Source organism: Castor canadensis, chromosome 8 (genome assembly GCF_047511655.1).
Source record: "Castor canadensis chromosome 8, mCasCan1.hap1v2, whole genome shotgun sequence".
In the NCBI taxonomy this organism is placed as follows: Eukaryota; Metazoa; Chordata; class Mammalia; order Rodentia; family Castoridae; genus Castor; species Castor canadensis.
In genome coordinates, this window is record NC_133393.1 from 26,579,306 (window position 1) to 26,651,394 (window position 72,089).

The following is a 72,089-nucleotide window of genomic DNA, read 5'->3' on the forward strand; positions in this document are numbered from 1 at the left end:
GCCCTAAGACCAGTACGTGGAGACCAAGGAAAGTATATAGGAGGAGAGTCTCATTAAATAGAGACCAGAGTTAGGAATGGTTTGGAGCTAGATGAAGGGGCGTATTGGTGGAGAGCATAATAAAAATGAATGTAGAATTTTTAAACCTGTTGTAATCACCATAAGAAGAGGACCAAGGTAGAGAGGAGAAAAATAGAAGGGATGAACCAATTCAGATTATAATACAAATATACATGGAAATGTCACAATGAAATACGCTATATAGTTATCTTGAACAAACAAAAATGTATTTCAAAAAAACCCCAGACTAGTTTTTTGAGCTCCTTGTATATTCTGGTTATCAGTCCCTTGTTTGATGTATAGCTAGCAAAAATTTTCTCCCATTCTGAGGGTGGTCTCTTCTGTTTAGAGACCATTTCTTTTGTTGGGCAGAAACTTTTTAATTTCATGTAGTCCCATTTGTCCATCCATTCTCTTACTTGGTGGACCACTTGAGTCTACTTGAGTTCTACTGAGGAAGTCCTTACCTAAACTAATTGCTTCCAGGGTATTCTCTGCTCTTTCCTGTACTAACTGCAAGATTTTGGGTCTGGTCTGATATTAAGGTTCTTAATCCACTTTGAGTTGATACTAGCACAGGGTGATAGGCATGGATCTAGTTTCAGTTTTCTGTAGACAGACAACTAGTTTTCCCAGCAACAATTGTTGAAGAGGCTGCCTTTTCTCCATTGTGTTTTTGGTGGCTTTATCGAAAATAAGGTGGGCATAGCTGTGTGGATTCATATCTGGGTCCCCTGTTCTGTTCCACTGGTCTGCATATCTGTTTTTGTGCCCATATTTTTATTGCTATGGCTCTGTAGTATAGTTTGAAGTCAGGTATTGTGATACTTCCAGCATTGTTCTTTTTGCTTAGTATTGCCTTGGCTATTTGCAGTCTTTTGTGTTTCCAAACAAACTTTAGGGTAGATTTTTCCGTCTCTATGATAAAGGTCATTGGGATTTTGATGGGAATTACACTGAACATATAGATTGCTTTTGGTAGTACAGCCGTTTTTACTATGTTGATTCTACCAGTCCATGAGCATGGGAGATCTTTCCACCTTTTGTAGTCCCTGGTTTGTAGTTCTCCAAGGGATTGAAAACCAGAATATACAGGACCTCAAAAACTAAAATCCCCCCAAATCAATGAAACAATAAAGAAGTGGGCAACAGAACTCAACAGAACTTTTTCAAACAAATTTAAAAAAGCACATGAAAAAATGCTCACCATCCCTGGCCATAAAACAAATGCAAAACAAAATCACACTAGAATTCCATCTCACTTCTGTTAGAAGAGCTATCATCAAGAACACCACCAACAACAAATGTTGGTGATAATATGGGGAAAAAGGAACCCTCATACACTGCTGGTGGGAATATAAGCTTGTACATCCACTTTGGAAAACAACATGGAGGCTTAAAAAACTAGACATAGATCTGCCATATGATCCAGCAACCCCACTCTTAGGGATATACCCAAAATACTGCAATTCAGGTTGTTACAAAGACACCTGTACACCTATGTTTATTACAGCACTATTCATAATAGCCAAGCTATGGAAACAGCCAAGATGTCTACTACTGGCGAATGGATTAAGAAAATGTTGTATTTCAATACAATCGAATTTTATTCAGCCACAAAAAAGAATGAAATCTTATCATTCGCAAGTAAATGGATGGAACTGTAAAACATTATCTTAAACAAAGTTAGTCAGGCTCAGAAGGCCAAAAATCACATGTTCTCCCTCATATGCAGATTATAGACTTAAAACAAATGTAGTAATATGATTGTACATGAGTCACACACTAAGGGGAGAATCTGCATGGAAGGAATAGGGAAAGGGAAAGAAACAAAAAACTTGAATGTGGTTGATGTGCTTACTATATAGAAGCAAATACAGTAATATATATTTATATTATATAGTAATGTAAACTGGCAGAAGCCACTATGGGAAGGTGACCAGGAATTAGTGAAGAGGTCTGGTAGAGAAAAACCAGTGTGGGTTGTAATACACATGTGCATGGAAGCAATGCTAGGAACCTTTCTGTATAACTATCTTTATCTCAAACTAGCAAAAATGTTATGCCTATGTCTTTTTTTTTATTATCTCTTTTGTTTTCTCTTCAACAAAACTGGAGAACAAGAGGGCAGCACAGGTTCTGCCCAGAAGCTTGCAGGGGGGTGGGGTGTTGTGGATGGGGCCCAAACAATGTATACACATGTGAGTAAATGTAAAAATGATAAGATAAAAAAATAGAAAATGAAACAAAAACAGCACTAGAAGCCAAACAAAACAGGTCTTGTTTGGGGGTTTGGTACCATTGGGAGTGGGGAGGGTATAAGGAAAGGGTATAGGAGGGTAAATATGGTGGAAATATTATGTATACATGTGTGTAAATGGAAAAATGAGACCTATTGAAACTATTACAGGAATGGGAGGATGAAGAATAAAGGAGAATTATGGACGGGTAAATTCACCTACTACAAGTTGTAAGCAGTTTTGTAAATGTCACAATGTATCCTCAGTACACAATAATAAAAAATAAAAGAATGTAATAAGAAAAAAGTTTCTTTCTTGTTGTATAAAATGTTTTCTTGATTTTTTCCTTTATTGCTGTATAGGGTGAGGGTACATTGTGGCATTTACACAAGTTCTTACAGTGTATCAAATATATCATACATACATCCACCTCCTCAGCCATTCTCCTTCATACTCCTTCCCCTGATTTCTGGAGTAGTTTCAACAGATATCATTTTTGCATTTAATTACCTGTGTATACATTTTATTGCACTATATTCACCCTCCTACCTCCTTTCCCCAACACCTCTCCCTCCCACTGGTGCCAGCCCTCCTCTCTGGCAGGACTTGTTCTGCCCTCCTGTTCTCCGATTTTGTAGGAAAAAAAGAGAAAAGATAAAATGAAAAATATGACATTTTAGCATGAGAGAAAGGTAGCTACAGAGGGAGTTTCCTTGATGATATTTCCTTGTATGTATGTATTATACTCCAATTGTTTTATCTCTTCCAATTTTCTTCATTCTACCTTAGTCCCTTTCTTATGGTAGGTTCAGTGAGTTTAAGACTTCTATATTCATTCTTGTATAGTGAGTATATCAATCCTATTCATGTTGTTAGTTTCCCTACCCTTCTTGTGTGACCAGTATTTCATAATATTACTACATTTGGTAGGTCTGTATTCCACAAATGAGAGAGAATATGCTACTTTTGGCCTGCTGAGCCTGGCTAACTTCACTTAAGTTGATGTTCTCCAGTAGGACATCTAGGCTATTTCCATAGCTTAGCTATTGTGAATAATGCTGCAATAAACATGGGTGTACAGGTGCTTTTGTTGTAAGCTGACTCACAATCTTTTGGGTATATCCCTAGAAGTATTGCTGGATTGTATGGGAGGTCTATCTTTAGTTAAGGAGCCTCCATATTGTTTTCTGTAGTGGTTGTACTAGCTTACATTCCCATCAGCAGTGTATGAAGGTTCCTTTTACCCCCACGTCCTTGCCAACATTTGTTGTCATTTGTGTTCTTGATGGTAGCTATTCTAACAGGAGTGAGGTGGAATCTTAATGTGGTTTTGATTGCATTTCCTTTGTGGCCAGAGATGGTGAGCATTTTTTCATGTATTTTTTTTAATTTATTTTTTATTTTTATTTTGTAGCCATTTGGACTTTTTCTTTTGAAAATGCTGTGTTCAGTTTACTTGCCCATTTCTTCATTGAGTCACTGAATTTTTGGGAGTTTAGTTTTTTGAGATTATTATATATTTTGGTTATCAACCTCTTGTCAGATATATAGTTGGCAAAGACTTTTTCCTGTTCTGTGGGTGGCCTCTTCAATTTAGAGACCATTTCTTTTGCTGTGTAGAAGCTTTTTAGTTTGATATAGTCCCATTTGTTGATCTTTTCTCTTAGTTGCTGGGACACTTGAGTTGATGAAGTCATTACCTATGCCTATTTCACCTCTTTTTCTTCTTTGATGACTTTGACTTGCAGGTTTGGTATTTTGATGGAGTTGCTGTGTTCTTACCTGTTCATTTTGCAGCTCTTGGGTCTTTTCTCCAAGAGGTCTTCTGTTTTTTCATTAATATCTATTTTGTCTTTGATCCCTGAGATTCTGTCTTTCATTTTTTTCTAGTCTGCTAGAGTGGCTTTCCACTGTATTTTTTTAAAATTTGATTTAAGGAATTTTTTTTACTTCCAGGATTTCTATTTGATTCTTTTTTCTGAGGTTTTCCAGATCTTTGTTAAACTCCCCTTCATATCTTGTGCTGTCTTCTTTATTTCATATATCTCTTTTTTTATCATTGCCTCTGTTTCACTTTGAAGTTTGTTGATGTCCTCTCTGAGTTCATTTAGTTGTTTCTGTGTCTTATTGAGTTTTTTATTTGTGGTACCTTGATATTCTTTGAGTTTGTACTGTATGTTCTGTTTAACTGACTCTTGTAGCTTCTCCATGAGTATCTCAATGAGCCCATTCATGATTTCCTCTTTGAGAATTTTTTATGGACATCATTGAGCTCATTGGTCATATTTATTATCATTATGTTGGGGCCTGGAACTGGGTATTGATTTTCTTCTTTTCCAATTAAATCGTCTATTGAATTGTTGGTCTTTTGAAGGGTGTTTTTTTCTTGCTTTCTTCTTCTCCCCGTACTTCTATTTTGTGCTGTGTTCCTATGTTATTGATTTGCTAGTTGGGGGTTTTAATCACCTATTATCTTTCCCTTGACTTAATTACAGTGTTGTGAGTGGCTAAATTCCTGTGTTGTGACTGACTTAGCTACATTGATGTGCTGTTTTGTCCCTAACCTGGAAGTGTAAATTAGCAATAACAAATTCACAGGTTCAATTCGAAACCTATTGCTTACATATTATATAGAGTATTCCTTGGTGATAATATTTATAAGCAGTGGGAATTGGGGGGGGATAACAGTTGTTTGGATAGAGATAGATACTTGGGTAACTTTAAAAGGTGGTACTAGAAGGGAGGCAGAAAGGTGTGGGGGGGAAGAGGTAGGGTTTTCGGGCCCTAGTGTGTGTGTTAGTGTGCATTTCAGTTGTTGTAGTGGAGGACGTTTGTGTCAGGGTTTGCAGAAGCATGGGGTTTGTAAGATTGGTACAAGTAGACTAATCAGAAGGTGATAAGTGTGGAGGAAGGAGAGCTAATCAGATGAAAGGTAAGGGAAGGTGAGGAGCAGGAGGTGAAGTCAGGGGAGAGAATGTATGAAAAGGGCAGAAAAAATGATTGGGAGGGGGAGAACAAAGGATTGTAGCACAAGTAAAGGAGAGTGAAGGGAGCAAGAATAGAGATAAGAAAATAGGAATAATAAATTAAAAATACTAAATAATAGGGGAAACATTAAGAAAAAATAAAAAATAGGAATTAAAATGAAAAAATGGAATAAAGTAAAACAATAACAGCAACAAAATAAAGTCAGTTTGGTGAAAGTTTTGGACTTATTCCTTTGGCATCAAATCCAGGTACTGGTGCTTATGACTGGGGCTTTCTCAGTGTCCCTGTCTCTTCTCAGGGTTGGTATTCTGGACTGTGTGAAGAAGGGTGCTGCCCCTCTTGTCAGACAGCTTGTGGGGGAGTTGGCTGGGGCTTTTTTTAGTCCTATTTTGCTTGGTCTGATGGGCTGTCTGGTGCAGGCGGAAGCTCTGAAGTGGTGTCACCAGAAATTTGACTTGTGAGCAATAGTTGACTATTCTGCCCACAGGCTGGTTGCAATTAAGGTCTGTGATTGCTCACTACCAAATTGTCCAAGGTGGACAGATCTGTTGCTGTTTGTGCCAGGTGGCAGCAGAGTCGCTTCACAGCCACAACTCTGACTGGTCAGCAGCATCCCCCAACAAGGTGAGGCAATTCAGTTTTGTGAACCACCCACAGTCCCCTAGGATTAGCTCAGTGATTTGCCACTTCCCATTCTGGGACGGTGCCTCCTTGCTCCATCTCTGCTCTTGGAGATTGTTTCAGCAGTTTCACCCCTCCCCTGCTACAGTAGTAAATTATATTCACTTCTATGTCCTTCAGTTTTGTTTGGGGTGTGCATGTGTGTGTGCAATCTGCTCATGAGCTGCACTTGATTATGTTCCTGGGAGGATGTGTGGTGTGCAGTGTTCACCTGTTGTGTTTGCAGATTTACACTGGCAGATTTGGATCTAAGTCAGTGGGGAGAAATGGTGGGTGACTTTTCCCAAGAGAGACACACTGGGACTGGGTCCAGGCTGGCAAGCATATGTAGGTTTTCCAAGGGTTGGGAGTCCAGTACCTCACAGAGTTCAGTTTTATTTGGTCCTCTGTATACTGCTTTTTACAAAAACAAAAAACAACAAAAAACAAAACAAAACCAAAAGGGGTTGGGAGGAGAGATGGCCAGTGGCTTTTCTAAAGGTAGACACACCCCAGTGGCTGTGCCACACAGGGATTTCCCTAGTTGTTAGGTATAATTAAAAGTTGTTTTAAGGGTCAGTCCTTGAATTTTACATGTGCCCTATGCATTGGTGGATGTTTGGTTGGGTAAAAACAGTCAGGATTATCAAATGTACCTACCATCACTACAAGTTGTTTCTGAAATTGTGGATTCAGGAATTCTGATTCCCTCTCCTATCTGTCATCTTGGATCTCCCCTGTTTTTTAATTTTTTTTGTACTTTAAAAGCATTCTGCATTTGGTTTTAAATTGGATTGCCTACCTTTCATTAGTCTGACATCTTTCAGCATGTCAAACTGGCTTTAGCTAGTAGTACCTCATTAAATCCTGAATAAAATTGTTTTCATTAATTTTGAGAAAATTTCAATTCTGAGAAGGAGTACATATGTTTGTAATTTAAAACAAAATGAGGGCTAATGTTTAATGCTTTATACACCCTTCTCCTCACACAGAAGCAGGAATGTTATTTTCCTGACTTAGGTATGCACACACACTCATGCATATACATGCACACACACAAACACATATATACACACACCTCCAAACAACAAAATTCAGAGCCTGCCAAATGTAAAGATATTTTATGGTATAAACTAGAGTCAATTATCTGTCTAAATTTGGAGGGTAAGATGTTCTGATCTTGAGTTTATGTTAGCAGAATCCATTGTCATGTTCAGAAATAAAAGAATTTTGGATAATACCATCATTTTTTACTTTAAAATTCTAGAAACAATGTCAAAAGGTATTATTTTTCATTTCCTGTGATACAAGAGAAGAGAATCTATGGATTTTCATTTACTTGAAAATCAAAGCTGGAAGTAGGAAGTATGCAGTTCACATAGCTGGCCAATGTCTGAGGTGTTACTATTGTGAGATGAGGTCCCAGGCCATTCTTACTGGCTTACCTGATGCTAACAAAATGGGAAGCTTATGGCTGTGCAATGCAAATTCAATCAGTGCAAGCTGAGTCTAAACCAGTGATCTAAGCCATAGAAGCAGGGCATTATTAAGCATATAATATTTAGATGAAAAGAGTGTAGGTGCCCCAGATGATGCTCCTTCACTGACTTTGTCGATGCAGTTTTTCTAAATAGACTCAACTGAATTCAGCAGAAAATCTGTTAAAAAAAATCCTAGCACACCACATCACAAGCAACACAGTCTATTTGCTACTCATTGAATTGCTTAATGTCTTTCTTCTAATCTGTGATAGTGTGTGGACACACACTGGGCATTTCTGGTTCATGACCAGGGATTTTTTTTCTTATCTCAAATAGAACTGAGTGAGAATATAATGAACAATCAGTGGTAAAACTGCATAAATAGGGCATAGTTTGGAAAATAACTAACATAAACATTTCTTACAAATACTGTGTATCTGCTATTAATAATTTGACATTTAGAGTACAAATAAATCCTAAAATAATTGTAACCTTCTAGCATTTTCTGATACATTAGACAGAAAGGCAAAAGGTCATAATTGTACAGTTTGTAGAAAATGTGGTAATGCTCTTCCCAGATACATTTTTAGTGATGGCCTGGAGTTGTCCTCCTCACAAAACAAGTTTGTGGGATGATGACTTACTTCATTGGATGGGAAGCAGAAGAAATTACTCTCAGGTAAGTTATATGAGCAAACATTTCCCTAGGAATTTACCAAAACAAAGGCTCTTGGCTATTTTGCCTAATATTTGATCAGAGATTTGAGGAATATAAACAAACATGAGCACACATCATCAGTAAAAACTAAAAACCAAGAACCTACTAGACTATACACGTGTGTGTATATATACACACATACATACATACAAACATACATACATATATATGCATATTTATACATATGATCTAGGTGGTTTATTTTCTTAATGTGCCCACATGGGCTAAAGGATGCCTGACTGCATGCACATCTATAGAAGCAAGGAATTTTTCTGTTCCATCTACAATGTGTATCAGGGGAAGGTAGAGGGTAGGAGAAAGGAGAGAAAAGGGGAAAATATACCTTTCATCTCCCAGATCTCACCACAAGGAGGTCTATGTGTGAAGCTAATGGAAGAATGTGTTCCCAGGCAGATTAATATTCTACACAGGCCAATACTATAGTGATTTTCCTTGGGTACCTATTTTGAAAAAGTTAAAAGATAGGAGATTTTGAAATTATTCAATGCTGGCAGAAATTAAAACTCCAAGATTTGCAGCAAAATCATTTTTCAACTAGACCAACTAGTTAATGCAAGACAAGACAAATAAGGACCTGGCTAAAAAGATCCTTGTGCCCAGCAGCAACTCCCAGCTCACAAAAGAGGTAAGATTCTAAAGTAAAAGCAGCACAGAAACATACCACTTACACTTGACCAACTCGACCCTCAACCCCCCAAATAATACTTACTTGTACAATAGGAGCTACAAAAAACAACAGCTAATTTTCCTCTGTCTGAGTGGTCTTGGGATCAACTATGCCCTGAGCACATGGACAAATGTTAGGCCACTGGTATCCCCACTCCAGTGGTGAGAAACTATACCCCAACCCTGTCACTACACAGTTCTTCTTGAACACTGACAATACTTCAACTGAACTAATACAGGTGATTAAAATCTTCAATCAATAACTTGGCCTCAAATGGGCAAATCCCAAGGTAAAAACATACAAAAATATTTTTTAAAGGCAGCATGACTCCTTCAAAAGACTATTACTTCACAAGAATGGGCTCTAATGAAAGAAAAGTGGATGAAAACCCAGAGAAAGAATTCAAAAGAATGATTATAAGAATGGTCAGGAAAATTAAAGAGGACTGTATGAATACCTGAATGAATTCAAAGAGAATAAAAATAAACAGCTCAATTAAGTAAGAAAGAATGCAGGACATGAAAGACGAATTTAATAAAGGCACAAAGAGCTTGAAAAGATCACATTGAAATCCTAGAAATGGAGGGGGTGGGGTAAGTGGTAAGGGAGAGAGTGACAGGGGGGAGAAATGACCCAAGCATTGTATGCACATATGAGTAAAAAAAAAAAGTCAATCAAAAAATTCAGTTGAAAGTCTACCCAATAGACTAGATCAAGATGAAGATAAAATATCAGGGTTTAAAGACAAGGAAGATGAATTAGAACATTCAGACAAAGATAAAGACAAAAATAAGAAAGTACAGATGAACATGCAAGACTCCTGGGTCACCATTAAAAGAACACACCTATAAATCATGGGCATAGAAGAAGAAGAGGTACAGCTAAAGGCATAGAAAATACATTCAATAATGAAAGAGCAGAAATTTCCCAAATCTTGAGAATGAGATGGTTATCCAGGCACAGGAGGCTTTTAGGACACCAAACAGACAGACAAGAAAGGATTTTCCTCATGTCATATTATAGTTAAAGCATTACGTATGTAGAACAAGGAAAGGGTATGGAAGGACACAAGGGAGAGATACCACACCATATATAAAAGCAAACACATCAGAGTAATAGAGTTCTCAACAGAAACTCTAAAAGTAAGAGGGCAAGGAATGATGCATTTCAAGCCTAGAAAGTAAACAACTGTCAACCTAGATTATTGTATTGAACAAAGTTAACCTTCACAATTGAAGAAGAAATGAGAAAAACCTTCCTCAATCAAAAACTAGAGTAATTCATGACTATTATACCTGAACTATGGAAGATATTAAAAGGAGTCCTACAACCATGACAATACATGAAAGAATACATCTCACATGATGAGCAAACAAATGAAGAAAGAATCAGGACTACAAAAACAAAATGATAAGAATTATTGCAGACCTGAATGTCAATGGTCTCAATTCTCTAAATAAAAGACATATGTAATAGCTGGGCATGGTGGTTCATGCCTATAACCCAGACATTCAGGAGGCAGAAATTGGGAGGGTTATGGTTTGAGGTCAACAAAGGAAAAAAAGGTAGTGAGACCCCCACCTCAGCCAATAAAGCTGGGTGTGGTGGCATGTACCTGTCTTCCTAGGTCTGTGGTAGGTGTAAGTAGGGAGACTGCAGTTTGGTTGGCCCAAACAAATGTGCAAAACATTTGAAAACCAAGTAAAGCAAAAAAGGATGGGGTGTGGCTCAAGCTTTAGGTTGCTTGCCTATCAAAGTGAAGTCATAATTTCAGATCCCAGTGCTTTCCCCCACAAAGAAAGAAAGAAAATAGAAATTAAGGTGGTGGATTAGAGACACATTGCGATGAGTGAGAAAAGCCAAGGTAATAGGGAAATAGCATACTTTCCATCGTATGCTTAATCTAGACCTAGGTTATCACTGTGTGTTGAGTATGTGATAGGCAGATAAATTGACCACTTAGTGCAAAGATGGTCAGAGCTAATGACATCCTATTTAAAAAGTCATGTCTAAAAAGTCCCATCTGTACTTTGTCCTGAGTTAGATGAAAAAAAAAAAAAAGACTTTGAGCTGATGCTTTATTGAGATGAGATTTTAGGATTTTGGGGAGGACTTGTAGCTATACTTTAGAAATGCAGACAATGTTAATTATTAGTAATCAGAAGTGGGATTTGGTGAAATAAGGATGTCCATAAAAGTCTTGGACACTCTTTCCTTGGAGATGGGTCAATTTCCTCTTCCCATGAAGCTCAGCTGGCCTGTGACTATTTGCCAAATAGAATACGGCAGAAGTTATGTCAATGCTGGTCATGATTATGTCTTTGAGATAACTGGCTGTTTTCTCCCTGGTTTATTGTTCCATGAAAAAATTTGACCCAAGGCTTCCTTGATGAAAAACAAATGTTCACCATATGGGACAACTGGATAAGGACAGAGAGAAATAGAGAGGCTTTGTCACCTCCCAGCTGATCCATGCCCGGCTATTGAAGTTATTGCAGGGCAGGCCTCAAGAGATTAAGGAGCAGAGTTAATTCTTCTTTGCTGTGCTGTTCCCCTTTCTTATCCACAGAAGTAAGTAATATAATCATGGGACTGAAGCTATTAAATTTTCAGATCCTAGTGAGTTATGAGACAACAGATAAGCAGAGCCCTATGTGCTTCTCGATAGTTCACAAATTCCATTCAGATTGGATTTTAAGAGGACTAGAAGAGATGAACTAATTGGGGTTGTCATACACATATGCATGCAAACAACACAAAGAAAATCCTTGTGTAGCTATCTTTATCTCAAAGTAGCAAAAACATCATGCTTCTCTTTTTATCTTTTGTGGGTTTTCTTCTACAAAATCGGAGAACAAGAGGGAGGAACAGGTTCTGTGGGAGAGGGGGTGTTTGGTACTGGTGTTAGCAGGGAGGTGGCAGGGAAAGGGGCAGGAGGATGAATACACATATTATATTACTATTAAACTATTATAATTATTATATTATATTATTATTAATATTATGTGTATTATTATATTAATAATACACATATACAATGTATACACATGTATATAAATGCAATAATGATACCTGTTGAAACTGTTCCAGGAATCAGGGGGAGGAGGCAGGAAGGAAAGCAGTGGAGGAAGTGAATTCAAGTATGATATATTTGATACATTCTAAGAACTTTTGTAAGTGCTACAATGTACCCCCACCCAGAACAACAATAACAAAAATGTCACAACAGAAATGACAGTAGAAATGATGTCTACTAGTATGGGATAGTGCAGAGTGGGAGATGACTTCTACACTTACACACACACACACACACACACACACACACACACACACACACACTCTTCTGTAAATTTAAGTGTATTAGCGGGACAAGGAAGGCTGATTTTAAAGACAAGTCAGAATAAAATTTATTGGATTTATACATGAAAAGAAAGAAAGAAAAGGAAGGACAGAAGAGAGAAAAGAAAGAAAGAAGGAAGGAAAGAAGGAAAGAAAAGATGGAAGGAAGGAGGAAAGAAAGGTGTGGCTTTGATTAGTCAGTCTGGCAGTTTGGAAGGGAACAGTGGGAGGGGAGAGGTGGACAAGAAAGGTTATGGGGGGTAGGGTGAATAGGATTAAAGTACCTTGTATACATGTGTGCAAATGTCATAATGAAACCCATTATTTTGTGCAAAATAGATTAATGCAAATATATTCTTACAGACTTCTACCTAGTTTCTGAATATTTATAAATTCTGTAATCCACTGTCCTCTCAGAGCCAGCAGCTAATTGTAGGAATCTAGAAAGTGATGAACATAGTAGTTTTCATTTATTAGCTCCAGAAATATTTAAATAATTATGACTTCACTGTTTTCAGTTAGTAAAAGTTTGGTGCCAAGTAAGGAAAAGTAAACCAAATTTTGATGAATTTTTTATATTTAACTTGTATGTCATATTATATCATATTATAATCTTTCAAAATAAATACATAAATAATAGAATAAAACAAAAATGTGAAGCATTTTGAAAGTCATCATTTTCCATTTCCAAATGTTGATGTGAAATTAATATGTTAGTGAGTGGATAAATTTCTTCAAACAGCTTCCAATTTTAATAATATTTTACAATAATACTTAACAGTTTGACCAGAGGACTTCTAAAAAAACATTTATGGAGATAGAGGCTCCAGAAATCCTAAGATGAACTATGGGTTACTGTATTTTCTAAATTAAGGAATATAGTGTCATTTGCTTTATTATTTATTTACCTCCTCATGTGAAGAAGAAATGATTACATGCTTCCTATAAATTATCCTTAACTCATATCAGTTAACATTTACTTTTCCAATTGATAGCCATTGTCCTGCATTAAATCTGCAAAATATAAACATTATGTTTTTATTGAACACATTATAGTATGTCAAACTAAATGGAACCTGCCACCTACATGTTATCCATCTATGCAGTATGTGGGTTATATAGACATACTTGTATACTTGATTTCAAGCATAAGAAAGTGTAGCAAATAAATGTTATCATCTGACATCTCTCTAAAAAGTTTAGCGCTAGGATTACCTGGCTCATATTACATTAGTTCAAATTACCCTTGTGTTACCTAAGATGAATTACCAAATATGAATACAATGCAGTTCATAGAGTTTTCTTTCATTAAGTTCCTTGATATACATAGTCTAAACAATTGCAGAAGAAAAATGATTTCACATCTTGGTGTTCTCACTGATGCTTAATTATTTATACTTCAGAAGATTTCTCTAGATTTATCCAATCAGAGCCTTCTTCTGATCATCCTGGTCAAGGCACCCTTCACTTTTTTGTTCCTCAAAGTGTAGATGAGTGGATTTAGAGCAGGAGTCACCATAGTGTACATGATGGCAATGACCCGGTCCTGGTCCAGGGAGCCCCCTGAGGCAGGACGGATGTAGGTAAACAGAACAGGAACATATAAAAGCATAACCACCATGAAGTGGGAGGCACAAGTGGACAGTGCTTTGTGAAGCATGCTGCAGGAATGGGTCTTGAGGAAGAGATGAGTGATAATATAAAAGTAGGAGAGAAGTGTGAGAAAGAAGGGACCCATGGCGATGGTCCCTGTGACAGTATTGAGCAGCTGCTGGTTGAGCTCAGTGTTCCCACAGGCCAGCTCCAGCAATGGCTTAACATCACAGAAGAAGTGATGGATATGGTTGGGACCACAGAAGTTCAAATGAGATGTCATTATGGAGTGCATCAGGGCATGGAAGAAACCAATGGTCCAGACAGTGAGAGCCATCAGGGCACAGAGCTGAGGATTCATGATGACAGTGTAATGAAGTGGTTTGCAGATAGCCACAAAGCGGTCAAACGCCATCACTGCTAACAACATGGCCTCAGTGCTTCCCAGAAAGTGGAAGAAATGAAGCTGGCTTATGCAGCCTAAGAAAGAAATTGCTTTGTTAGTAGAGATGGAGTTCTCAAGCATCTTTGGCACAGTCACTGTGGAGTAGCAGATATCTAGATATGACAGATTTCCCAAGAAGAAATACATAGGTGAGTGAAGTCTTGGATCAGAGATGACAACTGCCAGGATGGCTCCATTCCCAGTCACATTGACAAAGTAGATGGTAAGGAAAACAGCAAAGAGAAAAGGGTCCAATTCTTGGATGTTGGTCACTCCCAGGAGGATAAACTCATTGACTGAGGTTTGATTCACCATTGCCTAAAAAAAGAAGACATAATAATTTGTGAAATTCTATCTGAAATTAGGGTTAATTAGTCTTTCCCCAGGATTTATTGGCAAGACCAAAATATTTTGAGGTAGAATACTGTGTTTTACATAATCTCTCCTCAGATCTTGTGTAGCATTGGGTCCTTAGAATGTTACATACTGAGGCTACATGTCTATTGTGTATTGTGACTCAGCCAATCTTAGAATTAATTATATTTCTCAGTAGGAATTCTGCATAAGTTTCAGCCTACACATCTTCTCTGGTGTGAACATGTATATTATGAAACAATTTTCCTCTCCTTCCTAAATCACATGAACTGGGCAGCAATTTAAAAAATACTCCACTTGGCTAACATCTCTTGACTAATAAGAATTCACTCAAATGATTTTAATTTGATAATAGTAAACAAGGACAAACTCATTACAACAATACCATTGATGAAAAAAAATCTTTTTCACAGAGTAGTAATTTCATTTCTTCATTTAGAGTTAGAGACTTTGATTTAGTGATCTCTTTCTGCCCCAAATCCTTGGAAATATCCTATTGTCCTAATGAAGTAAGACATACTGCCTTACATATCACAGCCTGTCCTGAGGGATGTATAAAACTTTACCACTATGATATCTGATGATGGGCTTATTGTCTTCCTATACTCAGTTATTAAGTATTTTCAAAATATCATCCCAAATGATTTCTTTCATGATAAATTTTGCTTTATTGTGTTTCTATTCCCTGATTGCCTTGACACTTTTGCAAATCTTTTTTTCCAGATCCCTGGACCCTGTTAGGGAAAATTCTTTTCTGTTCATAGTTAACAGAGACTTCCTTATCTACCAGTTCTGTCCTCTCTTCAAAGCATCTAGGGGTTAAATCCCTTTGATATTATGTCTTCTCTTATGATCTATCTTTGTTTCCCTTCCTCTTCCCTTTCCATCCTTTCTTATCCCTTCCCTTTTGTTCCCTTTTTGAGACAGTTTCTCATTCTGTAGCCTAGGCTGGATTTGAACTAGCCACAGTCTTCTTGCCTCCACCTCCTAAGTGCTGGGATTACAGAGAAGAACCACCATTCCTGGCTGGTCTACTTTAAGTCCTATTTTTATTTCACTTGAAATAAAGTCACACTTCAGGTATTAAGGAACTTTACTCTCCTCTCTTTTAACTCCATTAATGAGACACTGGGATTCTGTTATCTTTTATAACCCAGAAGTCTGTCTGCTTCATATCAGTTTCTCTAAAGTTGCCAGAAATTTCCAACTCTTCTTATTGGAAAAATCTATTTACTATATTGCTCTTCCTTTCTAGCAAATAAAAATCCTATTTTTTCCTAAAAGAATGCATCTTTTCACTCCATTTACATAACGGAAAAATAATTTTTTGGTTAATGTTAAAATTTTTTACAGTATAATTTGTTTATCAGCATAACTTAATTATAAAAAGGAGTTTTGTTGTGATATTTACAACATGCATAGAATGTACTTTGACCAAATTCACCCCATGTATATTACTCTTTCTTAACCACCTTCCCTTCTTCCCCTTCTTTTCAACAGTTTTTGCTGGGTTTCATTATGCTATTTTCATAGATATATAATATTTACCCTATTAAAAGTCTTGTGGAATTGTGAGTAAGTAAGTGTTAAAAGGTTTAATATTTGCCAGGCATGGTGGCACATGCTGTAAACCCAGTACTCGGCAGACTGAGGCAGGAGAATTGTGAGTAGAGGCCAGCCTGGAATATCCAGTGAGAATATGACTCACAGAAGAAAAACAAAAATGTTTAATAGTTGAATAAGTTTGCTGAAAGACAGAAAACTTAGAAACCTTCATTACTTGCAAAGTGTCTGAATTATCTCCTTGAGGTACAAAATCCACAGACATAATTATGTAAAGTAGCTTTCTCTTTTTTCCTTTCATTTAAAGTTGTACTGCATTAGCTCTTATGTATCAGAAGGGAAGAAACAAGCATTTGTGGGAAACAGAATAGGAGGCACTGAGAGAACTGTAAGAAGTGTTAGAAAATTTAACAGAGATGCTGACATTGGGGTGCTTGCTGTAAAAGGGAAATCACTCATGGTTTGAAATCATTGAGGGGAAAAGGAAACAATTTTCTGTAAGTGCAACAAAAAATTAATAAACTAGAGGATATTTCCAGAGATCTCATGGGATTCTAAGCTATATATCTAGGAGATTTTGAGAAATGATCTAACCTCTGTTATATTGCTGTAAAAGATTTCCTTCAAATAATTCAGAGTGTTTGCCTTTGAGGTATACTGAGCATTTTTTTGAGAGAAGTTTTCAAACTTTTATTACTATTTGAGCAAAGTTGCACATATATACAGTTTGAAAATCTAGCAATTGAAGTTTTATTATAAAGTATAATCACCCCTAGTTCTGTGTCTCTCCCCAGATCTTAGCAGGTTATTTGGCATTTTCTGCCTTTCTTTGAATAGTATGCTTGCACTGTTACATCTTCATTATCTTCCACGAGGATTGTACACACATTGTTTTCCCATAACTATGGCCCTCCTGATATAAGAATTTCAAAATATGTAGATCAATGGTTATTACTTAAATTACTGCAATATATAAATGTTCCTCAGAGGTGTGCTATTATAATTTAAACATTACAACTGCTCATTAGCACTGAAATCATACACCAAACATTATTTATGATTCTTTGACCAGAAAACAAAATTTTACCAAAAACTCAGAGCTTTCAGATTTGTTTTGTAGAATGTTTAGAAAATCAGGCACATTGAATTCAGAGGAGATTCACACACACACACACACACACACACACACACACACACACACACACACACAAAATCAAAGAAACTAAAGTAGTATAGCCAACAGGCACAATGATGAGTCCAACATAAAGAAAACCAGCTCTAGATTCTGGTTGAATTTTAATAAACCAGGGAGTTCACTCACTCAAAAACAGAAAATGCATGAGACTTCTCAGTGTGTTTCCTATTTCATTCCCTTACCTGATTGAGTGTTCAGTTTAGAGACACAAGTAGGAACACTTTTTAGGGTTAAATTCCCAGTAATTACAAAAGTTGAAAAACATTTGAAGTGACAGTCCATGTGATTGTGGTATAAACTCTTCATCTTCAAAAACCCCTCTCTTTCTGAATTTTTGCTTGCATTTTAATGGGACACATAGATCTCCATAAAAATCCCAAGGGAGATTGTCCCCTAGTGCTCAACAAAATTGTTGTAAAAGTAAACAAGTAACTTTCCCACACCTGCACCATGAGGGATTAACCCTAGCTAATTTATATGTGTCATTTTTTCCAATCTTCCTATTCCTGTTCCTTATTATGTTTGTTCCTTATTTTCAGAATCATGAACAAAACAGATGTCAATGGCTTAATAAATTTTCATTTAAAGTCATGGGTTTCTTTATGACATTCCATACATACACATATTTTGATCATATCTTCCCCTGCTATTATCCTTTCTTATCCCCTAGCTGCTTCTCCCTTTTCCACTTCCACATCCCTAATAGACACTTCACCTGGGATCAACAAGAGAAAACACATGATACTTGCCTTTGTGAGACTGACTTAATTCACTTAACATGACGAGAATCAGTTCAAGCTGTTTTCCTGCAAATGACATTCTTTATGGCCGAGTAAAATTCTATTGTGAATATATATCACATTTTCTTTATCCTCCTATTTATTATGGGTACCTTGTCTGATTCCATAACTTGGCTATTGTGAATAGTGCCACAAAAACATGGATATGCAGGTATCTCTACTGTATGTTGCCTTTGATTCCTCTGGGCATGTCCAAGCATTGGTATAGGTCCATCATAAGCTAGTTTTGTCTTAGTATTTTGAAGATCCTCCATTCTTGTTTCTGTGGTGGCTGGTTTAGTACACAGTTCCACCAAAATTGAGAAGGGCTCCATTTTCCCCAGATAGTCACCAGAATTTGTTTCTTAAAGTTTCTTTTGGTCATATAAAGTGTTTTCTTTTTTGTGTTTTAAATTTTTATTAGCATATATTAGCTGCACAAGTGTTTCATTGAGATATTTCCACACATTCATACAATGTACCTTGACCAAATTCAACCTCTCTATCCATCCCCCACCTTTCCCGTTCTTAAAATAACTTGTTCAGGTTTCACAGTTCTATATTCATACATGGATATGAAGCACTTTGACTTTACTCACCTATTCTTCACCTTCTTCTTTTGCCCCACCACTGGTACCCACCCCTAAACAGGGCCTGTTTTACATTCATAATATATTTTTTTGTTTGTGAAAGGGCTCAGCATTTTGTTTTAAATAGATTGCACACTTTTTCCAGTCTGACACCTCTCACCATGTCAAACTAGCTTTAGCTAGCAATACTTCATTAAATACTAAAAATTAGTTTTAATTTATTTTGAGAAAAATTCTATTTTGAAATCAATTAACATTAGTCTAAAATTTAAGACAAAAGGAGGGCTAATGTTTAATGTTACTTTATACACACATTTCCTCAGACAGAACCAGGAATATAATTTTTAAAATTTATTTGTGCACACCCACTAGCACACGTGCACATACACACACACACACACACACACACACACACACTCACACATACTTCCAAACAACAAAATTCAGAGCATGGGAAATGAAGACATTTTTTTTGATGGTATAGACTGAAGTCAATAATTTGTCTAAATTTAGAGGGTAAGATGTTCTGATTTTCAGTCTATGCTAATGAAATCTATTGTCATGTTCAGAAATAAAAGAGTTTTGAATAGTACCATCATTTTTTACTTTAATTCTAGAAACAATGTCAAAAGATATTATTTTTCATTTTCTGTGATACAGGAGGAGAGAATCTATGGATTTTCATTTACTTGAAAATCAAAACACCTCTGGAAATAGGAAATATGCAGTTCACGTAGCTGGCCAATGTCTGAGGTGTTATCATTGTGAGATGAAGTCCCAGTCCATTTGTACTGGCTTACCTGATGCTAACAAAATGGGAAGTGTATGGCTGTGCACTGCAAATTCAATCAGGACAAGCTGAGTGTAAACCAGTGATCTGAGCCATAGAAGTAGGGCATTACTAAATATGTAATATTTAGGTGAAAAGAGTGCAGGAGCTTCTGGTGATGCTCCTCCACTAGCTTTGTTGATGCAGTTTTTCTGGATGGATGCAACTGAACCCAGCAGAGAATCTGCAAAAAAAATGCTAGCATATCACCTTGCTACTCATTGGCTTGCTTGCTTGATGTTTTTCTTCTATCCTGTTAAATTTTGTAGATACATACTCACTGGGCATTGTTGGTTTTTGGCCAGGGATTTTTTTTCTTATCTCAAAAAGAACTTAGTAAGAAAATCACAAGCAATCAGTGGTTAAACTGAACTGTATGTATATGTTTGGAAAATAATCAACATAACCATTTCCTATAGCCAAAATACTGTGAATTTGCTATTGCTCCTTTAATGCTTAGACTACAAATAAATCCTAAAATAATTGTAAGTTGTCAGCATTCTCTGACACATTAGACAGAAAGACAGAAGTCACTATAGCACACAATTGTACAGTTTGTAGAAAATGTGCTAATTCTCTTCCTATACACATCTTTTGGCCTGGAGTTGTCCTCTTCAGAAAACAAGTTACTGGGATGATGACTTAACTTCATTGGTTGGGAAAGAGAAGTATTCTACTCTCAGCTATGTTATATGAGCAAACATTTCCCTAGGAATTTACCAGAATAAAAGGCTCTTAACTACTCTGCCTAATATTGGAGATCTGAGGAAAATAAACAAACTCACACACCCCATCATCAGTAAAGATTGATGTGTGAGATATATGATACAATATCATATATATATATATATATATGTAAGTATATAAAATACTGCTTTTTGTTTTTGTTTTTTTCTTAAAGTGCCCAGGTGGGCTTAAGGATGCCCACCTGCAAGCAAATCTACAACAGCAAAGTATTTTTTCTATTCCATCTACGATGTGTATTAGGAGAGGGGGGAGGGTAGGAGAAAGGAGAGAAAAGGGGAAAACATATCCCTCGTTTCCCCATTCCTACCACAACAAGGTCTGTGCACCATACGTAATGGAAGGGCATGTCCCCAGTCAGATTAATATTCTGCACAAGTTAGTACTCTGGTGGTTTTCCTTGGATACCTATCTTGAAAAAGTTGAAAAGATAAGTCACTTGAAAATAATTCAATGTTGGTAGAAATTAAAACTACAAAAGGAGGAGTAAAATCATCCTTCACTGAATTGTTCCCTTTTTTCCTTCTTAAACTATTTATTCATTTTATAGAGGGATTTTTTTCTTCTTTCTAATCATTAGGAATTGAGGATTTCTGAGTCCATCACTACTTTGGTGACACAGGTAAGATTTCAGATTTATGCTTTCAGGTGTTAAGAATCTCCTCCAAATGCCACAATCAAGTAAGACTTCATTATTTTTTTCTACTGAACATAACAATACCCATTGATATCTCTGAAGTGTAATCCTATCTTAGGTCAGTATTTCTCCAAGGAAAGTAGTTGTTCGGAATTGAATGCTCTTGCCTTTTTTTGGTCTTGTAAATTGAAGTGCATTGTCATGCTTCACTCCACATTCAGTCAAAGTAAATGCAACCAGAACAGGTGCCCTTCTTAATCCTAGAACACAATGCACTGCAACACTGAAATCTGGATTTTTACGAAATTTACTTTTTAACAGGTTCATCCAATCATCTGCTATCTGATTAGGAGATGAAGCACCACTATTGTCAAATGCCTAATCTAGAACACAATCCTTCTTTTTCAATTGGAGCTTTATTATATGTAGTATTGCAAAGTTAAACCAAATCTGTCACTCCATACTCCTTAAGCTCCTCTGTTAACTTGTTGAGAGTAACATTGGTAGGGCTGTGAGTTATTAAAAAACATGTTTTCATAAGATATCTCCACTGGGGCTGTATAGTTCATTATGGCAAATAAAAAGTGTGATTGTGTGTAAGTTGATGGGGAAAATGAAAAACAAATCAAGAAATCTTGAAATGTTTTACAGCAAAAACATTAAAAAGACCACAAAATGCCTATCATCAGTCAGCATTTTGTCTGTTAAACTTTTATTCCTTATGAAGCTTCTCCTTTCAATACAGGCTGACATATTTAGAATTCACTTGAATCCATATTCAACTTGAATCTTAATGCCTGGAGATGAATACTTTCAGACTCCAAAAAAATCCAACTACATACAAAATTCAAGTAACTCTTTACCGCATTTAGGCACTAGTGAGAGAAGCTAAAAAGTATAGGTCATTTTCCACTTTTGTTCACTTGATGCTTAATTTTACTGGAGTCATTAAGAGAAATAGGCTCACAGTAATAAAAAGCCAGTCTTGGGTTCAGAGTCTCACTTGTCAGTGAAAATGCTGTGGTGAGCCTGGCAGAACTCTATCCTCACACTCAGAAAAACCATAAATGTGAAATGTATATTGCCCTGGAAAACTCTGGTGAGATGAGGACTGAACATTGAAGTCTGGAGGTGGTAGGAGCTAGGAGACGCCTTGCTCCTCAAGTCACTTGGCTGCAGAGATGGTGGCAGTGACTTCTGTCTAGTCTCAGTGAGCAACACCTGGCAGTCTGGGCCTTTGGGAATGTGTCTGGGAGTCTGACTTGCTATGCTTTTGATGTTTACTGCCCTGTGGCTTTTCCTCCAGCAGTGCCTGTCCATGGTTGTCTCTCCAGCTCCTGCTGGAGGGATGACAATCTTTTATCTATCTACGTATCTATCTATGTATCTATCTATATTTCCTTTTATCTATCATCTATCATTATCTATCAATCATCTGTCTGTCATCTATTATCTGTCTATATCCTCTATTATATCTATCATCTATTTATCTATCATATCTATCTAATCTATTATCTACCTATTAATTATCTGTCTGTAATCTATCTATCTGATCTATTATCTATCTATCATCTGCCTGTCATCTATCTATCTATCATCTATCTATCTTTTTCCCTTGATGATTGTCCTTCTGACTGGAGTTTTGATTTATATTTCCCTGATGGCTAAGGATGTCAAACATTTTTTTGTGTGTTTATTGGCCATTTGTATTTCTTCATTTGAAAAATGTTCAGTTCATTTGTCCATTTATTAATTGATTAATTTGCTCTTTTAGTGGTTAATTTTTGGTTCTTTTTATAGTCTGAATATTAATCTACTATCAGATGAATAGCTGTTAAAGATTTTCTCTCTTTCGGTAGACTGTTTCTTTACTATGTTAATTGTTTCTTTTGCTGTGTTGAAGTTTTCTAATTTGATGCAATTTCATTTATCAATTTTTTGCTATTCTTTCATGAGCTACTAGAGCTGTATACAGAAAGTCATTGCCTATGATTATATCTTGAAGTATTTCTCTTATGTTTTTACATAATAGTTTCAAATTTTAAGGCCTTACATAGGTTTTTGAGTTGATTTTTGTACAAGGTGAGAGATAGGGATCTAGTTTCAGTCATCTACATGTGAATATCCAGTTTTCCCAGCAGTACTTATTAAAGAAGTTGCCTTTTTTCCAATGCTTGTTTTTGGCACCATTGTCAAGAATCATATTGATTTTGCTTCTTGGGCTTATTTATGGATATTCTATTCTCTTCCATTGGTCTATATGTTTGCTTTTTATTGCAGTAAATACTGTTCTTGTTACTTTGACTCTGTAGTACAGTTTGAAGTGAGGTAATATCAGACCTCCAGCACTGCTTTTTTTTGCTCAGGATTGCTTTGGCTATTTGGGTTCTTTTGTGCTTTCATATGAATTTTAGGATTGTTTTTGCTATTTTTGTGAGGAAAGTCATTGGGAGTTTAATGTTGATTACAATAAATCTGTAGATTGCTTTCAGTATTATGGCATTTTTTACAATATTAATTTGGCTAATCCATTAACATGGGAGGTCTTTCCATTTTCTGGTGTCTTCTGCAACTTCTTTCTTAAGTGATTTATAGTTTTCATAGGTCTTTAAATCTTTGGTTAAGTTTATGACTGTGTATGTTATTTTTTAGACTATCCTGAGTGGGATTATTTGATTTCTTTTTCAGGAGTTCATTATTGGTATATAGAAAAATTACTAATTTTTTATATTGATTTTGTATCCTGCTATTTTGCTCAAAGTATTTAACCAATCTAAGAGTCTTCTGATGGAGTCCTTAGGGTCTTTTAAGTGTGGAAATATATCATCTACAAATAGGGATAATTTGGCTTTCTCCTTTTCTATTTGTATCCCTTTATTTCTTCATCTTTCCTAATTGCTCTGGCTAAGATTTTAAGCAGTACATTGAATAAGAGTGGTGATAGTGGACACCCTCATTGCATTCCTGAATTTAGAGGAAATGCTTTCAATTTTCCTCATACAATATAATGTTGACCATTGGTTTGTCATATGCATGATCCTTCTATTCCTAGTTTCACCAAGTCTTTTATCATGAAGGGATGTTGTATTTTTTCAAAGCTTTTTTTTTGCATCTACTCATATGATTCTTAAAGTTCTGTTTATGTTCTGTGTTACATTTTTGATTTGCATATGTTTAACCATCCTTACATCCATGCAATGAAACTAAGTTGACCGTGGTAATCTAGGTTGATTGTGTTTTTTTCATGGATGGAAAAAACATCATTCCATGGCCTCCTGGCTTTTAGTTTCTGTTGAGAAATCTGCTGTTATTCTGATGGGTTTGCTTTTATATATGCACTCCCATTTCTTTCTTGATTCTTTCAACATTCTTTCCTTTTCTGTATATTTAATGTTTTAGCTAGGTTATGCCTTGAGGATGTTTTTTTCTTGTCTTGTCCAATTGGTGTCCTAAAAGCCACCTACACTTGAATGACCATCTTTTTCTGAAGATTGAGAATATTTTCTGCTATTATTTTATTGAATACATTTCTATGCTTTTAGCTTGTATCATCTCTCCTTCTATGCCCATGATTCATAGGTTTTGTTTTTTTCTTCCTAGAGGTCTTTTATGTTCTGCTTGTATTTTCTTTTTTCCATTTTTTATTAGTATATGTTCATCATACAGAGGGGATTCATTGTGACAATTTCATATGGGCTTATATTGCACGTTGGTTAGATCACCTCCACCATATCTCCCCTTTGACCCCCTCCCCACCCCAGTTAAAACTATTGCAAGAGGTCTCTTTGTTCTTTTTTGCATAAGTATATGAAGTCTTCCTTCAACTTAATCTCTTTCATTCACCCTCCCTCCTCCTATAAGCTCTCTGCAGTAGTTAGAATGATAGTCATGTCACTCTGTCTACCTATCCCCCCTTGACCTGGGGTCTACAAACTTTTGCCTGGACTGGCCAGGAACCATGATTCTTCTGATCTTAACCTCCTGCATAGCTTGGGATGACAGGCACAGGCCATCATGCTCAGCTATTGGTTGAAATGTGGTTGTGTGAACTTTTTGCCTGGACTGGCTTTGAACCATGATCCTCTTGCTTTCAACCTCCCAAGAAGCTAGGATTAAAGATGTGAGCCACCAGAACCTGACTTATCTTCTTCCTCTTAGCTCCTTTTAATTTTTGAGTTTGGTAATCCTTTCTTCTACCATTCTTCTGTTGAACTGTTCTGTTCAATTTTTGAGTTTAATTATTGTGTTCTTCATTTTCATGATTTCTTTTTGACTTTTAAATATTTTCTATTCTGTTGAAATTCTCACTTTCTCATTTATTGCTCTTATGACCTCTGTGAACATCTTTATGACCATTATTTTGAACTTCCTTTGAGATAATTCACTTAATTTCATTTCTTTGGAGTTATTTTCTGGAGATTTAACTTGTCCTTTTCTTTGAAGTATATTTCCCAGTGTCTTTTTCCTTTTTCACTCCTATGTTGGCTTCTGCACATTAGACAAAACATGTATACTCCCAGTCTTCAGTAACTGGCCTAATGTAGGAAATTAACCCTGTCAATCTGCCTACCCTGAGATTCCTAGTGCCCCTCTAATTTTGTGCTCACCTAAACCATTGCTTTTTTTTCAGTGGTCTCCAAGAGACCCAAGCCAGGTAAGATAGAATAAACTCCCTCAAATGGTGTCAGAAAAATTGGGGTGCTGGATATATAGTGCAATTTCTTCTTTTGGCTAGGATAAGCTGGGAGCTGGATTTTTTTGTCTGCTTGTTTTGCACTGAGCCTGAGCCAGAGCTGTGACACATGCTTACTGTCTTACTCAGACTACACATTCTTTCAACGTATGTCTTTGCTCTCTGTCATTCCCAGTGGGCTAGTGAATGCTGGGTCCCCTCAGCTCTCAGAAACAGGTAAGATAGGAGCGAGAATCTCAGGTAGCATCTGTAACAGTTGGGGGACCCACAAGGGTAGTCCGGTTTTCTAGGGAGATGCTGGATTCTTGGTATTATCACTGAAGAGAGTTGGAGGGAGGAGCTGTGCTCAGAGTTTGTCCATTCAACCTCCCACAGATGAGAGGTTTTTTTTTTTTTTTTTTTTTTTTGAGATAGGATATCTTTAGGTAGCCCAAGCTGGCCTCCAACTCTCTACATGGCCCAGACTGGCTCCAAACTCACAATCATCCTGCCTCAGCCTCCTGAGTACTGGAACACTGAGCGCACACAACTACACTCAGTCATATTTTTGAGATGACATATTAAAAATTGCTCTAGGGTTTAAAAAGTACACTTTAAGGTTTCAAAATTCACGTGATTTGTTCTGGCTTAATTCCATTGAGATACAGCTTATATGTCTTTATTCCCTTTTCCCAGTTTGTAATATTGTTATACATATTCATCTATGTATGTTATGATCCCTTACATAAAATTATTACTTTATGTATCATTTGTCTTATAAAAAGTCTGATAGGCAAATGAATAAGAATACATTTTGAAAGTTTGTTACATTAACATTTTTTAAGGCTACATGGAACACATTTATTAAGGAAATGGACTTTAAAATGCATTAACAATAAACAAACAGAAACCTTAGCATATCCAGACACAGCATCAACATTCAGGAGTAAACTGGAAGTGCAGAGATAAGGCAGAGTAGAAGTAGCACTGGATCAGGAACCCACAGACCAGGGATCTTTTTAAGAGTTTATCTTTAAGCCTCCTTCAGCTTTGTGGAACCTCGGTTATGATTCTCATTTCCACTGATTAAATCAGGGAGGTTGCTCTAGATCATCTCTAAGTCACTTTTCTAGCTCTAACGATTTTTTATAAAAATTTTTATTACATATATTGTACTAGTTGTACAAGAGGTTCCTTGTGACATATTCGTATATATTTACAATGAACCTTGATTAGGTTTACTCTCACCATCATTCTCCCCCATTCACCAGTCCCCTGCGTAAAATGATTTCAACACTCCATTTTCATACAAGCATATAAAATAGAGTACATTCATCCTCTTCCACTCTCTCCATTTCTCCTCCCCATTCCACTCATTTCTGCCCCCTAATAGGACCTGTTTTTAGGTTACTGTCCTTCATTTTTTAGGTGTGTATTCATTGTTCAAAGAGGTTTCACTACATTAACATTCAGTTACAATTCTCTTCTTCCAGTGAATTTGTGGTACCATATAGTATCATTTGCTTAATCATTGCTTACTTACTTTTGAAATGTGGAAATGTATTTCTCTGTTACAATTATGCACATATTTTTATATGCATAAAAATCAATTGACTTGGAATATTAGATATTCAATTATACTGTCTTTTATAGTTTCCTAGATTTTTATGTTTTCTGAACTATTTTCTTCTTTGAAGTGTAGTTGAGTTCATTTCTTACATCATTTGTTTTCAGCCTTAAGTACTTACTTTAGGATTTTGGGTATGATGGGTTAGATCCCATCACATTTTCTGTTTTTCTTATCTGAGAATTTCTTCATTTCATATTCATGTTTGAAAGATAATTTTTCTGTGTATGAAATTCTTGACATTATAAGTATTTCTATTTTTTTAAGTACTGAGGATTGAACCCAGGGCTTCATGCATGCTAGGCAAGTGTTCTGCTGAAGTGTCCCACGAGCTCTTACTGTTATTATTTTCAACTTAAATGCTAATTTAAAAATTAACTTATGTTAATTGTACAAAATAAAGGGTTTCAATTATGACATTTCCATACATGCATATAATGTTCCTCATACTATTTGTAGATATTATATTTTAATGAATAATAGAATGTAATACTTATGTAAAACAATAAAGCTTCTAGAATATAATTATTATTTTAAAACTCCTGCTCCATTTTAAGATTTAATTTTTGTCTCCTTTTGTTACCTGTATCTTTCATATGGCAAAACTACATGTATATTCATATTTATATTGACCAATTTTTGCTTTGTTTCTCACATCTGAAGATCTGTGTCTTTATTAATTCTGGAAAACCAGTAGAAGTTACTTCTCTAAATATCTCCTGCAGCACAGTCCCTCAAAGCATGTGTAAATAGATCAACAGAACTTTCTGGAGCTTGTATTAAATATATTTTGGATTATTCTTTTTAGTCTTTTGTGATTCCTAATCTTTTTCCTTCTTTTTAATTTTGTTGTTTTAAGAAATGCATTTTTTTTGTTCTGTGGGAAACCCTTGAACCTATCTTCTGATCAACTAATTCTGTTGCTTAAGCTATCCCTTGAGTTTCAATCAGTATACATTATATGTATAGATATTTTTCAGTTATTTCACAAATGCTTCTTTTTCTTAACATTGTATGCTTCTTTTTTGTATTTTTTGATCTCTATTAGATTATTGTTTTATTTAAACATCCTGCCCACGTGAATGCCAAGGTAATCCATTCTACTTGAAGGGACAATGCAAATGACATATGGATACTTTCCATAGTGACTACTGTGTATTACTGTCAAAACTCTTAGGAGTTAATATAATAGAACCTTAGTGAACCTCTAAATAGTGACAGAGCACTGAGATCCAGGAGTCTGTCCTTAATACTTGGATACTATTTAATATTCCAAACTCAAGTGTAACTAATGAAAAGATGAGGAAGAAATTCAACATTTACTACCTTCCCATTACTCTCATAAAAATGAACCAGGATAGGAAATTAAGTTAGATTCTTTAAATTTGGAGAAATTTACATTTTTTTCACACCTGGCTTTGTAGGGTGAGATTTTAATCTACTATATGGATTATATATGAATTATTTATGAATTACAAGAGTAATGTTCATTGTTTTTGTTGCTCAGAGTCTATTCATAGGGCCACTTTCCTGTATGTAAGTCTTCCCATAATAATTTTGTTTTAGCTTTAATTTCTTGATTCTCTGTTGTTTCTTCCAACATATTGTGATGTCTTTCAAACAGGAATGAATGGATATGATTCAACAAAAGAAGTAGTCTTTTCTTCTTTGAAAAATCTTTCTTAGAGCTGCCTTCATGGACTCATTTCTCAGGCTATAGATTATTGGATTGAATGTTGGGGGAAGAACAGTATAAAAAACAGTGAGTAAAATGTCTAATGCAGATGGAGATTCGGAATGTGGCTTTAGAAACTCAAAGACACCAGTAGATAGAAACAATATGACAACACATAAGTGTGTCAGGCAAGTAGAAAAGGCTCTGTCTCTGCTCTCAGAAGATGGTGTTCTTAGCACAGTAGAGAATATACGTATGTAGGTAAGTCCAATAGAGATGAAGCAAAAAAACGCCATCAAGGACAGGAAGCCCGCAACACCAAGCTCACTGACATATTCATTGGAACAAGAGAGTTTCAGGATCTGGGAGGCATCACAGAAGAACTGATGAATAACATTGGCACCACAGAAGTGGATGGAGAAAGTAGCCGCTGTATGCATGACTCCAGAGATGATTCCACTGGCCCAGACAGCTAGCACTCCACAAACACAGGTCCTGGCGTCCATGATGGCTTCATAGTGCAGTGGAAGGCAGATGGCCACATAGCGGTCATAGGACATTATTGTGAGCATGGCCATTTCAGTGGAACCACAGACAGTGAATGCAAAACACTGCATTATGCATTCCCAGAGGGAAATATATCTACTGTGCATGAAAGAATTGCAAATGGACCTTGGCACAGTCACAGAAATGTAGCACAGATCCAAAAGAGAAAGATGTTTCAGGAAAAAGTACATAGGTGTATAGAGACTGTGGTTCATAGAAGTGGCAACGATAATGAGAACATTACCAGTTAAAGCCACCAAATATAAGGCTAAGAAAAAAGAACCAAATAATATTTCTAACTCAGGTTTTCTGGGAAACCCCATGAGGAGAAATCCAGTCATTGTAGTGAAATTAGCCATATTCCTTTTTGATTTCTGAGAGCGAAACTAGCTGTAAGAAGAATGAAAAACTCCTAACAACACAATTTTAGTTATTCAAGAATCTAATCCATTTACTCAGTAACATTAATGCACGAAGACAGGGCTACCAGTCTATCATTGTGAAGTGTGAAGCAGCTTTCCCGTTAAGAATTAGTTGAGCAATTTTCATTCCATCATGAGGAGGATGTGTAGATTATACATTTTAATGTTACTCATTTCATGATAAGAAGGAAAATATATTTAATTGGACATACACTATCTAATTCAGTTCACACATCCATTCATAGATAAATTTTTAGAGAAGTTTTTGAGGAACCTGTTTTTTCCCATTAATCTTTCTACCATAAAAGCATGAAATTAAAACACTTTCATTACATGTAATAATTGTACATATTTTAAAGTGATATTCAGTACATGTATGATATGTAATGATCTCTTTTATACCGCTATGGCCACCTGATTCAATTGCTTCATTAAGAGAGAAAACATTCTTCATGTTTTTTTTCTTTTTATCCTATGCATTCTTTGGAAAAATAAATAAATAAAATTCAAAGTGTATTGCATATTGATAATATCTGTGAAAGTTTTATACAGTCATTATCCTTATCATAAAATATATAAGTTCTATTGAAAAATCCTAATTTTGCATTAGAAAAATGATAAAAGCCTAGGCTTTTCTTACTGTATTTTACAAGTAAAAATAAAATGGCTAATGATCTTAATATTATTCAACCTAATTTTTAATTAAGTAAAGCTCGAAGTACTAATGAAATTCAGTTTTTGTGCCAATCAAATTAGCAAAAAATTTTAAAACTAAAATTTTTTTGAGTATGAAGTGAAGTATGATTTTATCATGCTCAGATGGTCAAATTTGTGTAAACTTTCTGGCAAACAACAACTTATTCACAAAAGACTTAAAACTGCCTTTTCTCTAAAGCAATTAATTTTATGCTTAATAATTAATTCATCATAATAATGGGTATTTAAGGAAAACTATATTTAGAATTATTACAGTTGCAAAAAATTGGTAATTCTTTTAATATTCAATAGTAATATTCAATAGTAATATTGAATATTAAATTAATTTTCTAATATTTAATATTTGTAAATATTCAGTTTAACATTAAGAATTGCCTAATAATTTAGATGGCATTACAATTATTGCTTAAGTCATTTTTCATGAAATTGAATAATGATTATTATTATATAATTATTAATATAATTATATAATAATTGTTATTATATTAATAATTATTATATTATTATTATATAATTATAATTATAATTATATAATAATTATTATTATATTAATATATAATTTAATAATTATATATTATTATAAAAGCACAACACATTATGTAAACCATATTAATCATAATAAAAAAGAATCTATGCAAATATAGCACATGAAAACAGGAATTATTTCCTGATGGTTTAAATGTTTTTTATCTTGACTCTCCCAACTCAGAGACACAGGGACAATCAAACTTTCTGTGCTAACTCCAGACATGTGCCTATGCTAGATTTCATAGGTGTGTGTGCACTTTATTAATCACAGACACTGAAGGCATCTAGAAGTTATATGGCATTTTTCTGGAGAAGCCTCTATTTCTGTATGTCCAGGAAAAAGTTGCTAATGTTTCTGTCACATACACAACATAATGGCCTTAACTCTACATATTCTATGTATAAAGAAGCATTGTTTGGCTTATCCTATAGTGTCCAAATTTGTGTTTCCATTAATTAATGGTACTATTGACATTAACTGATACACCAGTCATATGTGCACTAGAATCATTTGAAGTTTTTATTTTCTCTGTTATACCTTTCTATGTGTTTCTATTTTTATCTCTCAAGTACTTACATATTTTTTATTAATATGTTAATCTATTTGTGATACTATGGCATATTAATATCTAGCCCTTATTTAATTCATTATTTATCACATATATCTTTGGTATCACAGATAGAACCAGAAAAATGAATGTGTGCTATTGATAGGTACTTTCTCAACGTAGTTTCTTCTTTTTAATTTTTGATTTATGAAATATTAATAATAGGAGGGAGTTTCATTGTGATAAGTCCATACAGGTATACAGTGTAGTTTGAACAAGTTCACCCCGTCAATTATATTCCCATTCCCCCTCTCCCTCCTAAGGCTCCTCTTTCTTTACAAGAGATAAGGATATTCATAAGGTAAAACCACGGTGTCTAAAACCATTATATCAATATGGGAGAGAATAGGACCATTTTTTTTCTGTAAAGAAATTGCAGGTCTTCTTGCTTTTTTTCATTTGAATATTACTGCAGAATTTAGCATTTTATTCCTAACCCCATTGTTTGTTGTCTCCTACTTGCTCACTGTCATTTCAGAAAGAGGACACTCACATTTCCATATGTCTCTTATCTTAGTTTTTAGGTGAATATTGATGGCATTAGAATATATCAAAATGTCTTATATGAAGAGTCTAATGATTTTGAAATTTACTTCTCCATGTAAGTTCTTTTCTACTTTCCTTGAAATATGAATGCAAGCTTGACCATTCTGGCTTTTTCTGCATCATGTCTACATAAGAATTTCTGCCTATGAAGTGAAAGCTGGATGTCTGGTTCTGACAGGAAGCATAATCTTGCCATGTTTATCCTCTTAACAGTTTCTCCCTATAGAGTTTTATTTTGTGAACATGGAGAATATTGTTATTTAGCTAATGTAATATTTTGAAGTTGAAACAGTTTGAAGACCTGTTGAAGAATGGTTTGAAAAATCTTGCATCTTTTAGAGTCAACTAATAATAAGAATATGAGGAATAATAAGAGTGTTATCCCATGGTCTATATATCCCAAATTTCTTCTTTAATAGCAGCACAAAGAAATTCATTGCTGGAAGGATAGAGATTACATGTCACAAAATGCTTTTGAAGTGGAAGGAAATTAAAGTTTTCTTTTTTTATTCCTAGTTTTATTTTTAAAAACATCTATAGTTAATAACTTTTTAGTCAACTTTTCTGAGCTAAATGTCAATGTCTGTTTTTATCCTATCTGCTCAAACTCTGTAATTCATTTGATTTGCATTATTCTGCATAACAACCCTTTTTTTTGTGTATATATTTTTTTAGTCAGGGTGTTTATGTAACCCAAGCTGGACTCAAACTCAGGATCCTCCTGCTTTAGCCTCTTCAGTGTTAAGGTTACAAGAATTGTCACCATCCTCTGCTAGTATATATCCCTTTTGAGAATCCAAAGAAACTCACCTAAGTACATTCAGGAATTTCCTTCTCAAACTTGGGGAAAAATCTGTCAGAGTATCAGCTATCATTTAGCAGAAGGTTGAGATTTTTTGTAATTCAGTGCCTTAAAATAAGATCATTTCAATTCTTTTTTGGCCACAGGAGGCCAAGCAGTAAAGCTCCTCTGACACTAATGAGAAGATCCCTTAGGTACTCTGAGTATTTGGAACTTCTTGTGATTATCCTGAGGCTGAAACCTGTACTTCTGTGGTGTTCTTCCCTCAGTGTTATATATTGATCTAAGTTAATGGTCACACCTAGTTAATTGGACTGTCAGTTTATTTGTGTCCACTAAATCAAAGCATTGTGGTTTTTTTGGAGGGGGGTAAAGAAAGCCCAATAAAATGGAGTTAACTCTTGTGTTTAGTTTGTTCTTTAAAAAGACAATGCATATTTAGAGACTTCATCTACTTAAGCACCTGGAAAGCAGAGGCATCTTGGGTTGTGAGATTCTCATGCTTCCATTTTAGATATTGCTATATACTCATAGAATTCTAGCATTGAGAAGAAATTTTAGAGATCATCTTGGCCAACATATTATCAAAAAATTAGATTTATTTTTTACTTATCTATAGCTTGTCATTCACTCCTTCTTTGAATAGTATACTTAGGGGACCTCATTCCATCTTTAAGACTCCATATTTTAGAAACTCAAGAGGTGAAAATCTTTTACAGTGCTTCCATTTTAATAAATTTGACCTTAATATCTGAAAGGACAGATCTGGTGTTATGGCTTCATCATTTAAAAATTAAATTATGTAATAATTATACACCATTAATGGGATATTTCAATATATGTACACAGCTTATGCTGATCGAATCAGGGAATAAGCATTTCTAGCCTACCGTTTGTTTATGATTTAGTCTTCAAGCTCCTGTTTTCTAGTTCTTCATAAAACACATGGTAGGCTATTGTGAACTGCAGTCCTGCTAACATGCTATGGAACACTAGATGCTATTCCTTCTGCTGCACTGACTTTTGGCACCCATTATCCAACCTCCCTCTTTGCTTCCTCTTCCCAAACTTCCCAACCTCCAGCAATCACTGTCCAACATTTAGAGTGATTCTTTTTAGCATCCACATTTGAGAAAGAGAGAGCATACAGTATTTGTCTTTCTCTATCTGGGTTATTTCATTTAACATAATGTCTTCTAGTTCCATCCATTGTGCTGCAAATGAAAGTATTTCATTCTTTTTTTATGGATGAATGAATAATATTCCATTGTATATGTACACCACATTTTTATCATATAAAATAATGGGTTTCATTATGACATTTTCATGTATGTACACAATGTTCTTTGAATATATTCACCCCTCATCATCCTCTGTATCTTTCTCATTTCTCATTGGTTCTCCCCCAAATAGTCTCTCCTTGATATTCATGTCTTTCTTTCTATTTTTTTTACAAAGATTGTACACATTACTTTGTTAATTTGTAAAATGTACTTGAGAAACATTTACACATCTCATGTTTTTCTTTTGTCTATTGTTTTTAGATCTGTGTTTCACATATGAGAGAAAACTTGGTATTTGTCTTTCTGAGTCTGACTTCTTTTACTTAGCCTGATCTTCAGTTCTATCCATTTTTTTCTGCAAATGGCACAATATCATTCTTCCTTATGACTGAATAGTACTCCATTACATATATATGCCACATTTTCTTTATTCATTCATCTGTTGATGGGCACCCAGGCTGATTCCATAGCTTGGCTATTATGAATGGTGCCATAATAGACATAAGTGTGCAGGTATTCTCTATTTTATGCTGATGTACATTCCTTTAAGTAAATGCTCAGGAGTGGTATAGTAGGATCTTATGGTAACTCTATTTTTAGATTTTGAGGAATCAGGCTGGCTTCCATTGGGGCTGTACTTACAGTGGATAACAGTTCCTTTTCCCATGCATCCTCACCAGCATTTACTGTGGTTTCCTCGATGCTAGCTATTCTAAATGGGGTGAGGTGGAATCTCAATGTAGTTTTTAAGTCCTTATAGTATGAATAAATTGTACAAAATAATAGGTTTCTTTATGACATTTTCATAGATGTATACATGTACTTTGCATCTCTGACATACTGATTCCATTTTCTTTGGGTAGTTACCCAGGACTGTGTTTGCTGAATCACATGGAAATCCTATTTTTGTAAGAAAACTTAATATTATTTTCCATAATGGCTGTACTAATTTATATTCCCATCAAGTGTACAAGGATTCCCTTTTCTCCACATCCTCACTGACATTCATCATAATTTTATAAATATAAAAATCCTAGACTCCACCAAAAATATTGGTTAGAACTGATAAATTCAGTCAAGCTACTTGATATAAAAATTAACTTGAAAAAATCAGTAGCAGGGGCTGGGAGTGTAGTTCAGTGGTAGAGAAATTGCTTGCCATGCACAGGCCGTTGGTTCATTTCAGTTTACAATTCTCCCATCTGTAAGATCTGTCTACTAAAAACTAAAACACTATACAAATCAATGGAAGAAATACAATATTCATGGATTGGACAAATTAATATTGCTAAAATGACTACTTCTCAAACTTGTTTACAGACAAACTTGTTTAATTCCCTAGAAAATTTCCAACGTCATTCTTCACAGAAATAGAAAAAAAATTCTAAAATTTGTATAGAACCACAAAAATTCCTGAATAGCCAAGCAAACATACTACCAGATTTCAAAATATATCATAAAGCTATAGTAATAAAACACAGTGCAAGCATTAAAGGATACATTGAGCAATGAAATAGAATATAGAGCCAAGAAAATGAGTATACCTGTTTAAAAATGGATGAAGGATTTGAATAGATATTCCTCAAAAGATATACAAATGATCAATAAATACATGAAAAAATACTCAACATCTGTGATCAGAGAGATGCAAAGTAAAACCACAAGGAGATATGACCTCACACCTATTAGATTAGCTATAATAAAAAAAGATGAACAATGCACCAACATTTTTTAAACCATGAACACATTCTATAATGAACCATGTATCATGTGCAATCATATTTTTTGGTAAATGATTTTTTTGTAAAGTTACCAGGTACATGTTAGAGTGATTTTTCAACTGAGTATAACCTCAGTGAGTATACAACTTCTATAATTTCTTTTACTATTGAATTTCAATTTTATTTCATTATGACCTAATATGCCAGGAATTATTCATTTTTTGTATTCATTAAGATGTGTTTTATGGCTTAAAATATGATTTATCTTGGAGAAAGTTGTATGAACTGATGAGAATGTGTATACCCCAGCTATTGGACTAGCATTCTATAGATGTCTGTTAAATTTATTTGATGTATGGTGCAGTTCGAGTCTGAAGTTTGTTGATTTTTTTCTAGATGATCTATGTAGATCATCTAGAAAATTGATGAGAATTGGATATTGCCACACTAGTATTTTGTTTGGACCATCATCTCTTGCTTTATATCCAGTGGTATTTGTTTTATAAATAAGGTGCATCAATGTTCTGTATATATATTTATAAAAATTATATCTTCCTGATGAATTGCAATTTATTAATATGCTGTGACCTTATATTCCTTTTAGCCAATTTTTTTGAAGTGTGTTTTGCCAGATATAAGCATAGTTATTCCTGGTTGATTTTGGTTTCTGTTGGCTTTAAGTACTGCTTTCCATCATTTCATTTTCAGTTTGTGTATATTCTTGCCAATGAGGTGAGTTTCTTACAGAAGGAAAACATTTAGAACTTTAAAAATATATAATCAGCCAATTTGCATCATTTAGTTAGAGAAAGGTATGTACTAAAATTTCCTTTCTTCATCTTAGAGACTTACTGGTTTACTGAGTTGATAATGTTTGATTATTGCTTACATAGCATTTGTTTATCTATTTTTCTAGTGATATTTATCTTTCATAGGCTATTGTGTTTGTGTGCTTCATTTTTCTTCTCTGTTGCATTCCTTTAAGTATATTCTGCAATTCTGGCTTAATGGTAATGGATTGCTTCAATTTATTTTGCATGGAAGGTCTTTATTTCTCCTTGAATTTTAAAGGATAGCTTTGCTGGACATAGTAATTTTCACTGGCAGTTATTTTGTTTCAATGCTTTCAACATATTAGTCCATACATACAAACCAATCTCTTTGTTTTCTTTTTAAAAAATTCATTATTCACATGATCATGCATTGTTTGGATCATTTCTCCACCTTGCCCTCCTCCCTCCCTTCCCTCCTTCCCCCTCTCAGTTCTAGGCAGGTCCCGTTCTGCCCTTATCACTAATTTTGTTGAAGAAAAGACACAAGAATAATAAGGAAGACAAAGCATTTTTGTTAGTTGAGTTAAGGATAGCTATACAGAGATATTCCTAGTATTGCTTTCATGTACCCATGTGTTATGATCCATGTTGATTCATCTCTGATCTTTACACTGGTTCCTGATCCCCTTCTCATGTTAACCACTTTAGAGTTTCTGTATTAGTTCCTCTGCAGTGGGGACATCAAATGCTTTCATGTTTTGGGTCTTCTACCTATTCCTATATCTCCTGACCAAGTCCAACCACATTGCTGCATTTGCCCTAAACCTAAAGTCCACATATGAGGGAGAAAATGCGATTTTTGGTCTTCTGAGCCTGGCTGACCTAGCTCAGAATGATGTCATCCCTATTCCACCTAGAGCAAGCGGAGGTGGGAATACGGAGCAGTAAAGCCATGCTGAGATCCACACATCTTGCCAGGACCCTAACACACAAGTGGCTGTTTACTGGAGGGGGAGGGTCCTTAAGGGGAGTGCTTAGCACTCTGGCCAATCAGGAAAGACATGGTTGTGATGTCACAGTGGGCTTACAGCCCCTTGAACCTGGAGAGTCCTGAGGCAGCTCCTACCTGGCCTGTTGCTATGGCAGCTCAACCAGCCAAGAGAAAGAAGCTGAAGGAAGGTGCCCCTGTCTTGTGAGGAATATTTCTCAGTGAAGTGTGGCTTAGGGAAATGGGGGGCAGGCCGAACAGGAGCACATGGATGACTTGAGCCGATCAGATTGGGGGAATCCATTCTTCACTGCTAGCCAAATCATCCATGTCCCACGGTTTTGAATGTCCACAGGCCTGTGTGCCACCTGGGGTGGATCTCCCTTTGCAGAATAGGTGGCCTTGGATCTCACTGTGATACACACGCTACCTTGATTTCAGGGTCCTACCAGACCACCTGACCTTAGGGTGTAGTACTAGCGAACTGGGATTACATGGTGGCCCAGGCACGTGTTGATCTGACAGAAATTCTTCTCTGCCCTGCAGGGTACACTAAACCATGGGCAAGGAATCTTGGAAGAAGTTAACCTGATTCTTCAGTGTTTCCTAGTATTCATTAAGGATTGCTACTGCTGAAAGGTACTTTTCTTACATGAAGGTCCAGACATTCACTCACTCCAGAATGTTTGCTATTTAAGGGACAATGAATGTCCGTGTGTGTGTGTGTGTGTGTGTGTGTGTGTGTGTGTGTGTGTGTGAGCCCTTGCACACAGGGTTGGTAGTATAATATTTCTTTTGTCAGTTTCTGGGAGACATCCATTTACCTGCAAATGATAAGATTTCATTCTTCTTCATGGCTGAGTAAAATTCCATTGTGTACAAATACCACATTTTCTTGATCCATTCATCAATAGTGGGACATCTTGGTTGTTTCCATAACTTGGCTATTGTGAATAGCACTGCAATAAAAATGGGTATGCAGGTGCTTCTGGAGTAACCTGTGTTGCATTCCTTTGGGTATATCCCCAGGAGTGGGATTGCTGGATCATATGGCAGGTTTATGTTTAGATTTTTAAGAAGTCTGCAAATTATTTTCCAGAGTGGTTGCACCAGCTTGCATTCCCACCAGCAGTGGACTAGTGTTCTTATTTCCCCACATCCTTGCCAACACATGTTGTTGGTGGTGTTTTTGATGATGGCTGTTCTACCAGGGGTGAGGTGGAATCTCTTTATGGCTAGAGATGGTGAGCATTTTTTCATGTGTTTTTTGCCCATTTGAATTTCTTCTTTTGAGAAAGTTCTGTTTAGTTCAGTTGCCCATTTCTTAATTGGTTCATTAGTTTTGGGAGAATTTAGTTTCTTAAGTTCCCTGTATATGCAGGTTTTCAGTCCCTTGCCTGATGTATAGATGGCAAATATTTTCTCCCACTTTGTGGGTGGTCTTTTCAGTTTAGAGACCATTTCTTTTGTTGTGCAGAAGCTTTTTAATTTTATGAAGTCCCATTTATTCATCCTTTCTCTTAGTTGCTGGGCTGCTGGGGTTCTACTCAGGAAGTCTTTTCCTATACCTATTAGTTCCAGAGTGTTTCCTGGTCCTTCCTGTAGTAACTTCAGAGTTTCAGGTCTGATATTTAGGTCCTTGATCCATTTTGAGTTGATATTAGTACAGGGTGATAGACATGGATCTAGTTTCAATTTCTTGCAGACAGGTAACCACTTTTTCCAGCAACATTTGTTGAAGAGGCTGTCTTTTTTCCATCATATATTTTTGGCACCTTTGTCAAAAATGAGGTGGGTATAGTTGTGTGGATTCATATCTGGGTCCTCTATTCTGTTCCACTGGTCTTCATGTCTGTTTTTGTGCCAGTACCATGCTGTTTTTATTGCTATTGCTTTGTAATATAGTTTGAAGTCGGGCATTGTGATAACACTAGCATTGCTCTTTTTGCTGAGTATTGCCTTGGCTATTCACTGTCTCTTGTGTTTCCAAATGAACTTTAGGGTAGATTTTTCAATCTCTGTAATGAAGTCATTGGGATTTTGATGGGAATTGCATTAAACATGCAGATTGCTTTCAGTAGTAGCCATCTTTACTATGTTAATTCTACCGATCCATGAGCATGAGAGATCTTTCCATCTTCTGTAGTCTTCCTTGATCTCTTTCTTCAGGAGTTTGTAATTCTCCTTGTAGAAGTCATTCACATCCTTTATTAAATTTACTCCTAGGTATTTGATTTATTTTGAAGCTATTGTGAATGGAAATATTTCCATGTATTCCTTCTCAGTTTGTTTGTTGTTGGTGTATAGAAAAGCTAATGATTTTTGTAAGTTGATTTTATATCCTGTCACCTTACTGTAGCTGTTTATGGTGTCTGAGAGTTTTTGGGTAGAGTTTTTTGGGTCTTTAAGGTATAGGATCATATTGTCTGCAAATAAGGATATTTTGACAGTTTCTTTACCTATTTGTATTCCTTTTATTTCTTCTTCTTGCCCAATTGCCCTGGCTAGGAATTCCAGTACTGTGTTGAATAGGAGTGGGGATAGTGGGCACCCTTGTCTTGTTCCCGATTTTAGGGGAAATGGTTTCAGTTTTTCACCATTGAGTATGATGTTGGCTGTAGGTTTGTCATATATAGCTTTTATAATGTTGAGGTACATTGCTTCTATTCCTAGTTTACTTAGTGCTTTTATCATGGAGTGGTGTTGGATCTTGTTGAAGGCTTTCCACATCTATTGAGATGATCAAGTGGTTTTTGTCTTTGCTTCTATTGATGTGCTGTAATACACTTAGAGATTTGTGTATGTTGAACCACCCCTGCATCCTTGGGATGAACCCAACTTCATCATGATGTATGATCTTTCTGATGTGTTGTTGGATTCAGTTTGCTGTTATTTTATTAAAGGTTTTTGCATCGGTATTCATTAAGGAAATTGGCCTGTAGTTTTCCTTTTTGGAGGTGTCTTTGTCTGGTTTTGGGATGAGAGTAATATTGGCTTCATAAAATGAGTTAGGCAGTGTTCCTTCCCTTTTTATTTCATGGAACAGTTTAAAGAGAGTTGGTATTAGTTCTTCTTTAAACATCTGATAAAATTCATCAGTGAATCCATCAGGTCCTGGACTTTTCTTTTTTGGGAGGCTCTCGATTGCTACTTCAATTTGTTTTTGTGCTATAGGTCTATTCAGGTGATTAATATCCTCTTGGTTCAGTTTTGGTTGGTTGTAAGTTTCTAGAAATCTTTCCATATCTTCGTGATTTTCAAATTTATTAGAGTATAGGCTCTCAAAGTAGTCTCTGATGATTTTATGGATTTCTGTGGTGTTTGTTGTTATCTTTCCTTTTGCATTTCTGATTTTACTGACTTGGGTTTTTTCTATCCTCATTTTAGTCAGATTTGCCAGGGGCTTGTCAATCTTATTTATTTTTTTCAAAGAACCAGCTTTTGTTTCATTGAGTCTTTGTATTTTTTTGTTTCTATTTCATTGATTTGAGCTCTTATTTTAATTATTTTTTTCCTTCTGCTTGTTTTGGGATTTGCTTGTTCTTGTTTTTCTAGGAGTTTGAGCTGTCATGTTAGGTCATTGATTTGAGATCTTTCTGTCTTTTTGATATATGCATTCATGGCTATAAATTTTTCTCTTAGTACTGCCTTTACTGTGTCCCAAATGTTCCGGTAGGTCGTGTTTTCATTTTCATTAACTTCCAGGAACCTTTTAATTTCCTGTTTTATTTAAGCAATGACCCACTCATTGTTGAATAATGTGTTGTTCAGATTCCAATTGTTTGCATGTTTTTTACTGCTGTTTTTGTTGTTGATTTCTAATTTTAATGCATTGTGGTCAGACAGAATGAAAGGGATTATTTCTATTTTCTTATATTTAGTGAGGCTTGCTTTGTGCCCTACAATATGATCAGTTTTGGAAACAGTTCCATGCACTGCTGAGAAGAATGTATATTTTGCAGAAGTTGGAGGAAATATTCTGTAGACATCAGCTAGGTCCATTTGATCTATGGTGTGATTTAGTTCTAGGATTTCTTTACTGATTTTTTTTGGATGACCTATGTATTGGTGATAGGGGGTTATTAAGGTCTCCCCCTACCACTGTGTTGGAGTCTATACATGCCTTTAGGTCCTTCAGAATATAATTGAAGTTGGGTGCATTGACTTTGGGTGCATATAGGTTGATAATTGTTATTTCCTTTTGGTGTATTTCTCCTTTTATTAGTATGGAGTGTCCATCTTTATCTCGTTTCATCAAAGTATGTTTGTCCGAGATAATTATTGCTTCCCCTGTCTGTTTTCGGGGACCATTGGCTTGGTAAATCTTCTTCCAGCCTTTCATTCTCAGCCAGTTCTTATTTCTGTTGATGAGGTGGGTCTCTTGTAGTCGGCTGATTGTTGGATCTTCCTTTTTAATCCAGTTTGCCAGTCAGTGTCTTTTAATGGGAGAATTTAGTCCATTAACATTCAGTGTTAGTACTGATAAATAAGTGGTGATCCCTGTCATATAGTTGTCTTTGTTGATTAAGAGTTTGATTGTGTGTAGCTGAATCAATGTGTGCAGAATTCCTTGGGGAATCTTTTGTAGTGGTGGCTTGGTGGTCATATATTGTTTTAGTTTCTGCTTATCATGGAAGTCTTTTATTGTTCTGTCTCTTTTGAATGGTAGTTTTGCTTGGTGGAGTATCCTAGGATTGAAATTATTTTCATTCAGTGCTTGAAAGACCTCACTCCATGCTCTTTTGCTTTTAATGTTTCTGTTGTGAAGTCTGCTGTGATTTTGATGGGTTTACTTTTGTATGTTGTTTTTTTCTGTCTTACAGCCTTCAATATTCTTTCTCTAGTCTCTGTACTTGTTCTTTTAATGATAATATGTCATGGAGTAGTTCTACTTTGGTAAGGTCTGTTTGGTGTTCTGGAGGCTTCCTGTACCTGAATTGGCATAGTTTTCTCCAGATTTGGAAGTTTTCTGTCATTATTTTGTTGAATATATTATGAATTCCTTTTGCTTGCACCTCTTTTCCTTCTTCAATGCCCATGATTCTCAGGTTTGGCCTTTTGATGGAGTCAGTGAGTTCTTGCATTTTCTTTTCACAGGTCTTGTGTTGTTTAACTAATAGTTCTTCAGTTTTTCCTTTAACTGCCATTTCATCTTCAAGTTCTGAGATTCTGTGTTCTCTTTGTTCTATTCTTCTAGAATGGCCTTCCCTTTTTTTTGTATTTCTGTTTCATTCTTTTTTATGAGGTTCTCCATATCATGAGATATTGTCAATTTGTGCCCTTATGTCTCTGTTTATGGTGGTCTCATTTTCAGTTTGCCATTTATTTAGGGCTTCTATGATTTCATTTATTTGTTTCTGGGTTTTCTCATATTCTTTGTTTTTGTTATCTTGGAATTTCTTGAGTGCCTCCTGTACATTTTGGTTGACCATGTCTGGCAACATCTCTATGAAATTCTTTTTTTTTTTGGTTTTTAAAGTTTTTTATTTTTGAAATTTTTTATTTTTTAAAATTATTTTCACCATGCTTGATCAAAACTGTGTGTAATAAATCTACAAATAAGGCAGGCTCACTGTAGTACAATTAGTAAAAAAGGTTGCTTTCAAATCCCTTCATGTCCAAAGTGCCTTTCATACTTGCTACACCCTTTATCGACGAGACACACACTTGTTTTCAGTTTAATTTATTGTGTGCATTTTAAAGTGAAAGTTAAAACACACAAACCACAGAAGCTTCATAGTACTGATAGTACTGACCAATTTTAAAACAAAAACACTGATCATTTATGCACATTCCTCATCTTTAATTTTACATCGTGTTATACAGAGGTACTAATGACACACACACACATTCTAACTCCTTATAAGCTTTTTGTGAAGCAGCGAGATATTGCATCGTAGCACAGCACAGACGGTTCCTAAGAAACCACAGCAGCAGTATTTGGTGAATGGTTATGCATAGAACTGACTTGGAGGGATGTTAAACATCCCTCATGAAACAGGTAGCACACATATACTAACATAGAAAATGTAACTGTTATTAATATAACGCTTTATGCTTTAAGTTTAAAACTCTGGGATACTTTAAAAGCAGACAACACAAAGTGCTTTACTTGAAGACTCCATAACCAAATACTAACCTATTAGTCCCCTGAGAGTCTCTTAAGTTTTGAGGACTGGTCATGGGCAAGTGAACTTTAAATACATACAAAAGCACTTAATTTAACAGTCACAATCTAGTTAACATTGGCTACATGTTCACTAAAACATACCTGTGGAGAAAAACTGACTTTAAGATTTCATTGTTGACTTACAGTAACTTCAAAAATTGTTACAGAAAAAATTGTTAGCACGGAAAAAAGCATCACTTTCACGTCTTTCAACATGTTTCAGATGCCGTATTTTGTGAATCCATTACTTTAAATATTCTAAACGTTCAACAAAATAGTATTTGAAATTGTTCTTAACCCTAATACCACCTAAGGAAAAGGGCCAGCCTGCCTATGAAATGGTTATCCGATACAGAACGGTCTGTTTCCACTATGAAAATCCATTAAGTTCTATAGTTAATTTGAGGTAAATATTTAAATCCTCACTAACACTGTTACACAGATATTTAGTGTCTTGGCATTTAAATCTCAGCAATGCTACTTGCCATACAGGCAATCTTCACAAAAAATGCCAGAGGCAAAAGAAAATGGATTTGGGAATGGCTGGCTGAGAAGGAAATGAAAAACTCTACCCTGAGTCCTCAATTGTAGACTCCTCAAAAAGATGGCATACCTGATCACCATCATTTTGTGGAAGGGTCCAGGCAACATTCTAATGTTTGTATGTGTTTTTAATGCTCATAACCTTTTAAACTTAAAACTAACCAAGGGCTTATCCACTTCCCACTGACAGACGGAAAACGCACTTGTGATGTAGTTAAGCTCAGCTACAAAAGCATTAAAACAAAACAGGAAAAGAGACAGAAATACCATACCACATAATTCTGAATTAACCACTATTTCTCTTCCCTTTCTCAATAGCCTTAGAAATACATACAATGGTAAGTGGAGTACACAAAAAGTCTTAAACGAAGAATTAGTTTGTGGCATGAGTAATTTCTCTTTACTCTCCCCACATGAGCAAGTATAAGCTATTAATATGCTTTTCAGGATATGTCTCAAGTTAAGCAGAACATTTAGAAAAATTCTGTAAAATATGCTTGAACCCTAGCTGCCAGTAAGTAATGCCCGCATGTGTATCTTTACATGGATTAATTTGGGCGTGACTACAGATTTCGGAGTGGAGGGTTATACCAGCCTTCTTTAATACTGACACAACAGGAAACTCTCCAGCTAAAGTTTTTCAGCAACTATAAGCATCTAGACCTTAGATATCCACCACAAAACACAAACGTAAAAAAGAACCCAGAGCTCAAAACATTACACTATGAAAAATTCTAATGTAAATATCCTCCCAGTACCAAGATGCTTTTGGGCATTAATCATTTTTTCTAACTAATGGCCATTTTAATGTGGTATTTAACTTGTATTTGATACATTAAAATTAACGCTAGAAATTACATCACTGGTTTTTATGCACACAGTCACAGTACATCCAATAAGGAAATGAAGACAGAATGACTGCGCCCCACCCTCGGCTGCTGGGGATCTTCCCCCAGCAAATATATAAAGTTCTGCTCTGAATTCCCTTTCAGTATGTCCAAAGAACCACAATATCAGCAAAGAGGTGTTCAAGGGGAATACAACCTGGGGCAGAGCCAGTGAACTATCAATACAAAAGGTGTCAAACACGAGGAATTGAGGTATCAAACATAGTTACACACCACCAGAAAAGAGAGGTGATGCCTAGCTCTTGAAAAACAAAGATTAAAAATAAAGAACTTTGATTATCAAAATAAATTGGCTTTGCATTTCATTTTTGTACAAAGCAGGGAACACTAAACAGGAAGGCTTGCTAATCCCTATCTCTGTTCCCTAGTAAACACTCAGTCCAAAGATCAGTTTAGATAAATGTGGAAACCTGGCAAGAGTCATTTAACAGTTCAGCAGGAATTGTCGCCCACTATTTTTTCAATACCTAGTTATCTTTGAGGTCTTGTCACTGAATTGTTGTTTGTGAAACCACTGTTGTTTCTCTACAACACATGCCTGGGACATAAAGTCCTCCCATATAAAGGAAATGACTAACCCTACTCTTCCTACACTAGAAGACAGCTCTTAGATTCCTATTACTATTCTCAAATCTTGAATAAGTTGCCCCAAAAAGTATATTTCATCAAAGAGAAATGTCTTAACATTATAATAGCAGAATTAAGTTCCCCAATAAATAACTGCTACCTTGAAAAGAAAAATAAATTTACATATTACCGTTTTTACTTAATCTAAGAGCCCATCAATTAAGATACACCATATGTATCACTAAGAAAAAGCACTACCCATTAAACTATGACACATGCCTTGTATCACAGAAAACATTTATTTTATACTTATTGAAACAGTGCTTTTAAAGTTAAACAGATTTTTATCACACCTATCTTGTGCAAACTAAAGAATGTATGAAACAAATTAGTTAAGTTCATATAACTTCATACTCTTCTGAATCACTTTTCAAATCACAGTCAAGGATGTCTGCATTTTCCCATACATGGCCCTCGGTGTCAAGAGAACTAGTGATGCAGCATTTCTTGAAAGAGTGCTCCAACCCTGCCTTCTGTCTAATGGCAGTGAGAAGCTTTGGATAAAACGCTGCTTGATGTCTTAATGACAATCCTGCTCAACACAGGAATCGGTCACACCAGACTTTTGTTGCTTTGAATTTTGTTTCATCAATTCCAAAGGTCTTGGCAATTTCTTTGCCTTCAACTGCATCACTTGGCCTGTGATGAACAATCCTTTTTGAGCATGCCTCACTAACAAAACATAGTACAGCTTCATCTACTTGTGCTATCTTTCTTTCTTCGGTCCCATGAAGCGTTTTGTCGTTGCCTTGCAAGAAAAGAGGGAATTTTGATCATTCCCCCAATGGCAAACATTTGCTTCACTAATATCAAACATCCAGCCGGCTGTGTTTCCATGCTCTTCTGCATATGCAATAACCTCGTTTCAATGCTGAATCACAGCGTAATGTTCTTGAAGGCATTTTTAAATGCCAACTCAACCTGATACATTTGATACCAATAACACACACCAGTTAAGGAGACGATAATATGACAAGCTGTAAATTCACACATGCACAAGCTAGGTTGAGGACATGGCTATCACCTGGTTGACAGTAATGAGATGCATCCCAACTTCAGACAAGTTAAAATGTCAAGAGTACATTTTATGACTAATAAAATGTTTTTTTCAAGCCTGAAATGCTTAACAGAGTCACATCAGTGCAAAACAGTAAGCGCAAGAGCCAAGGAACAAATGTGTTAAGCAGAGAGCTAGAGAAGCAAAAAAAAACAACAACAAACCTTTAAGATGAATTTTTCAGTGGTCCAATTTGGTTTTAAATTCCCTTTATTTCTATATGGCTTACATGTAAATCTTTTTTGAATTGGATATGAAATCCAAGTACAAATTTTTTCCAGTCCCTTTGTGAATTTCTGTCTTCACTGACAGGTTCGCAATTGCCTTTTGTCATATATGGTGGCTGGGGTCAGTGGCCTTCATCCACGGGAGCCCTACGCTGGCGAACAGATCTTATCCTGTGTGGAGAGGCTGATGGGTCTTCTTCAGTGTCAGACCCTGAAGGCTCGTGGTCTCCCTCCTGGGATCCTGTGTCTCCCACCAGTTCCCGTAGAAACTTGAATTTAGATAAAAATAGATGCCATACAAAATACCAGCCGCACACCATCAGAAGCAGGACGATCAGCAGCGTGGCCACGAACACCAGCAGCGTCAGCCCGACGTTGTGCCACATCTTGAGGACAGGACGGGGGTCGCCTCCGGGCGGCAAGCAGGAGTGCGGCGAGTGCCGGCTTCAGCGGCAGGCGCCGGAGCGCCGGGGCGGCATGGGCGGCAGGCGCCCCTCCTCTATGAAATTCTTATTGATTACTTGTAGTCTTTCTTCTTTCAGGGTGTTCTTGTGGGCTTTGTTGGGTTCCTTGGTATAGTTTATCTTTGTTTTGTTGGAGTCTGGATCTGGGTATCCATTTTCTTCATTTTGCTCTAAATCCTGTATTACTTTATTTCTGGGGGGAGAATGGTTTCCTTCCCTTTTTCTTCTTCCCATATTTCCATTAGGTACTGTTTCTATCCCTGGACTATGTGTAGTTTAGTATTAGCTGGGTAACAATATTAATACTAACAAAACCAAGAAAGAAGGATAAAAAAGAAAGAGAGATGGAAAGATAAAAGGAATAGAGTAGAGAGGAAAAGAGAAAAAAAGGGGAAAAAAAGAAAGAAAAAATGGGAGAGATGGTGGATGATCAAACAGCAAAGCAGGCAAGCAAATCCCTTAAAGAAGGGAAAAAAAAGAAAAAAATATCACCAGTTCTGGAACAGTAGAATTGCAGTCTTAGTTATTCTGATGTTAGTTCTTTAGCATCCACACCTGTCTGTGTGTCTCTTAGGTAGGTTTGGAGCCTTCCTGTGGCAAGTGGCAGGTGGGTGGGGTCCCATGGGCCTACACATGGAGGCCTTTAGCTGAGGTGAAATAGCGGGCCTTTGGAGCGTGGGCTTGGCGTGCCTGAAGGGCACAGGCTGGTGGAGTGGAGATCCTGTGTGTCTGTGGATCTTCGGCTTGGCAGGCCTTAGGGGTGCAGACTTGTGAAGTGGATATTGTGCAGGCCTGTGCAAGCCTGGAGTGCACAGCCCAGCGGAACGGAGATCATGCTTGTTTGTAACTGCAGCTCGCAGGCCTTGGGGGCATGGCTGGCAGAGCAGAGATCGTGCAGGCCTGTGCAGGCCTGGAGGACCAGCAGAATGGAGATTGAGCTAGCTTGTATCTGCAGTGCAGCAGGCCTTGCGGGCGTGGCTGGCAAAGTAGAGATCATGCAGGCCTGTGCAGGCTTCTGGGGCACGGCCCAGCAGAATGGAGATCGTGAGTGTGTGTATCTCCAGTGTGGCAGGCCTGGTGTCTGCGGCCCAGCAACACAGAGATTGTGCAGGCCTGAGGGCGTGGCCTAGTGGAGATTGTGAATATCTGTGGATCCCCTGCCTTAAGGGTTCCTCCAGCATAGATCGTGCAGGTCTGAGGTGTGGGAGCTTGGGGTAGCACAGCCCTGGCAGGGCAAAGGCACAGGGCTGGAGGATTGGCGATACCAGGAGTAGTGGATCTGGGGGTTTATGGGGCGGGGCTTGGTGTGCACCACCGGCTATTATTTTAGTATATGGTGGCAGTGGAGAGGCCTTCCACAAGCTAGGGGTTCAGAGTGCTGATGTTTCAGCTTTCCCTGGTGCATTATCTCAGTCAAGCGTGTCTCCAGCCTCTTATCAAAGTCCCTAGATCACGGAGGTCAGAAGGTCTGTGGCTGTGTTCCAGTTGCCATCTTAGATCTTGGGACTGCATCAATCTAAAAATTTTCTGCACAGCAAATGAAGCTGTCACTAGAGTTAAGAGACTGCCCACAGAATGGGAGAAAATCTTTGCCAGCTATTCATATGATAAGGGACTAATATCCAGAATCCACAAGGAACTCAAAAAGTCAATCCCCAAAGAATTAACATCCAAATGAAGAAATAGACACATGAATTAAACACGGGATTCTCAAAGGAAGAGGTACAAATGGCCAGTGAATACATGAAGAAGTGTTCAACTTCCCTGACTATAAAAGAGATGCAAATCAAAACTACACTAAGATTGCACTTCACCCCAGTTTGAATGGCCATATTCAAGGGCAATAACAACATTAAATGCTGGTGAGGTTTAGGTGAAATAGGAATCTTCATACACTGTTGGTGGGAATGCAAATTAGTACAACCATTATGAAAAGCAGTATGGAGATTCCTCAAAAACCTAAAGATAGAACTGCCATTTGATCTAGTGATATTGTTCCTGGGCATCTACCCAAAGGAATGTAAGTCAGGATTCAATAGAAACACCTGTACACTGATGTTCACTGCAGCACTATTCACAACAGCCCCATAACTGATGAAAGGATCAAGAAAATGTGGTATATATACACAATGGAGTCTTACTCAGCCATAAGAAATAATGACACTTGGTTTAAAGTAAGTGGATGAAATTGGAGGACATCATGTTAAGTGAAGTAAGCCAGGCTTAGAAAGACAAAGGCCACATGTTTTTCTCTTGTACATGAAAGATCTGAAACCACAAAAACAAGCATGATCATATACAAATTCATATGTAGAACGTATTTGTAATTGTAGAACTACTCTATGGAACTTGGGGGAGGAGGGAAAGGAAAAGAGATTGCTAGAGCATCAACAATATTGTAAAACACAACATCTGTGAAGGTAGATGATATAAGGCTATGTATAGAATGCTGTTGAAAAATGGGGGGGGTGGGAGGTAAATGGTATGGGAGAGCAATGGAAGGGGTTGAAAGGACCAAAGTAAAGTATACCAACAGCAGGAATACATTGAGAAACCCCTTTGAACATTGCCTTAAATATTAATAATGAAAGACAATACTATAAAATAGGTACAGTGTGTGGGAGGGCATACTTGTGTGAGGGGTAGGGGGAGTGAGAGATGCAGGTGAGGGTAGGTGGCTTATGGACTTCATATACTTATATGAAACAGAACAAAGAAACCTCTTGCAACTGCTTTAGGTGAGGTGGTAAGGGGGTTAAGAGGGAGAGACAGTGAGGGTGATCCAACCAATGTATAATATTAGCCTATTTGGAATTGTTACAATGAATCTCCTTTGTACAATGAATATATCCTAATAAAAATTTGTGATAAAAATATAGTAAAATAATAGTAAAAATATGGTAAATAGGAAAATAAGTAAAAAAATAAAAAAGACAAAATGTAAACCAGTAGTGAGGTAACTTACCACACTTTTTGATTTATGTGTGTTGGATGACATTCTGAATCCCTAGGTAAATCCCCCTTAATGGTAGTGTAGAAATACTTTCAATGGGCTATTTGATTTGGTTTTCTAATAAAGAAGAGATTTCTAATTTTCATGTGAAATTAGGTCCGACATCTGACTAAAAGCGAGGACTCTTGCACTGTCATCCTGTGTGACCCTGCAAGTTTTAAAAAAATTATGGTGGCCTAAATTGATTTTTATCAGCAATTAGATGGTGTTATTAAATAAACATGAATGTCTAAGGGATTACAAGTCTTTTACGCAGTAACTGTGAAGGATTAGAGTGGCCACTTGAGACTTTTCTCTTTCAACTCCCTGAAGCTGCATGTCCTACTCTCCAACTCTCAGAGCATTGGGACACAGCTAGAGATGCCAGATTCTCATTATGTATTTTTAGTAGTATAGAAACTCCAGGGAAAACAACTCCATCACTCCATAAAATAAAAATATCCCATAAAATAGCCTCATACCAGGATGTGAGAATTTGAATTTATCATTTACTCTCTCCTAAGCAAGCTCTCATTTCTACTGCAGGCAAGTCATCATCCCCCTTCTCCTTTTCTTCTTCCTCTTGCTTCTCTTCTACCATCTCCTCTCCTGGTTTATCTTTTAGATTTATGATTTAATTCATCATACTCTTTGGGAAACTGTAAGGAATGATTAGGAAGAAAGCAAAATAAGGATCTGATGGGGCTCTATGCACAGAGGTATTCAAGGTGTCCAGTCAGGCTCTGGATGTGTAGCTCAGCCTGTGTATGTGAACTGTGTATCTTCCTTCAGTGTGCTAGCTTATAGCTAGCTTTTAGCTATAAGAAAGATGTTTGGTTTCCCAAAATATTTGCTTCATCTGCTTCATTCAATTTTTTGAATTTAAAAAATAAGTAACAAATCTCAACTCATAGCAATGAAAGGTAAAACTTTCACCAAATGATAAAAATTGTGACCACTTTGGCATTAATGACAGTTGTAAAATATAATATATAAGAAACTGTTTGTTCCTGTTCTGTTTGTAGAGTCAACATTTCATATAGTAAAGTCTTTTATGTAAAATAGGGAACAAAGCTTACTTACCATTTCTTCGGCAGACCAAGACAAAATGTGTGAATAGTATCTATCATTTTTTATTATTATGTACTATATTCAATGCTGAATAGTAAATGCTTGACCTCATTTGGCACAATTTTCCAAGAAGGAAGATACTGTTATTTTCATTTAGAGAGAAGTATTTTTAACTTACCAGTGTCCACTTAGTAGCAGCTGGAATAGGCAGAGAACCTGGCATTTTGTGTGTGCATGTGTGTGTGTACATATAGCTAGTAAAGAGGAGAATCTGAGCTTTATCATCCTACCAGTAATTAGGATTAAACACAATGGAAAACAATTCTAACTCTTGGATTAGACTAAAGACGGAATAGGCTGCCTTCACAGGTTTTGTAGTGCTGGTCACTGCAGTATTCAATGTTAGTTTGGATAATCCACCAGCAAAATAACTGTATAGGGCTTTTTAGTGGAGGACTAGATGATTTGTACAGACTCCAGTCAAATTGGAATTACAGATTCCCCATTCTGCAAGTTCCATGACAGACAGTCTAAGATTTTGTTGGGATGCACAATGCCTGGAAGTCAGGTTCACCGATCACATAAACAGCCATGATTAGCACTGCCTCAGACTTGAAATGTTTAGGAGGAGATGGGGACTTTGAGAGAGGGATTCTCAGTATTTCTGCCTTATTTGTGTTTTTTTAATTGTAGTGAAATCATTGATTAATGAGAAGTACTGTGTTATGTTCCTTTCTTTTTTCTTTGTTTATTAATCTGAACATTTATTAATCCTAATACTCTATGAAAACACAGTGGGTCACAAAACAAAAGTAAAACCACTCTCCAGTGTGGAACTTAATTTTTTGTACACATGAAAAAATACTCAGATGATGCACAGGAAAGTTTGTTGTGTAAATGAGTTAAACTAAATTTTTCCTTAGCTCTTGGCGTAAACTTTTGGGTTTCTTATTTCTTTGCCTTCCATTCAGTTCTCCACTGAGGTAGAAGTCAACCAAATACTACACCCTCTAGATTAACTCATGAGAGGTTTCCTTCATGAAGAGCTTATGCATGGTTTCCAGCAAGTTGAGTACAAATAAAATGATATTTTAATCAAGTATTCCTCTCATAACTTAAAAATGGCATTGTCAATCTTAATCTCTGTATAATTAACATGTCTTATAATATTTGTTCTTCCTACACTTGACCATTTCTAAATACCTGGTACTGCACTATGATTTGAAATAACAAGCAGTTTGGCTAACTTACAAAAAAATCCCTAATTATTTCTAAATAAAAATCAAATACAATTTATTATTTAGCCTTAGATTAGCCAATTATCATCTTATAGAACTGTGTTGCTTTCTTTGGAAAAAAATTAATATCTTATCCAGATTCTTTGCTTTTGAAAAATTTTAACAAATATGTTATGTAGACAAAATTTTGTATTTTGTCTAAAAGATCGCAGTATATGATTATCTTTTAGTTTGTGTGTGGATATTTATAAATTCCGAACTCAATCACAAACATCTGAATTAGTGTAATTCAAATCTTCATCAATCTGTAGAAGTTTAGAAACAGGAACAATCAATGAATTTTGGTTTTCTTAGGGACAATGCAGTCCCAAGAATTATTTACTTTACACAATGCTTTTATTTCATATTTGCTTCCTAAATTCTAATAACTTGTGGTTATTATTATAGTACTTAGTTTTCTTGGGTCAGTAACTGTGATACCACATTGCCAAAAACCACTGGCAAGGAATTAAGTTTTTTAGATATTGGTTTCTTCATCATGAGAGGCTATCAGTATGGATAATTGGCCAGATTGAAAAGTTGTATTTATGTCATAAATCTAATAGTTTTTCTGAATTTTGGAGAAAATTAGTTCTAGTAATTTTTTATATGAATAAATTGAGAATAAAAAATTTACATAACCTTCCCAGGTTCAAATGTCTACTGAGTGGTAGAACTGGGGAGAGGACTCAGGTCTTAAGACTCTTGTAAATATTGGAGTGGATGAACCAAACCAGGGTATACTATATGTGGATATGGAAATATCACAACAAACCCCCTGTGTAACTATCACATACTTATAAAATGGTTCTTTAAAGACTTTCCTGTCATGTGTTGTGCTCTTTCATGTATAGAACATTGTCTCTGACTAAGGTGTTCTCTTTTATGGTAACTTTGTCCATTCAGAATACAACACCAAAATGGGCATTTGGCAAAATATACCAGAGATATGAATGTTTATATTCATAACACTTTTAGGAAATAATAAAAGATGCAGAAATATTTTTGTAATTAAGTGTTTATTCTTATAATTTATAATAGACAAAAAAAGAAAAAATCTCAGTTATCAAGGTAGGGTCCTTAAAAAGAAATGTGTTCATTTGATGGATTTACATATAGCCATAAAAACTATGTCATAGAAGAATTTTAATGACTGAAGGACTATCATAATATGATGTAGAATGCAAAACTATGTATAATCTCATGTCTTCCTTGGATATATATGCATAGAAAAAATTATAAGGTTATATTAAAAATTCATTCTCAGTGGGATTAAGGATAGTTTTTTAGCAAGTAATTTTCTTCATTTCTTTATTTTTTATTTTTCAAGAATTCTACAATTAACATTTTTGAGGCCTGACCAGTTTCTATTGAAGAAAAGTGGAAACTTTTTCATCTTAGATGGTAGGAAGGACACAGGCTATGGTAGGCTGTTTGGGGTAAAATGAGACAAAGTACTTAACATATTTTGTCACCAAAATTTAAAGGATTTAAAGGGTGCAATATTTTCCTCTTCTCAAGTGTTCTTTCCCTGGGGAGTGGTTTCAACAAATAATTCCATAACATCCTCATTTCTAAGATTTAGCATCATGGATTACAAGTATCTGTCCAGGATATGCACCTAGTACCCACTTCATTTATTTTTTGAATTTTATCAGGGGCTATGGTTCCCTGTTCTGGGTTTTACATTTATTTTCACATATTTTCCATCTCCCCTTCATCTTAATATATTGTGCATTATAGTACACAAAAGTAATCATTAAGAGTACAAGAAAACATCCTAAGGAGAAACACACATAACTCCATGACTTTTCCATACTCTGTTAAAGTTCTGATTGTGATCCTTTTTAGCCATCTCCAAGACACAATGGAGTTGGAGGTATGACCCCCCCCCAACTCCACATCTACATAAATAGAACTGACACTGCATGTGGACTTTTTAATACTTTCCCCCATAAAGTTTCTGCTAATATCCCGTAAGAGTGGTGTCCAATAGGAAATGTTGAAAATATTTTTTAATGTAATGACTGTCCAAGATTATAAGAGCCCTAGTATTTATCCTCCTGTAAGTAATGATGATGTCATTCATTACAGTTACATTTTCTTATTTTGTAGATTTTTGCTCTTACAGCACATGAATACTTCTGCTTCTTGCTTGAATTTCAAGATAAAACATCATGGAAAGAGAAAATCAAACAACTCTCTCTGAATTCATCATCTTGGGGTTCTCTAACTTAAATGATTTGCAATTTTTACTCTTTGCCATTTTTCTTATGATCTATCTTTGTACCTTGGCAGGAAATGTCTTCATTATTTTAATGACATTGGCTGATTCTCGACTACATACGCCCATGTACTTTTTTCTGAGGAACTTGGCCTTTCTTGACATCTGCTATACCACCACCAATGTCCCTCAGATGATGGTGCATTTTCTGTCAGAGAAGAAAAGCATTTCCTTTGGGGGTTGTGTAACTCAACTTTTTGCATTCCTTTTCTTTGTGGGTGTAGAGTGTCTTTTGCTGGCAGCAATGGCATATGATCGTTACATTGCAATCTGCAAACCCTTACAGTATTCAGTTATCATGAACAAGGCCCTGTATAGTCAGTTAGCAGCCTCATGCTGGGGTTGTGGTTTCCTCAACTCAGTGGTGCACACAGTACTGACATTCCGTCTGCCCTTCTGTGGCAACAACCAGATTAATTATTTCTTTTGTGACATCCCGCCTTTGCTGATTTTATCTTGTGGAGACACATCTGTGAATGAATTGGTGTTACTCTTCATTGGTGTCTTCATTGGATGGGCCCCTTTCCTGGGTATCATCCTTTCCTACATATATATCATCTCTACCATTTTGAGAATCCACTCTTCTGAGGGGAGACAAAAAGCATTTTCTACATGTGCTTCCCACCTGGTCATTGTCCTCCTCTATTATGGCAGCTCCATCTTCACTTATGTACGGCCCATCTCATCTTATTCATTGGCAAAAGACCGGCTGATTTCAGTGTTGTACAGTATTGTCACCCCTATGCTAAATCCAATAATTTATACCCTGAGGAATAAGGACATCAGAAAGGCCCTGAGAGCTGTAGGAGAAAAAGTAACAACCTTCAAATTTTATTTTCTTTGAAATATAATGTCAATTCATTAAAGAGATCAAAAAATCTACCGTGAAATTTATATGGAAACACAGGAAGCCACAAATACCCAAGGCAATACTCAGTCAAAAGAACAATGCAGGAGGTATCACAATACCTGACTTCAAACTATATTACAAAGCAATAACAATAAAAACAGCATTGTACTGGCACAAAACAGACATGAAGACCAGTGGAACAGAATAGAGGACCCAGATATGAAGCCACACAACTATAAGCAACTTGTCTTTGACAAAGGAGCTAAAAATATACGATGGAGAAATAGCAGCCTCTTCAACAAAAACTGCTGGGAAAACTGGTTAGCAGTCTGCAAAAAACTGAAACTAGATCCATGTATGTCACCCTATACCAATATTAACTCAAAATGGATCAAGGATCTTAATATCAGACCCCAAACTCTAAAGTTGATACAGGAAAGAGTAGGAAATACTCTGGAATTAGTAGGTATAGGTAAGAACTTTCTCAATGAAACCCCAGAGCACAGCAACTAAGAGATAGTATAGATAAATGGGACCTCATAAAACTAAAAAGCTTCTGTTCATCAAAAGAAATGGTCTCTAAACTGAAGAGAACACCCACAGAGTGGGAGAAAATATTTGCCAACTATACATCAGACAAAGGACTGATAACCAGAATATATAGGGAACTTAAAAAACTAAATTCTCCCAAAACTAATGAACCAATAAAGAAATGGGCAAGTGAACTAAACAGAACTTTCTCAAAAGAAGAAATTCAAATGGCCAAAAAACACATGAAAAAATGCTCACCATCTCTAGCAATAAAGGAAATGCAAATTAAAATCACCCTAAGATTCCACCTCACCCCAGTTAGAATAGCCATCATCAGCAACACCACCAACAACAGGTGTTGGTGAGGATGTGGGGAAAAAGGAACCCTCTTACACTGTTGGTGGGAATGTAAACTAGTACAACCACTCTGAAAAGAAATTTGGAGGCTACCTAAAAATCTAAACATAGATCTACCATATGATCCAGCAATACCACTCTTGGGGATATATCCAAAAGACTGTGACACAGGTTACTCCAGAGGCACCTGCGCACCCATGCTTATTGCAGCACTATTCACAATAGCCAAGTTATGGAAACAGCCAAGATGCCCCACCACTGAAGAATTGATTAAGAAAATGTGGTATCTATACACAATGGAATTTTATGCAGCCATGAAGAAAAACAAAATGTTATTATTCACTGGTAAATCGATGGAATTGGAGAACATCATTCTGAGTGAGGTTAGCCTGGCCCAAAAGACCAAAAATCGTATGTTCTCCCTCATATGTGGACATTAGATCAAGGGCAAACACAACAAGGGGATTGGACTTTGAGCACATGATAAAAGCGAGAGCACACAAGGGAGGTGTGAGGATAGGTAAGACACCTAAAAAATTAGCTAGCATTTGTTGCCCTTCACGCAGAGAAACTAAAGCAGATACCTTAAAAGCAACTGAGGCCAATAGGAAAAGGGGACCAGGAACTAGAGAAAAGGTTAGATCAAAAAGAATTAACCTAGAAGGTAACACACATGCACAGGAAATCAATGTGAGTCAATGCCCTGTATAGCTATCCTTATCTCAACCAGCAAAAACTCTTGTTCCTTCCTATTATTGCTTATACTCTCTCTACAACAAAATTAGAAATAAGGGCAAATTAGTTTCTGCTGGGTATTGAGGGGGTGGAGTGTGTGGTAAGGGAGGGGGTGGGGGCAGGGGGGAGAAATGACCCAAGCCTTGTTTGCACGTATGATTAATAAAAGAAAAAAAAAGAAATATCACAAAAAAAAGAAACATAATGTCAAATACTCCATGACTAAATAAGTAATATTATTTATTTAGTTTAGTAATGCTAGCTGGTTTCTTCCTGCCAAGATTAGTAGTAATAAAACCCTAAGAATTAAAAGTTAATTTCAATGATAAATTGAAGAGGGCAAAATGTTAACAGTGTATTTATTATGTAAGGAATAAATGATGTCTTTTGTATTCTTCTTATTCTTGAAACACTTGTGTGCTAGCAAACATTTCAAGTTGTAAAGGTTAAAAAGCCAAATGGAAGCCTGCTTGTTTATGATGTACTTGTTTCTACATGGTGCATGTTTTTCTGTTTAGCTGACAGCTGTGTCAAATTTAGTTGTTAGTCTATCTGTTGCTTTTAAATTTTGCTCATTCTAGGGTGAACTATCTATTGGCTTGTGCTTCTGTTTCTTGTGACTTTTGTCTAAATGATGTCTTCCTTTGTCACCTTCCTCTTCCTATTACTGTACTTTTAAGATCTTGAGAACATTTTTCTCCAGGGAATTCAGCAATCTGTCTCCTCATTTTCATACCCTACCTCACATTTTTCTTTTGAGAATACCCAAATAATGCTGCTCTTGGTGTCTTACTCTAGTTTCCATAAAATAATCAGTTCATTTCAAATTTGGACAAAGGTTCAACAGACATGCTATATTCCCCTTTGTACCCCAACAAACACAAACTTTAACATAGATCTTTCTGTATAATTTGTCTTAGAATTGTTGTTGTTATCCTTTTTCTCAGTTATCACCATTCTAGCTTAGCCCTTTGTTTCAACTTCATATTATTTTTTAACATCTTTTTTCCCTCTAACATATTAATAGATTTTTCTGGTTTCCATTTTAACCTATTCTAAAGCATCCCGTATTGACATCTGGGATAATCAACCTAATTTTACTCCATGAAGAATCATCTATCATTCTAACTAGAAAAATTACTTTCTCTGAACTTGCAAGAGATTTCCTTGACAATTCTATATAATGTAGCACTCTTCTCTTCCCAGTTACATTCAGCATCGTCATGTTTATATCTCCCATCACATTGTTAGCACGTGTAGTATCTTCTTCACTAGAATACAAATGAAATTAGGGCCAGGATCTTAGCTGACTTGCTTGCTGCTGAATTTCCAGTCCTTTGAAAACTGACTGGTGATAAGGACTCCTTAAATATGATTTAATCGATTAATGACTATATCAGAGTATCATTACATTCCTATTATTATTCTTATTTAGTGTTTTTGTTTATTGCCTTGTCTACTGATTCAAAACTTTCAACTTATGCCAAACAGAAAATGTATGTATCTTTGTATTTTGCATGTCACAATTTGCATTTTAGTATACTTAAGGACATTAAAATGGGTTTTTGAACAGTATTTTGGCTGTCATTATCCTATATTCATATTTATACACACATATGTAATGTACTTTGATCATGTTCAACACCCCATCACCCTTTTTTTACCTCTCACCCTTCTGCTGGCTCTCTTTCCTGACTATCCTCTTTCCATTTTTATGATTGTAATAATTTTAAGTCTAGTTTCCTTATGAGTGAAAGCTAGTGATATTGGACTTTTTAGCAGACTAATACTTCATTGTACACACACACACACTTTACATTTTTTTTTATCATTTATCAGTGTTGGGTATTCCATTGTTTGGCTATAATAAATAGCACTGCAATAAACATGGGTGTGCAGGTATTTTTCTTTTTCTTTTTTCTTTATTGTTGTGCTGGGTGGGGGTATTTTGTGGCATTTACAAAAGTTCTTACAGTGTATCAAATATATAACACTTGAATTTACCCCCTCGCCCGCTTTTTTAATGCCCCCTTCCCCTTTCTTGAAATAATTTCAACAGGTATCTCTCTCGTGTGTTGATTTAGACTCTTTCAGATATTTACTCAAGAGTAAATTAGTTGTTTCTTCATTCTGGTAATTGCTTCCTTTGCTGTGCATCATCCTTTTAATTTGTTAATTTTTGCCCTTGTTTCTTGGGTATTTAGAGCCCTATTCAGAAAACAATTGCCTATGCCTATATATTCCAGTCTTTTCCTTATGTTTTCATGTAGTGGTTTCAAAGTTTCAGATCTTATAGCAGTATCTTTGATCCATTTTGAATTGATTTTTGAACAAGTGAGAGATAGGAATCTAATTTTTTTTGTTGTTGACACTAGAGTTTGAACTCAGGGCCTCACACTTGCTAGGCAGGCACTTTACCACTTGAGCCACCCTGCCAGCCCTTTTTTGTGTTGGGTATTTTTAAAATAGGGTCTTGTGAACTATTTGCTAGACTGGCTTCTAACTGTGATCCTTCTGATCTCTGCCTTCTGAGTAGCTGGGATTACAGGAGTGAGCCACTGGTGCCTGGCATAGTTTCTTCCTTTTTAAATGTAAGCATTATTGCTAAAACATTCCCTGTTATTACTACTTTTGGTGTATCCCATAAATTTTGTTTCCATTTTTTTTCAAGATTATTTAGTTTCTCTTTTACTTTCTTCCTTCCCATTGGTTTGAATATCATGTTAATTTCCCTGTTGTGCATTTTCTGAATTTCCTTCTGTTCTTGAGTTCTAGTTTCATATCATGCTGAAGAAAAAGTACTTGATAAGAGTTAAATATTAAATTTGTTAAGACTTGTTTTGTGGTCTATTGTATAATCTATCCTGGAGAATTTTCCATAGGCTATTCAGAAGTATACATATTCTCTTGCCATTGGATTGAATGTTCTACATATGTCTGCTAGGTCTGTTTGGTTTAAAAGTTAGTTATTTAAGTCTATTCTTTCCTTGTTGTCTATCACAGTGATTGGTCCTTTGTTGAGGTGTTGAGTTCCCCTATTATTATTGTATTACAGTCTATCTCTCCCTTCTTTGATGTTTCTTCATATGCTTTGCTGCTCTGAAGGTAGAATATACACATATATAACTGCATTTACATATGGATATAATATTTTATCTCAGAGTTGACCCTTTCATTTTTATGTAAAGACCATCTATGTATGTTTTTAAGAAATTTTGATTTAAATGTCTACTTTATCTCATATAAGTAGAGCTACTACTGCTCTCTTTCCGTATCCATTTATGTGGAGAATATTTTTTCCATCCTTTTGCTTTTAGTCTCTGTGTGTCCTTAAAAGCTAGGTGAATCTTTTGTAGATAGAACGCTATTGGGTCATTTCTTTTTTAAAATCCACTTAGTCAGTCTATATATTTTATATTTTATCCATTTACCTTCAGTGTAATTATTTGTAGGTAAGGACTTAATATTTCTATTTTGTTAATTGTTTTCTAGTTGTGTAGATATTCAATTTGTTCATCTCTTGCTGTCTTTCCTTGTGGTTGATGGTTTAATATGGAATGCTTTAATCCCTTCTATTTTTGTTTTTTGCATTTGCTGTAATTTTTAGTTTTTTGGTTATCATGAGCCTTACATATAATATCTTATAGTCATAATAATCTATTTAAAGTTGATAGCATAACTTTAATTACATCAATAATACTATTTTGTTATATATCCTATTTTAGATTTGAATTGTTTTTAAAATATGTATCACTTGACTATTTTTGCTCAGTTATTTATAGTTTTGTTTTTCACCTTACTAGGGACAAAATTGTTGTTACACCACAATTGTAGTCTTAGGTTATTCTGAATATGTCTCTGTTTCACTTGTACTATTGAATTTTGCATTTTTATATTTTTATTAACTAATGGTTTTTGGTTACAGCTTAAGGAATTTCCCTTATCAATTATTATAAGGCCTGCTTAGTTCTTATGAACTCTCTTTGGGTAATTTTTTGTATAGAAAAGTTCTTATTTCTCCCTCATTTTGGAAATGTATCTCTAGCAGGTAAAATATTCATCGTCTTCCTTCAACATTTGAATAGATCATCCAAATTAGGATTTCTTCTGACAAATTCACTGATCATTGTACTGGCATCCTTTTGTATGTGATATGTTTCATATCTTTTGCTATTCTTAGGACTTTTTCTTTATCTCTAGTTTTCAGGTAATTTAGATTTGGTTAAAATTCCCCAATTCCATGTATAAAAGATTCAATGTCCCAAAATTAACATATTACTATTATTCTGTTTCTTGTTCCAGTCCCTTGATCAAAGATACTCAAAAGTCTTTGCCATGAAGGCTGTCGGGAAAGCTGAAGTGATAGAGTGTCTGCCTAGCATACATGAGGACCTGTTTCAAATCCCAGTACTTACCCCCTTGCAGAGTCCTTGTCATGTACTCTTGCTGGTACATGCTAGCTAATATTTATGAATACTTTGTGTTTAATTTCTTTCCTATAACAGCTCTAGTATATCCTAATTAATTTATGCCAAAATTTAGCTCTAATTATTGGACTCTCAGTCAGGAGAAACATATTCTGTTGTGTAGGTTAATGTAAGAGATAGAAAGAACATCTATTGGAACTTGAAACTATGGACTTTGCTATAAGGATATTATAGGGGAATGACCTATTAGGGTTCTCAGAGAAGCAGAGGTGATATTATCTATCTTTCTATCTATCTATCTATCTATCTATCTATCTATCTATCTATCATCTTATCTGTTTATCATCTATCATTTACATGTAATTTATCTATTATCTATTTATTGCAAGGAACTGGCTCATGTGATTAATGGGGTGAAAAATCCCAAATTTGCAGTTGGCAAATGGAAATCTACCCAGAGTAATTCATGTAGTTCTAATTTAATTTGGAAAGCCTGGGAACTTGGAGAGTCAATGTTATAAGCTCCAATTTGAGTTAAGGAGAGAAAACTATTTAAACTCAAGCAGACAGACACAAATTCTTACTTACTGTGAGGGCTAATTTTAGATGCCAACTTGACTAGGTTAAAAGACATTCAGACAGATGGAAAAGTGTTGTTGTTGGGTATTGGCATTTGAAGCAGATTTGTCCTCACCCAGTGTGGGCTGCATCACATTGGTTTAGGGGAAAGATAACACAAGTCAGAAGAAGGACAAATTGCCTTACTTCACCTCTCTTTGCTTTTCCTCTCTTCTTCCTTTCTCTCCCCTCCCATCCATTCTGGAGCTGAGAAAACCTGCTCTTTCATGTCAGAACTTCAGGTTCTCTGGCTTTGGTCAATTGGAATTAGACTGAGAACTATGCAATTGATATCCTTTGTAGTTCTGATGCTTTTGAATATGACCTGAATCATGCTCCAGAAATCTCTGGTTCTCCAACTTACAGACAGCTGATTATTGGACTTCTCAGGTTCCATCTTATTTTAAGAGAATTCCCCCCTATAAATTTCCTTTCGTGTATCTATAGAGATCATGTATATATTTATCTTTCCTATTGGTTATGTCTCTTCTGAAAACCTTGAGTAATACACTCAAACTTTCTGATCAGGTTTTCAGTTGAATGGGTGAGGTGCATTCTCATGAGGGAAGGTAATATGCTTTACTTAATTGCTGATTCAAGTTATAATCTCATCCAGAAATACACAGAAACATCCTCACAAACAACAAAGTAATGCTTGTCCAAATATCTGTGTACCTCACGGCAAAGTCAAATTGACATATAAACCCATACACCAAAATGGTGAAGGTTTATCAGACTTCCTTTGTGACCATTACACAATGGAGCAGAATTAGATGAACTAAAGAACAAGTGATTCCATTTGTACATGAAAGCAATGCTAGGAATCTCTCTGTATAGCTATCCTTAACTCAACTAGCAAAAGCACTTTGTCTTCCTTATTATGCTTATGTCTTCTCTTTAAGAAAATTAGAGATAAGGGCAGAACAGGTTCTGCCTGGAAGCAAGGGGTGGGGAGAGAATGGGGGGCAGGGGGGATTAATGACCCAAACAATGTATACACATGTGAATAAATGAATAATAATAAAAAAAGAACAAGTGATTCAATTTTCAGTCAGAATTCAAAGGGAAATGAAAGGTTTCAGGATCTACCAGTCTCAAAAAATAAACCATGTATTATTCCTGGATACATTAGATGGCAGAAAGTTCTCAAAATAAGAAATGGCCATGGGACTAAAATCAAAATTTAGCATGCTGCCAGGAACTTGTGTATGTTAAGTAACAGTCTCAAGGATCTAGCTATATGTTTCTTTGTTTTCTATGTTTCTTTGTCATCAGAAGGACGAAGGGGAAGCCTAGAATATCTTCTAAAAATCTCAAAGGCAATTCTTCTAGCCCTTCTACTCTAGACAAAGAGGCCCATAGGAATTTTGAGGATATGTCCTATAAACTATTTCCAGAAATGCCTTTTAGCTTTGTTGATGTATAATTAACACATAAAATTTTGTACACTTTTAATGCATGTACTGCATGAGTTTGGACATACGCATACATTTGTGATAACCACAACCATCATCAAGGTACTAAATCTATCCATCAGTTCCCCCATATCTCTTTGTTATCCTGTTTTGTTTGTCATTGCTTCTCTTTTGGTATGAATGTTTAATGTTGGTTCTATTTTCCTCTTAATGTATTTTAATGTGTAAATACTATGCTATTAATTACAGGGAATATTTTGTACAGTAGATATCTTGATGTTATTTTTCTTGCATAACAGAAACTGTATATCCATTTGGAAACAATTTCTAATGTCATCTCCTGGAAGTCATCATCTCATTCTCTGCTTCTATGTTTTAGACACACATACACACACACACACACACACACACACACATTCTATACATGCCACATTTGTATTTTTGTGATTATTTTATTTCACTTAGCATGTTCTCTATATTGGTTCATGCCACAATTAGCAAGATCTCTAGTTTTTTTAATGACTGAGTAATATTCTATTGTATGTGTATACCACATTTCCTTTCTTTTTTCCTTTATAGTTGTGCTGGGTGGGGGTATATTGTGGCATTTAAACAAGTTCTTACAATGTATCAAATATATCATACTTGAATATATCATTCACACCCTCTACCATTCTCCTTTATCCGACCTCCTCTGACTCCTGAAATAGTTTCAATACCTTTCCTTTATCCATTCATTTTACTGTTTCAGATGTTGGTCATTATGAAAAATGGTGGAACAAGGCACAGATATCTCTTTAAGGACCTGATTTCAACTGTCTTTGTATATTTTTTATGAAGAGGAATTGCTGAATTATGTAGCAGTGTTAGTCTTAATTTTTCAGGGATCCTCATAATCTTTTACAGAGTAGTATCTTCCTATATTAAGTGTATAGGGATATCAATTTCTCCACATTTTCACCCACATTTATATATTTTTTGATAATAGCCATACTAATAGATGTGAGGTAATATCTCACTGTGGTTTTGATTTATATTTGTCAGATGATTAATCATTTTGGTTTCTTTTTTATACGTCTGTTGGACAAATGTCTTCCTTGGAGGACTAGCATCATAGGATGCCTTTTGACTCTGTTGATTATCTCCTTTGTTGTGTAGAAGCCTTTTAGTTTGATGTAGGCTCATTTATCTAGATTTGACTTAGTTGCTGATGTTTCTGCTATCAAATCCAACAAATCATTGTCAAGATAGGTGTCAAGAAGTTTTCCTCTTGTGTTTTCTTCTAGGAATTTTACAGTTTTAGACCTTATTGTTTAAATCTCTAACCCGTTTTGAGTTGAATTTTGCAAATGGGATAAATGACCCACATTTCATTCTTGTGCATGGGGATATCCAGTGTTCTGTATATCTTTGATTGAAGGAGACTGTTCATCCCCCATTGTGTGTTCTTGGTTCTCTTGTCAAGAATCATTTGACTTCACAAAGGATTTATTTATGGACTCTCCATTGGTTTATATTTCTATTTTTATGCTAATTCAATACTATTTTAAGGAAACATGAGTCATTCAAGTTGGAAAGGAAAAGGTAAAATGACATGATCTTATACAGAGAAAACACTAGACCCCACAAAACAATGTCTTAATACTAATAAATAAATTAACTAAATTCAAAGGACACAAAAATCAACATATAAAACTTAGCTGCCTTTCTATACTAATAACAAAATCCTCTTTCTAATAGCAACAAAGGAGTAAAATACTTAGGAAAGAATCTTTTCATTGAGGTTATAAGCTTGTATACTGAAAACTATAAAACACTAAGGAAATAATAAAATTGTGGGACATCCAAATCAATAGAAAGACAGCTTTACTTACAGATTAGAATACTTAACATTCTTAAGATGTTTATATAAAAAAGTGATCTAGAAATTCATTGAAATTAATATTAAAATTCCAATGACATTTTTTTAACAGAGGGGGAGTAAGTGTACTCTGATTGTGGGAGCAATTAAATTCTTAGTGGTCAGATGTGGGTCTGTGGTGGATTAAGAATTGTCTAAAAATCTTCGGTCCTCTTTCCATTGAGAGGCAGTGACTATTTCCTTTCCCTGTGAAGCTTGTTGGCATACCTCTGTTTTGACCAATACAGTCTGATTAAAGTGATGTCAATGGCTGTTCTTGGTTTTGAACCAAGCTTTGTCTTTGGTTCAAAAGCTGTTTCTGGCAGCTTTTCTCCCAGGAAAAATCTTCCCCAAGACTTCTCCATTGAAGAAGCATACAGCCACCACTTGGCTTAGGGCAGGGAGAAACAGACTTTGACAGCTCCCCCCTGTCCCCAGGCTAGGATGTAAGCCCCTAGCCTTGAGCATAGTCAACCCTTCTCTGCTGTCCTCTTGATTTCTGACTCACTGAATCATGTGGATTATTTAAATAATTGCCTAAGACACTAAATTTTTCTGTTTACTACTGTGTTATGCAGAAACAACCTACCAGAACACTATGGGCTTCCTTACAATTTGCAACTTCCAGGCAGATTGGATTTGGTAACAAATTCTTACCATGGACAAACTATCCTGAGACAGTTCAGGGTATATGGTGCCTCCTACACATCCACGTTCTGTCTTTAACAAAACTCAAATTAAAGAACCAAAAATGGTTGAGTTGGAGATGGAGGAATCACAGAATATAGTAAGGACCAAATTGTTGGATTTGCAAAAGTGAACACAGAAATTCTGAATGGTCACTATACCAGCTCAAAATAACTTGCATAATCTTGTCTAATTTTATGTCTATGTAGTTACAAATGTTGCAACATTATTTCAGGGCTAGCAGCCTCTATAGGTACTTAGACATGGAGAGCAAGTATTTCTAGTCTTTTAGTTCTAGGAATATTTCAGTAATTATGAATTCATTGCCTTGATTTTGTGTGGAATTGGTACCAAGTAAGGAAAAGAAAATAAAATTTTGATGAATTCTTCATATTTCCCTTGTATTACATTGCATTGTATTTTCTCAAGGGTAAAAATTGGAAAACAAAACACAACAAAACAAAACTACAAATGGTTTGTATTATCATCCTTTTCCATGGTCAAGGGATGAAGGGAAAATTGATATTTTTTCTACTTGTTTCCTTTTTTAGTATTTCACAGTAATCCTTGAAAATTTTTCCACTTGACTTCTAAAACATCTCTGGAAATATAAGTGCCAGAATTATTTTGATTAACCATTGGTTATTTTATTTCTGTTAATTAGTGATCACAATGTCATTCACTTAAATTACTTATTTTCCTCACTTGACCAAAAAAAGCAGTTTCAAAATAAAATCGTGAACTGTCTTTAGTTAAAATTGTGTTCCCTTTTTCTCCCCTGTATTGTTTTGTATAATATAGAGAATAAAACACTCCAGTTCTGTTTCTCTAGCTCATTCTGTCTTTAGCATATCCTCTGTGTGAGATTCTTCTTCCTTAGCTCTATAGTGGGTATCTTGGGCACTGTCTGTTTTTATTGCAATTCTCTTATACAAGACGTTGGTAAATCTAACCCTTGTAAACATCTGCTGATGAAAACTAAACATCATAATTGGTCAATATTTATAAGAATGAAATTCTGTGGAAATGGGAAGTTTTAAGTCTTTCTTGTTGAAATAGGAGAACTACTTTATGTTGTGTGTAGGTCATTAGAAATGGCCTTAAGGTCAGCTTCTCCATTCTCTCAGCATCTCTGTTTCTTGGTTCAAATACCCTGAAAATCCTATGACAACCATAAAATTACATAGATATTTATGGTCTAGAGGAGTCTTCAGAAGTCATTTGTTACATCACTAGGCTAGAGAAGCATCTAGAAGATCAGCTATTAACACTGTTCATATGCAGGACAGTGTAAAAATCTAAACTCATTTTTATTGTAAGTAGGACTGACAATAACCATAAGCTCTGAAGAGGGCAATTTGGTAATATCTATGAGAATTATAACACCTTCATTCTTTTACATAATATTTCCACTTCAGGATTTTATTCTACAAAGAAAATTGCTTATGAAATGATGTGCATATAAGATTATGGATTGCAACAAAAGACTGGATATAACATAGATATCTGGTAATTTAAGACTAAATCAAGAAATATGACACATCCACAATTCGGAATATGCCATGCAGATTAAAACAGAATGGCATGATCTCTAAGGTACATCTTGTTCTGTGCCTCATTTGTCACATAACAATGTATTTTTTGTTCCATCCTCTTAGTAAGTAAATATCTGTATAAGGCTCTTTGCAAGGACAGATAAACAAATGGTAATATTGTTTGCCCATGAAGCTCAACTATGTGACTTAAGGGAAGAATGGTAATGGTGATGGGGAAGGCTTGTTGCCTTTTTTATATAATTTAGATTTTGAATTATTATCTATTGAAAGAGCAAAAAAAAAAAAAACCCTAAACTCATGTTTTGTTATGAAATTTTTACACATGCATATAATATACTTTTATTGTATTCACTCACCCATTACCTTCTAATAGAAAAAATATTTTAAAAATTACCTTAAAACTGATTTGTCATTATCTGGAATTGTTGATTCCAGATAATCAACAATTAAGGGAAAGTACTGTTAATCAACAGTAAGGGAAAGATGCATTTCCCTTACTACCTAGGGATTCCATTCTTGTGTGTATAAATTCCTTAGCTCTTAAGCATGAGTGTACCCTGATATGATGATGATGATCATGATGATGATGATGATGTGACATGAATGGATATGGGGAACTGTCGAGAGGGAAGGGGATGGGAAAGGATACTGAGGGATGAAGAGGATCATACATATACAAGGATACATACATACGTACATACTTATGAAAACAGCATAATGAAACATATCAAACACTGTTTGAAATGGGAACTATAATGGAAGGGTGGTCAGCACCTTCAAGGTACACTGTGCACATGTAGAAATTATCACAAGGAAATTCCCTCACATTATTAATGTACACTAACTCAAAAATAAAATTAAAAAGGACTTGTGTTATGTTTTTGATTTCTTTCTATTAAACCATGGTAAGCTCCCGAGGCTAGCAAAATTGAGGTATTATGTAATGGAACTTTTAGTATGTTAAGTGGGTGAATGACTTTCGGTGGCCAATATCCACCTAGTTCAAGTGTAAGAACTAGGTTGAGTGATAAAAGTCTCAGAAGAACATGGCAAGAAAGAATAGTGCAGACAACAGGTAGGATTATACCAAATAACAATCCCTTTTGAGCAACAGGAGTATTATGACCTTGGAACATGCCTTCATGTACTACTTCTAAATACCATCATTGGTATTTAGTGAGTTGATTTGCAACCTTAGTGACTAAAGAAGAGTAGAGTAAAAGTGGAACTTATTAATATACCAGATGTGGGCAGCAGTGCTATTAAAGCTGTTGTTATATATGTCAAGGGATTGGATTAAATATATGGTCTGCATGGGTTTGGTAGGTCTTAAGGGTTGTGGAGGTATACACTGACTAGGAGGGAGAACACATATGCCTTAATTAAGGCTATGAGGAATTCAAGATTTTTTAATAAAATTGTGACATGAATGTAATTAGGGCTATAACAGGGGTAATTGATGTAAGGACTAGAGTTGTTCCTCCAATAAGATAAATGAACAAGTGGCCTGCTGTGATATTTCAGCTGCACCTCACAATGTTCAGTGGAAAGAGATGGTGCAAACATTGATCTAAATCAAGTTGTAAGTTTTAAGGAAATGTTCACACCTTTTCTAGGTAGCTTCTTAAACCACGTTTTGGCTTGAAAAGGGAAAACCACATACTTTCCCTGCCAACTGAGTTCAGAAACTATCAAAATGTTAGTTGAGTATCAAGGAAGATAAGGTTTCAATTGGTAGAGGACCTTGCCATTGTGATGGAAATCAGAAATTTGTTTTTAGTCTAATATAATTTATATTAACTAATGTGTTTTTAATACATTGTTATAAGGAACAAATAATTATGTATTCATGTCCCTGAAGTCATTAACAATTCAGAGCAAATTAGCTTATAAATAGAATATGATCGATATTTTTATTCATCTGTTAAAAAATTATTGATAATAATTCTTTAGTAACATATCCTCTCAAGGTGTCCAAACATCATATAAATAATGTTAAGGTAATGTTCAAAATAAAGTATTCAAAGCAAATAATATAAAGAGGAAAATTTACAAATTTATATCAAGAATTATGGTCCATAATAGAAAATGCTTTCCACAAGTCAATAAGATGAAAGCTTAATGGGAAAAGATGAGCAAAGGATGTAAGTAGATAAGCTACAGAAATCAATACATGAATTCACAATAATCATGCAAAAATGTCCTCACCAAAAAACCCAATGTGCAAATGAAAACAATGAAATATCAGATTGTCAATGAATTAAGACAAAAAGTTAGTGGTGTTGGTCAAGATCTAAAGGGGCAAGAATAATGTTCAGGAGAACTAGTTCTGGTAAGCAATTTTATAATATCCATTAAAATATTAAATATGCATATGCTTTGATGCAGTAATTCCATGTTTATGAACAAATTCTCGCTCAAAAGAGCAAAGATGATATGTAGGACTGTTCATTGCAGCAATTGTGACATTGAAAGTGTGAAACTGTGACATTGTGAAAGTGTTCACAAGTGACAGTGAAATAAAAATAACCAAAACCCTAAATTTCCACTAGTAAACTAGATCCATTAAATAAATAACTATGCAGCCAGTAAATGATAAGATTTGTATGTGTCTCTCTGTCTCTTTCGTTATATATCTTTGCTATATAGTTTAATGAAAAAAGAAGTATATAAAAGGATATGTGTATATTATATAATATGTTGAATATGTTTAGTGTAATTGTATCATTGTTTAAGCTTTATAGATATCTAGGTAGATAGATAGAGGTAGACACTATATTTTTATTTGTTTGTTTTGAGAAAGGATATTATATATATCTCAGATTGTCTTCAAACTTGCTATGTAACCTAGGCAGGTCTTGCACTCTGATCCTCTTGTCTCAGCCTCCAAGTGCTAGAATTTCAGGTGTGTGTCACCATACCTGGCTAAAAACACTAAATTTTAGTGATGATTATATCCAAGAAGTGATATCGGTATTAACGGAAACCCTCCTATTTATAATATATATATGCATATATAAATATATATATTTACTGTGCACAGATTTATATCTGATATTTTTATAGAAACCTTCTACTATTTTTGTAACTTAAAAATTGAATATATTTTAAAAAGACATCACTCATCTTTTCCAGAAGCTCAATTTAGTTGGAGAGTCAGACCTGCCAATAAAAAGGTTAATTACTACAATATTGGCAGCAACAAAATAATGTGTGACTAAAAAGCAATCATTTAGCTGAACAAATGCAGGTGAAAGAAGAGATTCTGAAACATAATTATGGAAGTGCTGATTTTTACGCTTGTATTATAGCTAACACGTTCTTATTCCAACTCCTTACCATTAATGTAAAGAGAGACACCAACAAATATTTTTAAAAAATTGGTATATAAGCCAGTTTACTGTAGTTAGGTACTAAAAGGAAAAATGTTTTATGCTAATATGAAATCAGCTAAACTATTTCTGCAAACTACATACTTTCTGTACTAGTCAATTTTTTCATTTCTGAAACAAAATACCTGAGCAAACAAGTTAAGGGAGGAAAGATTTATTTTGGCTCAGTT

General features: G+C 35.5%; 4 protein-coding genes and 1 pseudogene across 4 annotated transcripts; 1 reads left to right on the top strand and 4 right to left on the bottom strand.

Annotated features, from left to right (window-relative positions):
* Positions 1–5,512: 5,512 nt before the first annotated feature.
* On the bottom strand, positions 5,513–14,527 carry LOC109674185 (olfactory receptor 12D1-like). Its single transcript, XM_020151225.1, has 2 exons — positions 13,602–14,527; positions 5,513–5,525 (listed from the first exon to the last, which is right to left on the bottom strand). The coding sequence occupies exons 1-2, from the start codon at positions 14,525–14,527 to the stop codon at positions 5,513–5,515; spliced, it is 939 nt and encodes a 312-aa protein (XP_020006814.1).
* A 6,462-nt stretch (positions 14,528–20,989) lies between these two features.
* On the bottom strand, positions 20,990–21,493 carry LOC109674181 (protein tyrosine phosphatase type IVA 2-like; annotated as a pseudogene).
* A 7,371-nt stretch (positions 21,494–28,864) lies between these two features.
* LOC109674191 (olfactory receptor 14J1-like) lies at positions 28,865–29,803 on the bottom strand. Its single transcript, XM_020151229.1, has one exon. The coding sequence runs from the start codon at positions 29,801–29,803 to the stop codon at positions 28,865–28,867; it is 939 nt and encodes a 312-aa protein (XP_020006818.1).
* A 13,808-nt stretch (positions 29,804–43,611) lies between these two features.
* LOC109674184 (small integral membrane protein 13) lies at positions 43,612–47,854 on the bottom strand. Its single transcript, XM_020151224.2, has one exon. It carries the CDS (start codon positions 47,747–47,749, stop codon positions 47,486–47,488), a length of 264 nt encoding a protein of 87 aa, XP_020006813.1. The 5' UTR covers positions 47,750–47,854; the 3' UTR covers positions 43,612–47,485.
* A 7,490-nt stretch (positions 47,855–55,344) lies between these two features.
* Positions 55,345–56,295, top strand: LOC109674192 (olfactory receptor 5V1-like). Its single transcript, XM_020151230.1, has one exon. The coding sequence runs from the start codon at positions 55,345–55,347 to the stop codon at positions 56,293–56,295; it is 951 nt and encodes a 316-aa protein (XP_020006819.1).
* The last annotated feature ends 15,794 nt before the right edge of the window (positions 56,296–72,089 follow it).

What these genes read in the sequence shown, in the direction of transcription:
- LOC109674185 (XM_020151225.1), bottom strand. Translation starts at nt 14,527, where the DNA reads ATGGTGAATCAAACCTCAGTCAATGAGTTTATCCTCCTGGGAGTGACC.
- LOC109674191 (XM_020151229.1), bottom strand. Translation starts at nt 29,803, where the DNA reads ATGGCTAATTTCACTACAATGACTGGATTTCTCCTCATGGGGTTTCCC.
- LOC109674184 (XM_020151224.2), bottom strand. Translation starts at nt 47,749, where the DNA reads ATGTGGCACAACGTCGGGCTGACGCTGCTGGTGTTCGTGGCCACGCTG.
- LOC109674192 (XM_020151230.1), top strand. Translation starts at nt 55,345, where the DNA reads ATGGAAAGAGAAAATCAAACAACTCTCTCTGAATTCATCATCTTGGGG.